General features: G+C 39.5%; 2 protein-coding genes across 2 annotated transcripts; both read left to right on the top strand.

The window, feature by feature from the left end:
* The first annotated feature begins 9,766 nt into the window (after positions 1-9,766).
* LOC106656785 lies at positions 9,767-10,390 on the top strand. Its single transcript, XM_014377936.1, has one exon. The coding sequence runs from the start codon at positions 9,767-9,769 to the stop codon at positions 10,388-10,390; it is 624 nt and encodes a 207-aa protein (XP_014233422.1).
* LOC106656784 (sphingomyelin phosphodiesterase-like) lies at positions 10,390-48,053 on the top strand. Its single transcript, XM_023459815.1, has 8 exons — positions 10,390-10,760; positions 12,179-12,242; positions 12,784-12,956; positions 25,576-25,938; positions 26,051-26,243; positions 27,423-27,607; positions 33,294-33,479; positions 47,881-48,053. Exons 1-8 carry the CDS (start codon positions 10,390-10,392, stop codon positions 47,948-47,950), a joined length of 1,605 nt encoding a protein of 534 aa, XP_023315583.1. The 3' UTR covers positions 47,951-48,053.
* The last annotated feature ends 21,525 nt before the right edge of the window (positions 48,054-69,578 follow it).

Below are 69,578 nucleotides of genomic sequence, written 5' to 3'. Positions count from 1 at the left end.
ACTAACTTTCCGAATATTAATCGTTCCGAATTTTGAACAAGACCCCTAGAAAGAAATACCTGAAAACGAGATAAATCGCGAGAGAGAGGAAAATCATAATATGAGAGGGTTAATCGAATAACTACACAACGAGGTCGCGTACGCGAGCTGCGATACCGTCGGAGGGTTGGCACGGGGCACGGTATAGACGGTAAGCTACTCATGTACTGCCTCGCACATGAGGCTCGCAACCGCACGGGTAGAACACAACGTCGCCGGAGTCACAAGAGATTGGATTGCTCGCCCTCGCGTCGCGTCTGCTGGGCCACAGACGTAAAAAGGGGATGGGCCGGATTAGTTGTTTGCGGTGCCGTGGTCGATGAGAAGGCCTGGTGCACGGTGTGAATCGCCAGCACTCACACTCGAGTGTCACAGCCACCAAAATCTCCAACGAACACGTGCACACACTACTTCATCAAACTCTCACCAAAAACACACCTCTGCACACTCAAAAAACTCTCTACACCAACACACTCCCCACGAAAAAATCTCTGCTCTATTCAACGTCTGCACTACAAGTGTCACGTCGTCAAAATCTCGTGAAATACGAGATTTTGACGACGACTTTCTCCGAGGAAGTCGAGATGTTTTCGCTTCTTTGTACACCCAGGTGGCCTATTCGGTGCACTAGGTATAAATACAGCCCCGGCAACGACTTTCCCCGAGGAAATCAAGATGTAAAAAAATCGTTCTTATGACTCTACTCTGCCCGGCCGTCTCGATGGAAGTCAAGACGTTCGCAATCGTCGTATAATAATTATCAATGCATAAAAAATATAGTTTTTGACGTTTTCGTCGTTTTATAAGAAGCCTTTAATTTAACGGGCCTACTGTGCATGTGCTCATGTAATTTTCACACAAACATGCGAAGAATCTACCCCATTAAAGACAATATATTAAGTTATCACTCTGAATTCTTTTTCTGTTTTAATATAAAATTTTTTTCTCAGAACCGATCTTTCGTTAATTCATAAAAAAACTAAATGTAATTTAATGTAAAGAAAATAATTGAAAGATAAGGTTATGTTATTATACATCATTGAATTAAAAAATAAACTACCTATTCAGAACATTTTTGTAAAATATATATTGTTCGCTTTCGGTACGTGCAATTGTAATGCTCGTATAGTGACGGGTTTTTTGCCCATCTATTACTTATTAATAAAATACGTCAGCTGACTGAAAGCTAATGACTCGACTATATTCGCGCTTGTCTCTCTCTAGTGGGGTGAGGTAGAAGAAATGAAAACACAAGGATTTGGGTTCTCAAGACAAGACTGTTCTATTGTAACACTGTTATAAATATTATTACAAGCACTTCGACGAGACTTATCAACTAATTAACTTAATCGCTTACAATTGTAATGAGACTCGTGACTGGGAGCGGTGGCAGAAGTGGTGATGGCGCAGTTGATCACGGCTACTTGGCTGCTCTGCTGTTCGGCTGTTGGGCTGCTGGCTCGCAGACTCGGTGCAGTGGGCTTCAGACTGCTCGGTGACCACTGGCGACTATCGCTAGTCATGGAAACTACGCGTTCGAATGTTCGGCACTTACACTTAATGCGCGTGATCACAAATATCTTCGTCGTGTTGCTCGGCGCGCGCCCGTCGCTTTGTATTTTCGATGCGCGCACGGATCCCGGGTTCACTGCTAAAAACTCGGAGTGGCTCGCGAATTCGGCCAAGTGCTAAATCGTAATGATCGTGAAATGGATTATGTCCCAATAAACAAGAATACTTCTCAAAATTTGTCTAAGTCCCGATAAAGCAAAATATTTCACGATCGAGCGTAGCTACGCGTAGCTTCGCCCTGGTTCAAGTTCGATAACGGTCTGCCCTGCGGCGGTCCTGTGAACCGGTATTTATACTGCATTCTGCGTCCAGTCTGCCCCGTTTCCTGGTCCCGTGCACGACATGTTTGTCGGAGGACATTTAAATCTCCGCTAGATCGAGCAGCACTGCAATTTTTCATTCGTTTGGCTCACGCAAGTTTGTTTTTCGGTGAATTGCCTCGCGCGAAATCAACAAATTGCTTCGCTTCCTGGAGTTCAGCCGGCGCGGCCTTGTCATCGATAGATCGACGGGATGTAAAGAGCTCGCTTGGGCCGTCTTACGCTTAAGATCGTAAAGATGCTACCAAACGATTATTACCTCCGCTCTTCCTCGCGATTTAACCTGTAGTCATCTCCGTGCTGGTTTTTGTCACATGTTGTGACGTGCGAGGTTTTGGGCACTAGCCCATGCTCGGCCTGCCGTCTAATTATTTCTTACTGAGGCTCCGGTTAGCCTATCTTTGAGTCTTACCTCAGAAGGGGTCGAGCCGCCACCAAGTGCGCCGCGAGCGTCGGCGGTCCAAGCTGAAAATAAGTGAGAGGGTTCGCGAAAAGACTACGCAAAAATGTACTTTTGCACACAGAGACTCGTTTCTTTATTTAATCCAACTCTCAACTCTCAGCAATACAACCATCATTCGTTCGCGCTTCGTCTCGCTATCTCGTACCTCATTTCCTCGCTACCATCGTATCATGCCTCGGACGTAATTGATTATACGCTAGTCCAAGGGGAAAACGCGCGGATTACAACGTTAGTCCGACGCGAGTCCCAGTCAAGTGCCGCATAATTGCACTGCGCTCAATCGGCTCGTTTCTCCGAGATGCGGTCGACGCCTTCGCTCTGCTCACGCTAGCAGACGCGCGATTTGGTCACACACGACCAAGACGAAATACGCTATCTTGCTTGCTCTCACAGGAGCGTCCAAGGCGGAAGTACCGCTTTGCAAAAATGGCCACGCGCTGGCCTGAAACGCGACACGTGGACTCGAACCACATCTCGAATGTCCAAGGTCCTCGCGACAATTACTCCGATTTCCACGACTCTTACTACACAACGATTCTACGGCGAAACACTTCTTATTTTCTCTCCTACGTTCACACTACGCAATCATACAACACTCTCACACATCCGCGCGACCGACCAAGTTTATTCCAATTTACGACCTTATCTTCGTTCTTATGCCTCGGCCTTCGTTCCTCGACGTTGTCTCCCGCTGTCCCCCAGCTGCTCCGTCCTCGTGGTCTGCCCGGTCCAAGGGCTCTTGCCTCGCCTTGGAGATGCCTCGGACGATTGATCAGAAAAGTCGCTGTACAGCGAATCGCGTGGCTCGCTGCCTTCCGAGCCTCACGATCGCCTCGTCACCTCGCAACTCTTCTCTCGTCGCACTGCACTCCAGGCTTGAGCTCAGCCTCTTCACGAACACGACACACGAATTTCCGCTGCACGCACAGCTTCTTCGCCACGATCAACCGCTGCCACACAGCTTCTCAACGATCTCACTCAACCCGTCAACCTCTGCTGCTACACAGCTTATTTCACTCGACTTCTCACTCGGCCACATGTCCGTCGACTCTCGCGGTCTAACTGCGAATCCCCTGTGTGCACTGTCACGCAGATCGACGACGCATCGAGCGCGAAGCGCTCGATTCGCACGGGTCGGTCTACTCTTCAGTGCACGTGGTCCGAGAGCCGCGTCCGAGGTTAACTTGGCTCTTCCTTTGCCCTGAACCTCGAACGCGAGCTCGAGTGATACTCCATTCCCTTTCTTATCATGCTTCTCGGTCGCGCAACTCAATCGTACATACACACACTACAGCTCGTATAATTCGCGTGAATTACCGCCCAGTGACATCGTCACAATGTGTATCAGCTTTAATTGCGCGTCCATCCATTCTTTTCTGCCCGTGCGTCATATCGATCTATGCTGGAGTATATCCATACAGCTTGCTCGTGCGGGCCCTCGTTGTTGTCGAGGTGTCATACGCAACTCCACCCGTGCTGGTGCGAGTGTTTACGGCCTCACGGTTTTGTATCCGCTAGTGTATTTTTCTGCCTATGATAGGTGCGCCAGCATAGGCGTTTCTGTGTGTGCGGCCCTGCTGTGCCTGCGCGCGGCATTGCTGTATCCGCGGCCGCTCATACCTCTACGCTTTTTCTCCGTTGACATTCGTGCATGTGCGCACTGCTTCTTGGGTGTCGTTGCGGCACGTGTATGTGAGGCCGCTCACGCCTCCGCACACACTCTGTGGTGGCGTATGTGTGTGCGCGCGCTCTTGCTGCCTGCTCGTATGAGTGCTGGTGCACCCGTGCCCGTGTGTATTACAGCGGGTGCGTTCGCACATGCTGCTTGCATGCTTGTATGCTTGGGCCGTTCGGTTATTATTATCTTATTCGCGGGCATGCTCCCGTCCAGCTATTACACTCACACGGATTCGATCGAGACGGCCGGGCAAGTAGAGTCATAAGAACGGTTTTTTTACATACCACATTCAATCATATCATAGCTACGTGATTGATCATTGAATTAATGTTAACAATCATATAATTAATGATTAAACCATAACCATAATATAAAGTTTGTGATAAAATAATTTAATAATTAATTATAACGGGAAACAAATTTTAGTTTGCTTGAATACTTGTCAGAAAGTATTGGATTTCATTACTATTATATCTAAGTAAGTGATCATTTACGATTTGAAATTAAGAGTTTTATAAATGAGAGAGCGAATTTTAAAGTTAGAGTAAAATTCTATAGACTGTCATACTTGCCCTTATTTAATCTTTTGAAAAAAGTATATTAAAACGGTTTTGAATTATTTTATTGTCAATATTTTAGTGAGCTAGCAGTTTGAAATATAAAATTTTAAGATTGCATGAATACTTGAAGGAATTTATTTGATTTCATTAACATCATTTAATCATACATTACATTTCAAATTACATATCATTTTTAAATGTTTTTTACATTACATTGCATTTTTAACGGTTACAAAGTCATTTCTTAATTTTCCTTTACTGGTCTTCATTTTTCTTTGTCCTCTGGCCTTGAAAAAGCTCTTAAGGGTTGCAGGTATTTAGTGTTTTTACAGGAGGCGGGGTATGGGAATCGAACCCCGTCCTCCTGGGCAGAGGGCAGAGCCTGTACTCACTGGGCTACCGTGGGCCCATCCCTGCACCATAAAATTGGCCTTTTATAGCAACCTCTTCAGGTCGTTTTACATATTAAAAGACACTTTTCACTCGTACGATAATGTACTTGCATGAAATTTTAGCGGCAGTGTTTGAATAGAAAAAATACTAATTTTATTGAACTGATTTTGCGAAGATATGTTCGTAAAGACCCTTCCACTCAAATTGAAAACTAAGCATCTTATAACTTCGTCTTCCCCATAAAACTAATTTGGCATCATTCTACACAACCCAAGGGGGCTTTTTATGCAAAAAAAACCGCTGCCAATTTATTGGCAAAGAGCTTCCTCATAAAAAATAATATTAATAAAACGCATCGGTTATTAACAAAAAAATTCGTATTTTTGAATTTTGATTCACTGTCTAGTGTCTTAACTACCAGACTACATTTCGATGTTAGCCAAAAGGCCGAGAAAACAAAAACTCATACAGACATTTGTTGGTAATTCAAAGTAGTTTCCAAATATGTAAACCAAATTGTCCTACGACGTCTGGTTCCAGATCTCGATTTCAAGCCCATCACAGAACTTCCTCTATGAGAAAGCAAAAGAATGAGGAAGCACTATGCCAATGATTTAGCAGCGGTTTTCATGATATTTGGTGAATCTTTATCTATTTGGTCTTAAATTAAAGCTTGACTGCTCTGCTCTCATGATGACAACAACAAAAATTGTGATAATAAATTGTGATAATAAAAGCGCTGACACAAGGAAGAGCACCGACACCTCGGCTCCAAGTTCGAATCCTTAGGGATGGAGCCCGATATCAGAACTTCTAGTTCTGGCGCTGACCGACGGAGTCTACACTTATCATGGAGGGAGCCAGAAAAAAGTGAGAGGTGCTCGCAAGAAGCGGAGATGCTGGATGGTGTCGGGCGTGAGACCGGGTCCTCTCTCACAAGGACGGCACTAGTCCAGCTTACGAAGGCGAAGTTCTGACGAACGTACCGAAGAAGAAACATCAGCACAAGGGAGAGCACCGACAAAGACGGCTCCGGAAGGCGGGAATGACTCTGGATGAGGGCTCCGCGGGGCGAGCGGAGGATCACCAACGAGTTGACACGGTTCCTGAACCTCTGATCACCGCGCCTTGGCGTGCGGTGGATGGGGGATGTAGGGAAATGACCAAACACATCGATGCAGCAGCACTGCTAAAAGGCACCCACCGAAGTAATGTCTGACGATGGTTCCGATGGGAATCATGCCGGAGTTCGGAAGGGCCACTGGTGCAAGGGTTTACCCTGCCCACGCCCTCTCCATAAAAAACAAAAAAAAAAAAACACATACATACAAGATTCGCGCTCGGACCAGAAGACCGGCAGGACGTGTCTTGCTCGCACTCCTGCTTCTCCTCGATTTCTAGTGCGGTTATATGTAGTGCCGAAGTGTCTTCGTGTGCGCCAAGTGCGCAGCTTGACGCGCCGCATCGATACGTGTGTGTGCAGTCTTGTAGCTGTGCGTGCACGGCTGTAGTGGTGCCTTTTTTACTCTGCCCAGTGTTTTCCCGCGTACCGAGTTGTCGGTGTGAGCACCGCGCGCTAGTGTGAGTGCTTGCCTGTCACCGTGGTGCGAACGCAGAAGGCGCGTGCGACTCGCGGAATGTCAGCAGCCGCAAACGACGGGCTGCAGAGCCCGCAGGGGCAGACGTCGGTCGAGAAGTCTGGCGTGCCAAGCTTGATGGAGCACGGCCCGCTCCCATCGCCGCGGACGCCTCCTTACACAACGGTGAAGGCAATTACGGCGAAAATAATCGTCACTCCTTTGCAATGCAAGGAAAAGGATGCCAAGCTCCCGTCTCTCGCGGAATTCGCGACGGGACCTTGGAGGTCAAGCTGGAGCGGATGGACGGCCTTATACGCGGTCTTGGCCAGTTTATCGAAGGCAAGTCAAATCTCCATAAGGAGGTGATCAGCTATCAGCTGAGCCTTGTGATGGCCCTCTCAGCGCTGGAGAAGTCTTTGGCGAGCCAAGTGCCATCCTCCCGTAGCAGACAAGGAGGTTTGCACTTCCCCTCTGTTCTCGGGCAATGCAACCAGTAAACGGCCTGAAACGTCACCGCTGGCGTCACTCTCAACACCTAAGCGCCATGGCGTAACAGCCGCATCCAAGCAGCATGACGAGGACAACAACGAGGTCGGAGACAAAGACAGATTCGTACTTGTCGACCGCCGACGTCATCACCAGCGTAATCAGACGGCAACAACATCTGGAAAAGTCCACGCCCGACAACAGCTGAAGCCACGACCAGCGCAGCGTAGAGCTCACCACCAACCAGACGCAATCGTCATCAAGGCGAAGGATGCGACGAACAAGGAGACCTTCTCACCTTCGGGTCATGGATTTGGCCCAAACTTTTTCTGGTGATTCAGGACAGTTAGGAAACATGCCCTGTTATGTAAGGTTGTGTGAATATGCCCTACACTGACAGACCTTTCTAGCCCCGATGCCGTGAAACGACACGGCGCGGATACCACACACATTCACGAACGATCCCCCTCACTTTCACGTATTGGCTACGAGAATCACTTAGGAACCGCTCCGTGAGTGACTCACGGAGTATATCCGTGAAAAATCATAGCTACGTTATGAGGTGCGTTCAGCGAGATTTTGCGTATAAAAGGCGAGCGGCCAATTAACAAAATTGTACGAGAAGAATAAATAACAGAATTTTTTGTAGGATTCTCATTACATAGTGCTACTGATAATGGAAATGTATCTTATTAGTTGTAAAAGTAATTGTTTAACCCTTTAACGTCTGAAATGACCATTTTTGGACAACATTTATAGCGATGAATTACACCAACTAAAAATTGTTTAAAAAACCTTTCAGTTATAATTACTTACGTAAAATTTAATGTACTTTTCAAATCTGAGGTCAGAATTTTCAAAAATTTATTTAATAAAAAGTTATAAACAATTTTGTAAAAAAAAATATGAAATTTCGAGAAAAAAAATTTCGTTTAACTCAAATTTCAACACAAAGACCTGTATGTCATGAAATGATTTCGACAATTTTTAACTCCATAACCATCAACTTTACGAGAAAAAGTTGTAGAATAAAAAGTGTTTAGAATTGATAAAAAAACATGCCTGATTTTTGTAATTCATCGCTAACTCGTAACAGGACATCTTAAACGAAAAATTACAAAATGTACAAGTCTCAAAATTAGTCAAACAATACATTTGAATTTTTTCAGAATTTCTGAAACCTACTATCACTTATTTTCAAAGGTCTCTGTAATTCTTAAGAAAAAAGTAAAAACGCGTTAAATTTGGACCTTTGAAAATAGGTGATAGGAGGTCTCGAAAATTCTGCAAAAATTCAAATGTATTCTTTGGCTAATTCTAAGATTTGTACATTGTGCAATTTTCCGTTTAATATGTCCTATTACTAAAATCACAAAGGTTTTTCAATAAACTAGATAATGATTTTTAAAATGGGCCCTAAGGCCCATTGGATCAAACTAAGCATAGGGGGCTTCATTATTAGATACCAGGAGACCAGAAAAAAATTTTCAGGACATTTGGTGACCCGCATCTCATGTGGTCTCCTTGTTAGAAAAAAAACTTTCCATATTATCACCTGATACATTAATCAAAAAACTATATCATTTCAACAATTCAACTCAACTCAAATTACGATCACCACTGTGGGCTATGTGCTATGAAGACATGTAACGGTCTACGTTTAGCGTATCGCGTTTGTATACAATGTCTTAGCGCGGCAGCAGTAGCGATGGCCTTTTATTTTCACGGGTATAGTCCGTGAGTATTCACTGCTAGGCTACAAGAGTACAGTCAGGCAGCCCGTCTGTGAGATCAACGGTCTGCGCGCTTGACTCACGGCGCATAGGTGTATTACTGTAGTAGCCAGTGCCTGAATTCGTGTAGTATCCGCGCCGTGCCGTTTCACGGCACCGGGGCTAGAAAGGTCTGTCAGTGTAGAAGTGTTAGATAATAAATAAACGTTAAAATAATAAAATTAAGCATATTAAGCGCAATAAATATTCATTTCCTATCCTTAAACTATTTTGGTTACTTATTTTAGATACCTAGATCTTGAAAACATGACATTTCATTTTTAAGAAGTTGTTGGATATCACTCGTGACCCAAAACATTGCAATATTGCTCAAAGACATGGCATGAGATCATGGCAGATAGTGGTTTTATGTGCAAATATTATTTACCTCATCAAATCATTGATAAAATTCAACTCTGAGTAGGTATTTGAAGTGTTAAATTAGTCAGTGAAAAGTGTTTTGATAATAACTTGTCGGATCTCCAGTGCTTGTATTAAAATAATAATTATTTGGAGCGTTTAAGGCCATAAGTATTGAAATTAAACACTTTACAATGTCATAATTGAACAATATTGCAATGTTTTGGGTCACGAGTGAGATCGAAAAAATTCTTAACAATGAAATGTAATGTTTTCAAGAACCAGGTGTCTAAAACGAGTAACCAAAATAGTGTGAGGATAGTAAATGAATATTTATTGCGCTTCATATGCTTATTTTTATTATTTTAACGTTTATTTATTATCTAACACTTCTAGGGCATATTCACACAACCGAACATAACAGGGCATGTTTTCTTACTGTCCTGAATCACCAGAAAAAGTTTGGGTCAAATCCATGACCCGAAGGTGAGAAGGTCTCCTTGTAAGTACGCCAACATCCTGCGATCTCTCAAGTCAGACCCGATGTTGCAGCAGAAAGTCGTCAGCAGCGTAAATAACATCAGACGCAGCGCCGCGGGTGCCATAGGGCTGCAACTGAACAACGCCCCCGCCCTCGGTGAGGAGCTTGGTACGGTGCTTGGCGCTGTAGCTACAGCCAGTGCCCTGCAGCACACGTCCATGCTTGAGATTAAGGACCTGGATGAGTGTGCCACCAAAGAGGAGATCACCAAGGCACTGGACGCCCTACTGGGCGCTCCGGTGTCTCAATGCGACCCCGTGAAATCTCTGCGGAAGGCATACGCGGGAACACAGGTGGCTGCGGTCGCGCTCCCGGATGACCTGGCGGCCAAGGCGCTGAAGCTAGGCCACATACGGATCGGCTGGGTGAACTGTCACATACGTGGTCGCGAGGTGGCCGCGCGCTGCTACCGCTACTGGAGTCCCGGTCAAGTGGCCGCTCGCTGCAAGGGTCCCGACCGTACGGAGCTCTGCTACCGAAGCGACCAGAAGGGCCATCAAGCAAAGGACTGCAAAGACCAACCGGCGTGCGTCCTCTGCCAGGAGCGAGGAGCCAATGACCACCGTCATGCATCCACAAGCTCGAGCTGCCCACTAGCACGGAAGGTCACCCAAGCCCGCCGATGATGAGAATCCTCCAGCTCAATCTCATTCACTGCGAGGCTGCCCAGGACCTGCTCTGCGATACCATCAGCAAGCTGCGCATCGACGTGGCCATCCTGTGTGAGCAATACAAGAACCTCGCTCCACCCAACACATGGCTCGCCGATGCCGACGGCCAAGCAGCTATCTGGGTGCAAGGAGGAATCCCGGTTCAGGAGCGCCCGGCGAGAGTGTATCCCTACTTCTCGTGGGCCCGAATCGGCGGAATCTTCTTTTTCAGCGTCTACGCTCCGCCAAGACTCTCTGGGACTGAATTTTCCGCCCTCCTCGCGAACATCTCCGAGGAGGCCCGTGGCAAGAGGCCCCTTGTCATCGCAGGGGACTTCAACGCATGGTCAACGGAGTGGGGATGCAGGGCGACTAGACCGCNACACACACACACACACACACACACACACACACACACACACACATACAATTGAATCGGCTTCCTTGGCTCAGTGGGTATAGTTCTTTCCTGCTGATACAAGGTACACCGTAGGGCGTGGGTTCGATCCCCACCAGACGAATTTTTGAGGTTCGTTTTTTCGCCTGGTGTGGTCGAGCCCGTGCCCGAGGTGGAGCGAGTACCACTCAAAAAGAAGACCTGGGCTAATGTCATCAGCCTCCGAAGCGGTAAAAAACCCCGATCACTGTGCGAGCTGGAAGCGATAGGATAACCATAGGATAAGTAGGAGCCCGAGGCGAAGGCTCACAAGGCTGGCAACAGATGGAGCACAACACTCCCATGATGAAGTCGGAAGCGAGGACCACACTCACAAGAGGGCGCCGGATGTGAGAGCCAAGGCTCTGCTGGAGCACATGATGGCGCCTGAAGCGAGAACCACACTCACAAGATGTAGCCGACAGAGCAAATTGGGCGCTTGCCATCGGTGGCAGAAGCGAGAACCACACTCACAAGATGGCACTAGACAGCGAGTTCTAAAGAAGATGTCCAACTCAATCATATTTTCACGTAAAATTTTCCACTCTTTTCAATGGTGACCTTCAATTTGACCTTGAACATAACCTATACTCTACGGTGAATTAAAAATCGATTATTCGCACGGTGATCCCCATTTTTTATAACAGATTTGAAAAGAGCACAAAATTTCACGTCAAATTGTATGTTTTGTTTTTTTTTTAAGGTCATTTAGGAGGCGGTACAATGAGAAAAAAAGCCCTTATTTGAACTTAGTTTTAGGTTAAATTGGGGTTTTATTTGCGTCTGTATCGCCCTTAAAATGACCTTGAAAAAAAAAACAAAACATACATTTAGACGTGAAATTTTGTGTTTTTTTCAAATCTGCAATAAAAAATGGGGGTTACATTTGAAAAATCGATTTTTGGGTCACTGGAGCTTGAAGGTTATGTTCAAGATCAAATTCAAGGTCACCATTGGATTCCTCGTGAAAAAATACGTCGGATATAAGGTTTTTGATTTTTTTTCCCAACTTATTCTGCGAGATTTCCAGGGGTTTCCATATTTATTCCCCACCCTGTATAAACCAAATTGTCCTACGAGGTCTGGTTCAAAATCTCGTTTTCGAGCCTATCACAGAGCTTCCTCTATGAGGAAGCAAAAATCGTTTTTTTGAAAATCCTAGAGTGGTGTTACCCCATAATCATATTTGATTGTTGAGCGACCTTCAAACATTGTTTGTAAGGACTAAAAGTGTACGGAGCTTTCTCTTTGTACTTTATAAAAACAATAAAAGGGTGGGCAAGCTAAACTACAAATATTTTTTTATTTTTAACCATCCTTATGTGCAGTCTACAATTATCTATTCCAATACCAAGAACTCAACCTTCAAAGAGCCCTAGATGCCTACGTAAGGTATGTCCTGGATCGTGTACGATAGATGGACTATGTCACCCCTCACCGCCTAGCCCTTGGCTGTCTGTCTACTGCTACACGAAAACAGTATTTCGTCGCTACAATTGAATACCGCCATCTCGTTCAAAAATATTTTATACCTAGATTTACTATTCCACCAACCAGCCTCACAGAACGATCATCAAAACGCTTTCCTCGACGCTGCATTATTCATGTCGTCGAACCAGTACCATCAAATCTTCATTTTACTTCACAGCATTATATCTAATTAGCTCCCTCTTTCCTGAATCAGTAACCTTTGGTTTTCAGTCCATAGCCCAATTTAAAACCACTATTTTTCGTAAATTACTTGACATGGATAATGTGTTGTATTTAATTAAGTGTGTTGTGTTGTATTTTAGTTCTTTCATTTTAACAAAGATAAATATTCTACTAAATTAGTTATCAATATCTTATGAAACAATCACTTTTGAGATTTGAACCACATGAGAGTAATATTCAGTAAATATATTTGAATTTAAAAAATTCATTTGATTTTCAGGACATTGATTATATCATTTGGACAGGTGATCTTCCGCCTCACGATGTTTGGAATCAAACTCGAGAAGAAAATTTAAGAATTCTTCGTGAAACTGTTAAGCAAATGGTTGGTCACTTTCCTGGAATTCCAATATTTCCTGCAATTGGCAATCATGAGAGTGCACCTGTGAATAGGTGAGATATAAGTATTTAGTTGGATATCAAAATTTCCGTATGAATTTACATTAAAAAAAAAAGAGTAGTTAACAATGCAGATACAATCACGTTACTGAGCTCTTATATTTTCGATTGGAGAAAATTTGAAATATTAATTTTAAAGAGCAAGACATCGATTTTTTGAAGGTCTCATAAGGTTCTAAATCTTAAAACTTTTAAAAAAAATTTTTTGGCTTATTTGATAGGATTTTTTCTTCATTCCCAAAACTTTTTTAGAATGCAGAAGTTTGATTCGTACGTCAATATCAAGCTATTTGTGAGAAAATGCACTTTTTAAATATGGTTAATTTAAAACTATGGAAATACATACATCTCATGATTAGAGGGAATTGGCGTAAATAAGCTACGAGTCAGTGAGAAGACCGAGGTCTTGGTGCAAGCGAAACGGTTTTCTCACTGGGGTGTAGCGCACTCTGCTTGGAAGGAGGAGTAGTTGAGCTTTCATGTTGGCGTCGATGATGTTAATGCTCTCCAAAGTTAACATTTGAGGTCCTTAATGAATCGGGCAGCTGACCAGATACTATGACTATTTACTTGATGTCCAAGACAGGGAGATGAGAAAAAATAGTAGGTATAAGTTTATCAAAAGCATCTAGCTCTTTTTATTTGTTTATAAGGGGAAGAGTCACTTCCTAAAAAGTTGATAAATAAGTGTTGATGAACAACATTTAATGTCGAATATCCAAGTGCCGCTCAGCGCGGCATTATTTAGTCGAACTGTTAAATTTGTAACTCGCTGTAAAAGTACCTAAATGCATCTAAAAGAAAAAAGTAACGTATAATTTCGATGAGAAATTGACTCAGCTTTCCGATGGTGAGCTCAGATTTTCCAAAATTTTCCGCTTTACCCGGGAAAATTGACGGAAAATCTTTAAACTTGACTTTAAACTCGACGGAAAAACTTTAAACTCGATTTTCCCGGGTAAAGCGGAAAATTTCAGCTCACTATCGGAAAGCTAAGGCAATTTCTCATCGAAATTATACGTTACTTTTTTCTTTTAGATGCATTTAGCTACTTTTACAGCGAGTTACAAATTTAACAGTTCGACTAAATAATGCCGCACTGAGTGGCACTCGGATATTCGACATTAAGTGTTGTTTATCAACACTTATTTATCAACTTTTTAATAGGATTAAAATTGCTAAATTCATATTTAGGTATGTACTTTCAATTAAAAATGATAAATGTACAAAATTCATTGTGCATCATTTATTATTTTATACATTTATCGAATTTCCGACGCTATTTCGTCAAAATTGCCCTAGTACACTAGTACAGAATTACGCCGCTACGTGGCGTGACGGTATCGTTCAGTCCTCAATAGGTAGAATGTTTTAGCAGTACAATAAGTGAAAGTGGAAAATAGAAACGTGTGTGAGCTCAAGTCTAGTGACATGAGCCCTAGTTGGCCCGGAATCTTGACTTAATGCAGTCTAGATCCGTAGCTTTTGCATGGTTAACTCATCAAAGATAAATGTGTTTCTTAAATCGAGTCGCACGGACACATCGTCACTCGTTCCTGCTGAAAAAAATCATGGGAAAAATCATATGATGTTTTGGCATGATTTATCATATGATTTTTTATATGATTTATCATATGATTTTTCCCAGCAAGGGAAGCAAACCCTTATTTTTAATATAAAAACCATTAGAAGGAAGTGCCAAAATATAAAGTCTGAATTTATTAATGTCATTGAAAATGAAGAAACTACTTTTGAAAATAGCTTAAAAATGTACATTTAGAGCACAACAATTTGAATAATTTAAAAGAGTTTGAAGTGAATTATAAAACTGCCGAACTGTTAAATCATCAAACTGCCTGAATTTGTACCGTTTTATAAACGATTAGCATCGATATTTTCTTGATGGTAAGATAACATTGTTATATCTGAATTTCCATGCCTACTACTTTTATAATTCACTTCAAACTCTTTTAAATTATTCAAATTGTTGTGCTCTGAATGTAAATTTTTTTAGCTATTTTCAAAAGTAGTTTCTTCATTTTCAATAACATTAATAAATTCAGACTTTATATTTTGGCCCTTCCTTCTAATGGTTTTTATATTAAAAATGAGGGTTTGCTTCCCTTGCTGGGAAAAATCATATGATAAATCATATAAAAAAATCATATGATTAATCATGCCAAAACATCATATGATTTTTTTCATGATTTTTTTCAGCAGGGGTATTTCAAACATCCTGCAACACAACACCAAGAAACCATTACCTCTATTCACTGTGGAACTAAAAGCTGCAGATAATAACAAGGAAATATTTAATGTAACACGCCTTCAGCACACTATTGTGCTTTTTGAAGCTCCTCGAAAGTATAGAGATATGCCGCAATGCTCAAAATGCCAAAAATTCTGGCACACAAAAAATTATTGCTATCAATCCCCAGTATGTGTAAAGTGTGCCGGTAGTCATCTCACACAAGACTGTAGCATTAAGACTAAAGTTACAGATGTGCGGTGTGCAAACTGCGGCGGAAATCACCCGGCCAGCTACAAGGGATGTCCTTACCGAAAGGAGCGTCTGAAGAAGATGTATCCGCCCAGAGGTGCCAAACCACCAAAAGCTCAAACCCTACCGGAAACCTCACAATCTCCCCCGCATGCATCGAACGTTACGAACAACAGCACAGTGAACGCAAAAGCAACTTACACCCGGGTCATCTCAGCGGCCTCATGTGTACACCCTAGTGACACGTTCTCTCATAACCAGACAACACAGGATATAAACAAAACCGAAAAGATAGAAAACATGTTGATTCAGCTTATGGCCAGACTTGACATCATGCTAAATTTACTCACTCTCGTTATAAACAAACTAAACGATGGAAAATAAAATCAAGCTCGTTATATGGAACGCTAACGGTCTAGCCAACAGGAGGCTAGATGTAGAAACATTTATCCACGAACAAGAAGTCGATGTTCTTCTGATTTCTGCAACTCACTACTCGATGAGAAACTATTTTTCCATGCCAGGCTATAAATTCTATAACACCAACCACCCAGACGGCACAGCCCATGGCGGCACGGCAATTATTATCAATTCAAAATTTCAACACTCAGTACTAAAGGGACATCGGGAAGAAAACCTGCAAGCCACCAGCATCCGACTGGAGTGTCAATCGAGTTCTCTGGTGGTGTCAGCAATTTACTGCCCTCCAGCCCTCAGAATTTCTCAAGTTGAATTTGAAAATTTTTTCTCAACTTTAGGAAATCGTTTCGTCGCTGGCGGTGACTGGAATACAAAGCACCCTTGGTGGGGCTCTAAGTCTCAGACCCCCAACCCCAGAGGCAGACAGCTCTACGAAGCAGTCACCCACTGCAACTACGTAACAGTTTCCACGGGGAAGCCGACCTACTGGCCGACGGACCCGAAAAAATTACCCGATCTCATTGACTTTGCAGTCGCAAAGGGAGTCAGTAAAAATATGTTCTCTGTAGCCTGTAGCCTGGATCTCTCGTCCGATCACACGCCAGTAATCATCCACTTGGACATGCAAGGAAAGAAGCGAGAAAATTTGCGCAAGAAAACCAACTGGAATAGCTTCAAAAAAGAAGTCGCTTTAAATTTATCATGCGCAATACCTCTTCGTCACCCGGTGGAGCTGGAAAAATCAGTTACGCAATTCGCCGACGTCTTCCATGAGGCCGAAGTGAAAGCAACAACGACACTAAAAGAAGCAGGAAAATACAGATGTACGACATCAGGCATCTTACAAAAAATAAACGAAAAAAGAAGATTACGAAGAGAATGGCAAAAAAATCGCAACGCAGTGACAAAAGCAAGGCTGAACAAAGCGATCAAAGGTCTCAAACACCTACTGAAAGAGACAAAAAACTCGCACATAAGAAACTACCTGCAAAATCTTACAGCTACCGAAGCCTCCGGATACTCCTTGTGGAAAGCGACCAAACGACTCGCACAGCCAAAAAACTTTGCAGCTCCCATCCGCAAGCCATCGGGTGATTGGGCGAGAAGTGACAGGTCAGTATTCGCCGCTCATCTGGCAGCGGTTTTCCAGCCAAACCCGAGAGTCATCTCAGAGAAAGAAGAGAGTGAACTCCTGGACAATACCGTTCTCTCCATCGCAGATACTAGTCCTATCGAGCCCGTAGAGATCAGGGAGGTCAGGAAAATTATCAAAAATTTTAGTGCAAAAAAGCTCCAGGCCACGACCGCATCTCGGGAAAAATGATTAAGGAACTCCCTCCTATAGCCATAACATACTTAACGATCGTATTCAATGCTTGTCTGCGCCTTTGCCATTTTCCCTCGCAGTGGAAGGAAGCGCAGATAATCGTTCTTCATAAACCAGGCAAGGCGATGGAAAATACATCATCTTATCGACCGATCAGTCTCCTTCCGGTAATCTCGAAGATCTTTGAAAAAATAATCTTGGCGAGATTAGAGCCGATAATCATCAACAACAATCTCATCCCTGACCACCAGTTTGGCTTCAAAAACAAGCACTCGACTGTCGAGCTGGTGCATAGAATTGCGAACAAGATCTGCGACTCATTTGAATAAAAAAAGTATGTCTCCGCCTCCGCCCAAAATCACCTTGACAAGCTGGAGGTGTGGCTTAGAAGATGGCGCATCAAGGTGAATGGGGATAAGTCTGCACACATTACGTTCACTCTCAACAGAGAAACATGTCCTCGGGTATCTCTATACGGCAATCCGATTCCGGTAGTGCATCACGTCAAATACCTAGGACTCCACCTAGACCGCCGGTTAACGTGGAGAACCCACATATGGGCCAAAAGAAAGCAGTTGGGCTTAAAACTGCCCTCGATGTACAGGCTGATTGGCCGGAGCTCGCCCTTGACGTTGGAGAATAAGATCCTGATCTACAGGTCAATCCTGAGACCAATTTGGACATATGGATGTCAGCTATGGGGTAGAGCGGCTAACCCAAACATCCTAGTCATAGAGAGATACCAGGCAAAGGTGCTCCGCTGCTTGGTGGACGCCCCGTGGTATGTTCCCAACGAAGTAATTCGCAAAGACCTAAATATTCCAACCGTGCGGGAAGTGATTGAGAGACTTGTCAACATACACCAAAATAAGTTACAACTGCACATCAACCCTCTGGTGTCAGGCCTGGCGCGGCTACCCAGGAGGTCTAGACTCAGGAAACCTCGGAATCTGTGAGCTGGCCCCTTCTTTCTGTCCGGCTATCGTGGACAAGCAACTTAAATAAAAATTGATAAAGACAGACCGGTTTGCATTGGCCCATCGTTCTGACTCCCGATTACTTATGAAAACTCGTTGTACTCTATTTACTTATTGTCCCTTTTATGTAAAACGACAGATTGTAAATAAAAAAGGAAAAAGCTAAAAAAAAAAAAAAAGATTTGTTAGCTTGTGCTAAGTGATAGATGGTCCTATAAGTTCTGAAAAAATTCAAACAGATTCTATGAAAAATTTTAAAACTTTTGATCGTTGCATTTTCTCGAAAAGTACTTCTATATCGATATAAAAAATAACAAAGATTTTCTTTTTATGTGAAAAATCCTCTACAAATGGGCCCTAAGGCTCACGAGATCAAACTAAGCACAAGAAGCTTCAGTATTGGGTACCGGGAGACCCCAAAAAAATTTTGGAGCAAATCCATGACACGTAACACAAAGTTTAGCACAGATAGGTAGCAGGATGATGGGTCTGTAAGACTTTATAAGTATAGCTAGGTATTTGACTGCTTTTGGTGGAAGCTCTTCAAGAGTTTTGCTATTTATCCCATCGAACCTGGGAATTTCTGGTTGTTTAAGTTACTGCCGAGATTTTGGATTTCTCGCAGACTAACATTTTTAAATTGCACATCTTGTGTTTCTAGATTTTGATCTTGGAGTAGTGTTTCTTCTTCATCTTCAGTAATTTATCTTGAGGGTGTTTCGAATATTTTGCTTAGGTGTTCAGCGAAGTACTTGGCCTTTTCTTGGTCACTTCTAGCCCAATAGTACGTTTTCTTGACGGGTGGAGTGAATTGTTGTGGGCGATTCAGATACTTGGTTGCTTTCCATGGAGAGTAGTATGTCGTTTCCGTGGGTATGAGATTTTGTAGATAGTTATTAATTTTAATATTAACACGCGAAGAGCTAATTTGAGGTCTTTTATTGCTTTATTAAGACGCGTTTTTGTAAATCTGTTACGCGTGATTTGCCACATTGTTTTCAGTTTACGTTCTTCTCTTAATATGTCCTAAAAAAGGTACAGTTTTTTACGCGCGAGTCTTGGCGGAGGAGTTGAAAAAGAAATTCCTTTGTGAGTTAATATATTGAGAATTTCGACAGCGGTATCAACGTTGTTACAAGTTTTCATTGGAATATTACACTAGAGGGTTTCGTTTATGTATTCCTTATATGCTAGCCAATTTGTATTTTTATTTCCGATATAGGCAGTGTTTGTGCTACTTTTGGCTTCGATGTGTATTGTAATTATTATTGGTGAATGATCCGAGGTAAAATCGAGGCTAGAGTGGACGGAAAGATAATGACTTTATTTAATTTTTACTTTTTGCGCGCCCCGAAATATCAATTCATTAAGATTATTTTTCGGTAGTGGACGCGATACCCTTGAAATTGATATCTACGTAGGCCAGGCCTGAATGTAGGATCAATTTTTTATTTACCGCGATTGTAAGACACATCTACGTGTTCTCTTTGGAGAGACTCGCGAAAAAACGCTACTAAGAGACGTTGTATTAACTGATTGAGTTGGAGCATCTAACCGATGATTTTCCATATTTAATCGTAATATTTATTATTAGTTTTTTAAATATTGTACACCGAACGAAAAATATAGGCTTAGGCCGGACTCGAACCGGCGACACATTGCCTTTAGCCGGCAAGTGCTCTACCATCTGAGCTACCGAGACCCTTGCCCATATCATCGTTATTTGGTGTACAAGAAGTCGAGAGATGTTAATTTTCACTAATTTTATAGATTGATTGGTCACCGCCTATTGGGACCTGCCCCTCTTCCACCGTAGGCTAAGTTTTTTATTTAATTTTTACTTTTTGCGCGCCCGAAATATCAATTCATTAAGATTATTTTTCAGTAGTGGACGCGATACCCTTTAAATTGATACCTACGTAGGCCTACGAAAAATAATCTTAATGAATTGATATTTCGGGCGCGCAAAAAGTAAAAATTAAATAAAAAACTTAGCCTACGGTGGAAGAGGGGCAGGTCCCAATAGGCGGTGACCAATCAATCTATAAAATTAGTGAAAATTAACATCTCTCGACTTCTTGTACACCAAATAACGATGATATGGGCAAGGGTCTCGGTAGCTCAGATGGTAGAGCACTTGCCGGCTAAAGGCAATGTGTCGCCGGTTCGAGTCCGGCCTGAGCCTATATTTTTCGTTCGGTGTACAATATTTAAAAAACTAATAATAAATATTACGATTGAATATGGAAAATCATCGGTTAGATGCTCCAACTCAATCAGTTAATACAACGTCTCTTAGTAGCGTTTTTTCGCGAGTCTTTCCAAAGAGAACACGTAGATGTGTCTTACAATCGCGGTAAATAAAAAATTGATCCTACATTCAGGCCTGGCCTACGTAGGTATCAATTTAAAGGGTATCGCGTCCACTACCGAAAAATAATCTTAATGAATTGATAATGACTTTATATGCCTTTGGCAATTAAAGAGTCAATGAGGCTTGGGGCTTTTGCTAAATCAGATGGACAGTATGTGGGTTCCCCTGTTAAAACAGAGGTTAGATTATTTTGATGTACAGCTTCATGCAGTTGTTTACCACGAGGATTAGGTGTTTGGGATCGTGAGCCCCAGGATAGATGTTTAACATTATAATCACCACCTGTAATGAGCTGGGTACCCAATCTCTCAAAGAATTTGGTGAAATGCTCTTGTTTAATGGTATATTTTGGTGGACAGTAGATGGCTGAGAATGTGATGGGATTTTTGTAGGTTTCAGCTGTTATACTTGTTGCCTGCAAGTAGTCCTCTTTATTATTTTCAAGTTCGTAGTATTTGATAAAAGATTTTATGATTATAGCTGTACCACCATGGGCTCTCCCGCTCGGATGTTGGGTGTCGTAGATAATGTAGTTGGGTATTTTGAGATAGGTTTTTTTAGTAAAATGAGTCTCTGAGATGAACATGATGTTTATTTTGTTCATGATTGAAAATGAGTTCAATTCCAAACTACGTTGGGCTAGACCGTTAGCCTTCCACCCTGCTATAGTAAGTGCTTTTTCGTTTCCCATTTATAATTTGTTAATAGTTGTAGTTAGGAGTTTTAGCATAGTATCCATAGGGGACATGAGTTGAGCCATCATTCTCTCAAGTTTGAGTGTAGAATTGTTATTTATGTTATTGTTTTCTGCTACAGCCGTTGCCTTTGCATGTATTTGTTTCGATTGAGGTGATCCATTATATACCTGTGCGTATGAGATGTTAGAGACGATATTTCTAGTTTAAATTCGTCTAGAGCAGTTATTTTGACCGTCTCATTTTTTGTCGCGGAAGACTGGATATAATTTTTGCTGCAGTTGCTTACGGACGATGAAACCCTTGTAGCTAGCTAAGTGGTTCCCCTGACAGTTTACGCATATTACTTCTTTTATTTTTTCTTTAATAGGGCACATACTGGTGAGATGGTTTTTAGCGCATTTTACACATACCGAGAAATTGTAGCAGTAGTTTTTAGTGTGACCGTGTATCTGGTACCTCGTGCAATAAGGAGTATCTCTATTTTTACGCGGAGGCTCGAAACTGACTACCGAGTTTAAAAGTCTGCCAATTTTGTAAATATCTTTATTGTTTGAATTTTGTTTAAGATTTTCAAGTAATACTCGTTTCCTGCAATCGCGTTTAACTCTAATTTTAGAGGTTGTATTGGACGGCGTTGACAAATATCGGTGGTTTTTCTCTCTTTTCTTCTGCACCGCTCTCTGCTTTCTCAGAAGTTTCAGGATCCTCATCTTACCTTACACTCTCCAGAGGTGAGAATAAATTTTTCGTGCTTGTTGGCTTGTTTGCTAGAATGTTTAGCCAGTAGTCGGGGATACTTGTTTGTCGTTTGCAAAAAACTGGAATCCCCTATGGTGAGCTCGAGCTTTTCCTCTTGCGCTATTTAATCGTCTATTCCGACTCTGGAGCGGGTTTTTTCATGACAAAATTAGTGGGCTGAATGACCACTTCGTCTGCCATTTCGGTGTTTATTCAAATAAAGCACTATGACTAACACTGTTATTACAATTTTAGAGAAATCGAATGTAATGTTTACAAAGGGCCCAAGCTCTCGGTATAAGCACGTCTGAACTGTTCGACGTTCAGACCATTACTTCCAGCCAGTTTAAAATCATTTTATTTATTAATATTAAAGTCGCGTCTCGCGACGTTACAAAGGTTTCAACTTTTTTGGGCGCCTCGTCACCTAGCAGTGTTTTGTAGAACTACTCAACATTTCGTAGACTAATCTCGAAGTTCACCGATTTCCTTGAGCTTTTTTACATTGATCTTGTCTCTGTACATGTATAAGCAGCACATAAGTTAAATGATTGTAGCTACTTTAGGGAGAGATATTCTCGCCGCAGTGCAGCGTCTTCACACACACACACACACACACACACATATCGGCCTCCTTGGCTCAGTGGGTATAGTTCTTGCCTGCTGATACAAGGTACGCCGTAGGGCGTGGGTTCGATCCCCACCAGACGAATTTTCGAGGTTCGTTTTTTCGCCTGGTGTGGTCGAGCCTGTGGCTGAGGTGGAGCGGGTACCACTTAAAAAGAAGACCCGGGCTATGTCATCAGCCTCCGAAGCGGTAAAAAACCCCGATCACTGTGCGAGCTGGAAGCGATAGGAAAACCATAAGTAGGAGCCCGAGGTGAGGACTCGCAAGGCTGGCAATAGATGGAGCACACCACTCCCATGATGAAGTCGGAAGCGAGAACCACACTCACAAGAGGGCGCCGGATGTGAGAGCCAAGGCTCTGCTGGAGCACAGATGGCGCCTGAAGCGAGAACCACACTCACAAGATGGCACTTGACAGCGAGTTCTAAGAAGAGAGGCCCAACTCAGGAGGAGATGCCAGCAATGTGAGCCCACGCAATAGACGGCTCTGAAAAAGGGGATACGACAATCGCCGACGGCATCGTGCGGGATCGGAGGTTCACCAAGAAGATAAAGATGAGTCCCTGAACCCCTAATCGTCGCATATCACTATGCGACGGATGGGAGATGTATGGAAAAACAACGACTAACAGGAGTAGCAGAAATGCTCAACCAACCCCGGCCTCACCGAAGCAATGCCTAACGGCGGATACCGGTGAGTGTCCGAATGGGGTGGAGTAGAAAAAAAAAAAAAAAAAAAAAAAAAAAAAAAAAAAAAAAAAAAAAAAAAAAAAAAAAAAAAAAAAAAAAAAAAAAAAAAAAAAAAAAAAAAAAAAAAAAAAAAAAAAAAAAAAAAAAAAAAAAAAAAAAAAAAAAAAAAAAAAAAAAAAAAAAAAAAAAAAAAAAAAAAAAAAAAAAAAAAAAAAAAAAAAAAAAAAAAAAAAAAAAAAAAAAAAAAAAAAAAAAAAAAAAAAAAAAAAAAAAAAAAAAAAAAAAAAAAAAAAAAAAAAAAAAAAAAAAAAAAAAAAAAAAAAAAAAAAAAAAAAAAAAAAAAAAAAAAAAAAAAAAAAAAAAAAAAAAAAAAAAAAAAAAAAAAAAAAAAAAAAAAAAAAAAAAAAAAAAAAAAAAAAAAAAAAAAAAAAAAAAAAAAAAAAAAAAAAAAAAAAAAAAAAAAAAAAAAAAAAAAAAAAAAAAAAAAAAAAAAAAAAAAAAAAAAAAAAAAAAAAAAAAAAAAAAAAAAAAAAAAAAAAAAAAAAAAAAAAAAAAAAAAAAAAAAAAAAAAAAAAAAAAAAAAAAAAAAAAAAAAAAAAAAAAAAAAAAAAAAAAAAAAAAAAAAAAAAAAAAAAAAAAAAAAAAAAAAAAAAAAAAAAAAAAAAAAAAAAAAAAAAAAAAAAAAAAAACACACACACACATACATACATACCAACATGTGTCAGAAATTCGATCTAGTTTAAGGAAATATCATCGAATTTTCCCTACGATGCTTATTTACGAATGCTGAAATTCAGCCCGTCACAAAGTTTCCTCATAGAGGAAGCAATATATTTTTTCAGTTGTTCGACAAATTTAAAAAAATTTTTGCCTTTTGCCCTTTTTTTATTAAGTCCTTCTATCTCAATAGAGCACTAATCTAACTTATAAAAAAGAGATGGACCTAAAAGTGAAGCCAATCTATTCGGCCTCTGATTGGTCGACTGACTTTTGACTCGAGTCGAAACGTAATAAAGTGACATCTACGGTCATAATAGCAACTTTTTCGAAACTGACTGAAAGATGTACGCGCGCGAAGCGCGCGTGAAAGTTGCTAACCTCAAAACACAAATTAAAAAATTGATACGCGCGGAGCGCGTCTTAAACGTCTAGTTATATCAAAAACCTGTTTTATCATTCCTTAATGTGTTCAGAAATGCTTCAAAATTTTTAATTTAAAAATTAAGTATGATTTCGATAGAATTCTAAACTAATTTTTTAGCTAAAAAATCGAGCATTTCACCAGAAAATGTTATACGTGATAAAAGTCACTGAATTGTTCAGACATGCCTCAATTTTTTCAGATATTTTTTTATCGATTTTGGTTTTTTGATATCTGACTATTTTCAAAAATCCAAAAATTTTGTTGAAAAATTCTGCGAAAATTCTGAGGTATTTTCTGAACAAATTCATAACATTTTGTTCATGGAAAATTTTTTTTACTTCATCCGTTCTTCGCATATAAAAAATTGACTTGGCCTGTATACAATTTTTTTTATCTAAGAAACGTTGTTTTCGTGTCAGAAAATAAAATCTGAACACATGGACCGATAGAGTTTTTCCTCTTCTTTCTAGTAGTGTAACTTAAAAAATTCTTTAAAATTGATTTTTGGGTTAAAACTTGACTTGAATATTCAAGTAAATTTATCTCAAATATGTGTTCTCCGATTTCAAAATAAACTGCACCAATAGAAAGAAGAGGTTAAAATCTATTGAAAACAATGTTTTGCAGGATGGAAAAATGATAAAAAGTATTAAAGATATCGAGATGAATGAGTGTGGGTCAGCGCGCGTGGACCTGTTTTCCGTGCGGCACCGGCGGCGCCGTGTCTTGGTCTCTTCGACTCGCTCACGATCGCTAAAAAAATGCTGGAAAAATAATGTTAATATGTAGATTGATAGATTTACTATAATAAAGTAGAGCTCTCGTGGTTAACTTCTGATGGAGTTTCTGATTTTCGATGTTCCTCTTCAGTATGGTATAATTAAATAATTGTTCGCAATTTTCCAAGATAATACATACCCGTATTTAGCAATCGTCGTCTAAGTAAAAGTGTTTTTGTATTTAGGCTTTGCCTGGCAGATATCAATGTTAGGTACATCATCACATTACCGAATTAATTATAAAATGAATTTTGTGATTGTGATTTGCGTGAATCTTGACGATTCCACCAAAAATCTAGCATTACAATATTTACCAATAATTGAAATTTACATTTCAGCTTTCCAACTTCTTTTTCTCCTTCTGATACCAGTATATCATGGCTTTACAATGAACTGGATAAAGAATGGCAACGTTGGTTACCTGTGGGTTCCTCTCCAACAGTTCGACAAGGTGCTTTCTATTCAGTTCTTATAAGACCTGGTTTTAGAATTGTTTCAATAAATACCAATTATTGTAATAACAAAAACTGGTGGTTATTAATTAATAGCACTGATCCTGTTAACGAGTTGCAATGGCTTGTATATGAACTTCAAGCAGCAGAAATGAATAATGAAAAAGTTCACATAATTGGACATATACCACCGGGACATTCAGATTGTTTGAAAGTCTGGTCTAGAAATTATTATCATATTATCAACAGGTAAGCATTTTAACATTGCTCTCCCACAGCTCTATTTTAGTTTTTATAGTCATTTATTCATGCTTAACATTAATTTTTATACGGTTTTTCTAATTTGATATATAATTTGCAGATATGAATCGACAATAACTGCTCAATTTTTCGGTCACACACACTATGATGAGTTTCAAATATTTTATGATACTAACGATTTAGGACGGGCTCTTAGTATAGCTTATATTGGACCATCAGTATCACCTTATTATGATCTCAATCCTGGCTATCGGATTTATTATGTAGATGGTGATCATCCAAAAACTACAAGGGTAAGTTATAATATAAAGGTTTATTATTATAACCTATCAAAAACCAAAAGGCCCTAAATTTTTTTTTAAAGATGGTTAAACAATGAAAAACTGTATTAAAATTTGTTCAAAATTTGATTGCGTTACATTTTTGCAATGATATCATAAAGAGATCATGATATGAAGCAATCTGGGGCCATAACAATCGTGAAGTTATCGAAGGAACTTAGTTGTTTGTTTTAAATCGATAATCTTCTCTATAACCACAGCAAAAATTTTAAAGTATATTGCGTTATGAGATCGGAAAGTAAGATAATCCTTGGCTGCAGTTCGGACGGAGTAACACAAAAATATTAAAATTGTTTTTATTTTTAATGCAAAGTTATATTTTTTCCAGTCTTTTTACACCAGAAAACATGTCTCTAGTAACTTATTATTTAAATGAGTCCAATGTGAATCCATACTGACTTATCGTTCCAAAGTCCTGTGCTGGATGAACCTGAATGAAATCTTTAGCCAATCTTGATCCTACAGGTCTTAAAATTCTTGTCATAACATTTTCTTCTACTTTAGTATAAAAGTGTTTTAAAAAAAGCTGGGAATTAATTTTTCATATACTAAAATATAAAAAGAAATTTAAACATGATTTTTTTAAACGCTTATTGCTGATTTCTAGGACTGATAAATTAAAAAAATAATTTAAACAAAAATCTGCTAAACTTGAGTGTAGACGAATATTATTGCAAAAATTTTAAGACCTCTAGGAGCAAGATTGGTCAAAGAATCCATTCAAATTCATACGGCACTGAGCTTTAGAATAATAAGTTACGATGCGCACTGAACTAATTTAAATAATAAGGTGTTAGAGATATGTTTTCTGATGTAAAAAGACTTGAGAAAACATAATTTTACATCAAAAACAATAAATTCATTTTTAACATTTCATTCTCATGTTTTTTAATTCATAGAATAATACAGGATTTAACAAAGGTGTGTACTCTTAAAGAAGATTTTCAGTGGAATGTTATTTTGGAGAAAAGTTCACGAAAATAGCGGTACTATTAGTTCGAGGAAATGTTTTCGGAAAAATGATCATAAATGCTAAACATTTACAGTACACCAGTTTAAACATACCTATACTGATCTAAAAAATGACATGATAATTTTCTGAAACAATAATACATTTTTTAATTATTACAGCTTGTTTTAGATCATGAGAGTTGGGTTATGAATTTAAAAGAAGCCAATCTTTATGATTATCCTGTATGGTATAAATTATATTCAGTAAAGCAAACTTACCAAATGTCCTCACTGCTTCCAAAAGACTGGGACTCTCTTATAGATAAAATGTTAAATGAACCAAATATGTTCGATACTTACTACAGGTAATCAATTTTAATGACGTTATCAATAAAATTCTGATTTCAGTGCTACTTTCATAACATGTAATCATAGTAGATGCACATTGAATAAAATAAAACAAGTTTTAAAGAATAGTTTTTCACACATCTAGTCCCAAGATAATATAATGTTGGTAATTAACTAACAAGCGACACCCCACCAAGTATGGGTGGCCAATTCTAACCAAAATTTTTTTTCTTGCTTGCTGGTACTCAATCATGAAGCCCAGTATGAGCAGTTTGATCGCATGTGCCCTATAAGTCATTTTTTATGAATTTTCAAATGCAATTGATTTTTGGGTATTTTGCACACAAACGTACCTTGACCTAAAGTATTAAAATAAATAGATGGTAAAAACAACCATCACACAAGCCCTACTTGTTCATGAAAAACGACTCTTTTGACAGTGCGACCAATTAAAAATAATTATTCTAGCTCAAGACTTTTACGTCCACGGAGGGTACAGTTTTTTTGAAACACGTAAATATTTCCTATAGAATTATTATCGCTGCATAGCTGAAAGATAAAATTTGAGTCCATAACAATTGGGTCATAATACTTGACAACTGTGTAGTAAGGGATATCAAAAATGAGTAAACAAACAACAGCATTAATTGCCATCCCTCGATGATGTTGTTAGTTCTGCGTGTTCTCTCTTGGGTTGCCACGAACTGGTTCCACAATTTGATGGAATAGCGTGGAGGTGAAGCACGTATTTTTCCTGACACCTACAAAAAGTAAAATATAATTAGTACAATAATGACATCATATTACCACTTTACAAAGCGAAGTTTGTGATACTTACATAGTTTTCATCAAAGTATAGGTAAAGTGCCTGTAGTGAGTTCGGAGCCGACTTTTTTAGTGACCGCATAACCTTCGGTACATCAGTCTCAGGAACGAAAGCTAGCCCCAGTAGCATCAGCGCGAATTCCTTGAAGCTTCGATTTTCTTCGTCTTTGTAAGGCTCTGAAAATCTAAGCTCTTGGACTTTATGGAACAGAGATTGTCCCAAGTTCAAGAAGCAAACGATCTTGTTGTACAATGTATTGTGGAGGGCACGATTTCGAGTGAGTCTGCGAGATTTTGTAGAGTTTCACCGACATCGTAAACGCTCAGTTAGTCAGAGCGGAAATATACTGGACAGTCACCAGACTGATGTCTGACGAGTGATCCTACACGGAGAAAATAATACAACAAATATTGTTAGGATTCACAGTAAAAATTACTATTCTAAATAGTAATGAGGTGACATCGATCTATTATCAGGAATTTTGATAATATTAAAACAAATATTCTTAAAGGTATTAAATATTCTAATAAAACTCGGTACAATAATTGCTATAGTGTATAGTAAAAATTTCACTGTAGTAAATTTTATTTTATAGTTACATATTATATGTTAAGAAACATAATACTAAATAATATGATCTTAGCAAATGTTGCTGTACAAGCACGAAAAAGTACACCTTGTATAGCAAAATTTGCTATGCGTACAGTAACTTTTCTTGTGTGAATGAACTTCCAATATCATGGCTAGATGTCGCTTTGCATACCCGCAAGTGGCTAAAATTTGAACCAGCTTACTATATATAGAAGATGAAAACGCAATGATCAAGCTTACTAACATGTTATACTATATGAGCGTGCGTTTAGTAGTAGTATTAGGTTATTTAGATTAGGTAGGATTAAAATACAGCGAGCGTGCGGTTAGAGTTTGATACGACTAGTCCCGAAAATAATAAAATTTCCAAAATTGTCATTCGAAAAATACACCTTCAAACCTCCAATGAGATCAAATCAATCGATTAATGAAAAAAAATTTTTATTCTAAATTTCATTTACCCACGGAAAATTTAATACAGTTTATATCAATGATTATTAATCTGTATAAGAAAAGTTACTATTCAAACAAGAAACATTACTACTCATAATATAAAAATTACTGTAATAAATGGGAAATTTTGATAGAATTCAAAAGAATAAATTTTTCCTACATTGAATAGTAAAAATTACTAAAGTGTGTCGATGTCACCTCTTTACTAGATATTATAGTAATTTTTACTGTGAATTCTAACAATATTTATTATATTTTTTTCTCCGTGTAAGGAGAGTCGATGTTATTTGTTTGCCTCATAGTTTACAAAGTTTTGAAATCTCTACGTTTAGTCTTGAAAAGGACTAGTTTTGCATGCAGACTGTCAATTTATGTAGGATGGCTGGCTGTGACCGGCTGTGACCCATGTTGACCGGCTAAGACCGATGGTGACCGTCTGCCGCTGATGAGTAGTCCTCAGCAAGGTCAGTCTTCTCCAAAGAGGTGATGGTTAGATGGACGATGACGTCGTTGTTGGCTGGGGATGCTTGGCTGTCACTTGACTCGTGAGAGTTGAGTAACAAAAAATCCGATCACTTTTCTGTTCCAACTTGTAAAGTTGAACAGTCAAAAGTCGATCCACTTTTCTGTTCTCACTTGTAACATGTCGAGCAGTCAAAAGCTGATTGATTTGGGTCGAAAGGCACTTATAGTACTCTGAACTCGACCTTTTCTCTTGCAGGCACGACTTTTTAGTGGCACCGTGCCACCTAGCGGCCGAGTCGGAAGTTTGAAAAATCAGAAAGTGGAGAAAGATGATGAAATGATGAGGCGAGTATTTGTAATTTGACCAAGTTCACTATTGAGAAGTTGCCCTAGGTCAAAACTCTCGAGTACTCGTCAACGCGAGCACGAGGACGTGAGTCGATGTGCTCTGGATGACTGCCGAGAGATGACTTCAGTTGCTTGGCTGGGCGCCTCGCTTATATAGCAAGTAAGAGCGCGCTGATTGGCCGTCGGCGCAAGGTGGGGACGAGTGAAGCTGTGCATGTCGTTTAAGTGGGGACACACGCAGTGGTCTCATCTAGCGAGTGGGGATAACAACCCTTGAATCTGGAAATATCTCTTCACATGAATTAATGATAGCCTTCTCGAAATCCGTCATGATGATTTCTGGTCTGCAGTGAATGTTGAAATTTGTTGCATTCTCTAAGATGACGCTTAGGACAGATGTGTACTGGCTTTTTTCCTTCGACAACAATAGAGCATGCACGAGTGGAAACACTACTTCCGTGCGCGAAATTTCATCGTCAGCATCTCTCACTTATCGACGCACGACTCCAAGCACTGTAAAGACCTGTGTGAAAATGTTAGGAGATGCCTTGAATGTTCCATCCAGGAACCATATGTAGCTCTGCGACAAAATTTCTATATTTTTTCGTGTAGGAAAAACAATGACTCTGGTGTCGTTGTCCTGCGAGTCGTAGAGAAGAAAATTTTCGTCCATCGATGTTTTGGTGAACCGCTCTGGTATTTCACTCAATGCATCGATGGAGGTTGGGTTCGGGGATAAATTTTTCCTCAACGAACGCCGCATACTCTTCTTCAAATTTTCGCGATCTGGTAAGTGGCTATGGACACCACTGGACAAGCCACTCAGTTCCGAAGGCAAGATTCAAGCTGGCGGTTCCTTGGGATGCTCTTCAGCTCTCTGCTTAATCCTAGCATAAGGCGCATTACACTCGCAATACCACCACTAGAATCACTCCACATTTAAAGTTAATTTTACCTCAATTTAACTTTTTCTGCACTGCATTCATCTACATCTGGAGGATTTGGAGGAATCTCCTCGACTGGTCCTTGCAATACGACCAAAGTGTCGTCCGAGTCCCCAAGCGTGATTGCTTGGGCATCACATTCCTTTGTTTCGCAGGCTATTGCAGTCCCAGTAGGTTCTTCCTTTTGCCTGCCGTAATCGGAGGTACACGTACCCATCCACAATTAATTTTGTGCCCAAGAACTTTGCCATTGTAACAATAACATGGGTATATATAACACGTAGTAACACGTAAATATAACACGGGTATAACACTGGTAAATTTAACACACGCACTTGCAAAGTAATACGCATTATACGACACGCATTGGTAAATAACACACGACCTTGTCAATAAACAGGCACGATACAACACGCACTCGTAAATAAACGCGGGTTCGTAAACTAAATGCTCACGCCGCGACCAATTTCACAGGTTACGCGGAGTTATCACGGTAACCAATCAATATATATGGGTCAAAATGGTACTTTTTTAAATTTTCGTCCGCACGTATGTCACCGATCTTGACGCGCTTTTGGTATTTTATATTTAGACCCCCTTCCCCCTCCTGCCCCCCTCCTCCGCTATAAACTTCCATTTTCTATATATATATTTTTTCTGAAGGCCAAACACGAAAAAATTTTTTTTCAGATTTTTTGAGGCTTGGTATCGTCCTAAAAAAATTATTTTCGTCGAAAAAAGGGGTTTTTGGCTTCAAAAAGTGCGTTCACATCTCTGAAAAAGTTTGAAAAAATTTTAGGTTACTTTTTTGAATCAAATAAAAAAGTGAAAAAATTTTCGAAAAGGTTATTGCATTCTAACGCCGTATATGAATTTTCAAAATTTTCAATGATTTTTTCTGAAGGCCTGAAGCACTCAAAAAATCTGCAAAAATGCGAGGTTGTTTGAATTATTAGAAAATATTTTTATGAGTTTTTTCAGATTTTTTAATCGCTTCAGGCCTTCAGAAAAAATATAGATAGAATATGAATGTTTATAGGCGTAATCTTTTCTTCTCTACTAATTATGACTAAAACCTATCCTCTCTTCTTCTGTCTCTCTTCTTTTTCTGTGTGGCTGTAATTATGTATTATTTCGTGGTGAGAAACCATGGCTTTGTAAGAGTTCTGATTTTAGTCCCTTTTAAACCTTTTCAATACCCTATTTGAAGGCATTTTGTCCAGTTAGATACTGTAAAGCAAAAGTATAATTTGCACGCTAAGTCGCGAACGCGAATTCATATTTTCAGATAAGTAACTTGCGTGGCTCGTCGTACTTCAAGTACGACGGGGAGACGATAATAATTAATTCAGGGACTTATGATCGATCTTCGCAGCACGCTAACCCTCACTTCGTGTCTGAGTGTCGAACAGTATTTATGAACCTTGCGTGCGAGCGAACCAACGTGGATACAAGTCGAGCGACGACGCTGTGCGAATACATCCTGCAGGCGACTTTTTCAGCGACGAGTAAGCGACCGAATGGCACTTGTAATTATTGCGAGCGTGCGTGCGGTCCTAGTATTAAATAAATTATTGTTCATTTTTTTTACGCGAACAAACCATCTTATTTTTTTTTTTATTAATTTGCGACTATTTCGACCCTTTTCAGCAACGCGATTACTGAACGAGCAACGGCTCGTTAAGCATCTGTCGAGTTCTTGAAGAAAAAAAATTTTTTTTCATTTTAACAGTCTAAAATGAAAAAATAATTGATTTAAAAAATCCCCCGGTTAGCCCTTACGCTTTACGAACGTAAAGCCTGCTTCCTCCGGCCCCCGATATTGATCATGAAGATGAGTAGAGTGCCTGTTGTCCGAGCGGCTTTGTCTTATCATATTACGTAAGATTGAATGTAAGTTTTCGATAAGAAACTTGTATGTGAATTTTATTTCAAATTTTATTTAGGATACAAACGATCCTATTATAAATATCAAAGTTAATGAAACTTATGCAATCTTGGATTTTAAAATTTAATTTTTTAATAATTTCCTTATTTTAGAGAATATTTAATAATTTTTTATTGTTCATTTCACAGAAACTATTTCAAAAATTCACCTGTGAGACCGTCATGTGCTGATGACTGCAAAAAAAGACTTCTGTGTGATTTAAGATGCGGAAAAAGTCACGATCGAAAGGCACTGTGTCAAACTTTAGAAGCGAGAATTGACAATACATCAAAAACTGGCTGGCGAGCTTGGATTTATAATGGATTAGCTCTTTCGTACGTACAAAAATCATGGATTAATTTTTATGAACTAATCAAGAAATTTTAATTGATCATTGTTTGATAATTCGAATAAGAGGTATACGTTTAAATATCTAATTTCAAAATATTTAGTTCAAATTAAACTCTCAAAGCAATACAAATTGAGACATACAATAAAAATTTTAATTGTCTTCTGCATCTTTTATCGTGTTTATGCTTGATAACTCACCATTTTAGAATATCAAACGCTCTAGTTTCGAATAATTTGTATATGGCGGATTCTCTATCAACTCAACCAGTCAAAACTTTTTTTTTTATATCTTATGTGATGAACACATTGTTTGGGATGCCAGGAATGTACAAAAAAATGTATAAAGCGATTGGGGCCTTCTATCAACTATTTTTAGAATTCCAAAGTTGGCAATTTTTTGCATTTTTCCGTAATTCATCAAAGATCGCAAATATTTCATGAAGCTCTCGCTCAATGTAGGAAATCATCCAAATTTTAAGAAAAAATAGGCCCTAAAGTGATATGAGCACTCTAGAAAAAACAAAAAACCCAAAATCTAATGAAGTATGATCTGGACTTTCCTTTCCAAAACTATTCAAGAAGCTTCCTCAACATGTCAACTACTCCTTTGTAAGTTTTTATAATGGATTGAGTAGCATTATGCTCTGGAGACGCTACTATGTATCGAAAAACGTGCAAAAAAGGCCCCTAAAACAAAGTATAGCTTTAGAACTTTACATGTTACATATGCTAGGCAAAATCAAACCTCAAAATAAACTGTATGAACTCAAAGAGCACAGAATTACCTTTCATTTGGTATATTTGAAGTCCTCTAGAAATGAAAATATAGCTGTTTGAAGTTTCACTGAGAATTGAAGGATTAAATCTGTCATTTCCATAGACCAGTTGACATGATATTTGAGTGTTCAGTCAAATTTCGAATAGCTGTATCTGCGGTCTGAAGGACTTAAAGACTTTTTACGGTAGTTTCATCAAAAAAATGTCTATCGATAAAGGGTCTTGAAATTTTAAACCCATATTATTGACAGTGCCTTTTATATGTGTGAGAAGTTTCAGGAAATTTAACCAAACCATTTCCGAACTATAATTAAAAAAAGTTCGGTACCTTAACACAGGATTCCTATGCTAGCATGTCGAAAATACGCTATTTTGTGTGATTATAAAAAGACGCATCGATAAAATCTTTTCAAAAAATAGGAGATGATTGTTCGGTATGTATTAAAACATAGCTCAAAAACTGGAAAAACTTGACCATACAGTTTTTCAAAAAAGTCAATGTGAAAGCATTGCCAAAATAAAAATTTAAACTTTTTGACCTGAAACCCACTCTTTAAGGTTTTTAGGATCAATTTCAACAAAAAGTGCTCATGCGAATTTTCTCTAAAATCTATTTTTCAAGAGCTATAAACGATTAAAATTTTTAAAATTTGAAGCAATGAATCTTCGCGGTTTCTTATCTCAATAAGTATGAACTCTACGAAAAATTTAAAAAGAACAAAAAAGTCTTAGAATATGTGAAGAAAAGCGTATGAATTTTTTCAGATTTTTTCTAGACATATGCCCGAATTTGTTGGTCAGATAACTACCTAAAGTATACAGACTTAAAAGTAATTTTGCGCTCTTTAAGGCTATATAATTGGGTCAAAATAATACTTTTTTAAATTTTTGTCTGCACGTATGTCACCGATCTTGAAGCGCTTTTGGTATGTTATAGTACATGATAAAAAAGAGCCAAAGTAAAATTTTGGACCCCCCTCCCCCTCCTCCACTATAAACATCCATTTTCTATCTATATTTTTTCTGAAGGCCTGAAGCAATTAAAAAATCTGAAAAAACTCACAAAAATATGTTCTAATAATTCAAACAACCTCGAATTTTTCCAGAATTTTAGAGTGCTTCAGGCCTTCATAAAAAATCATTGAAAATTTTGAAAATTCATATACGGCGTTAGAATGCAATAACCTTTTCGAACAATTTTTAACTTTTTTATTTGATTCAAAAAAGTAACCTAAAATTTTTTCAAACCTTTTCAGAGATTTGAAAGCACTTTTTGAAGCCAAAAACCCCTTTTTTGGACAAAAATAATTTTTTTAGGACGATGCGAAGCCTCAAAAAATCTGAAAAAAATTTTTTCTTGTTTTTTTTTTATCAAAATACATAACCTCAACTTTTTTCAGATTTTTTAATTAAAGGCGATAGATTCTAGGGCCTAAAAATGAGGGACAAACCGGGCATTGCGCGCTATAGTTGTGATCGTATTGTCGGCTATGATGTTTAAAGAAGCCATGCCCGGTCGAGAGTTGCGTAAGGTGGTAGTTTAACTCTTCGTTCTATCTACACCCTTTTGATCTCCTCACGATTTCGTCTCCTTTCGATCCACACTCTGATATGTGGGATCAGCCGATGCGTCCATCGGCTCTTCGTTGACTGGTCCCATGCTTCCTACCATTTACTTAGCGTTGCCAAGCGTTCCTCGTCCTTTGCGTCCGCGGTGACCGTAGAGCCACGTACGCTCGTCCGCGAGGAGGGCCAGCAAGGACATATGTCGCCTCGTAAAAGACATGCGGCTGGCCACTGATCATACGCAGGCAAGCTCGTCGGTGGGCTGACTCCACCTGGCGAATGTAAGCCCGCTTTTTTATGGCTGAGCTCCATATAGGGGCTCCATATAGAAGTATGGAGTCGACAACGTGAGCATACAGCTTACGTCGGCTACTTCTGGGGCCGCCAGAGTTGGGCATGATCTTCGTAAGGGCACCGATCAGACAGGCTGCCTGCGCGCTGACTGTTGAGGTGGTGATCGAATTTTAGCTTGACATCGATGTGGAGGCCCATGTAGTGGATGGAGGGGGACGAGCGTATGCTGTGGTCACCAACCGTGATGCAGCGTTCAAAACTTGTTTGATCTGCCATAGGTGCTTGGCGACAGCCACCACTACAATGTCGTCCGCGAAGCCGACAATACGGACATCGTCCTTGAAGTTGAGGAGCAAGATGGCATCATACATGACATTCCACAGGATCGGGCCCAAGACTGACCCCAGTGGGACACCTGCTGTGACTTCGTAGGACTCTGGGCCATCGTCCATAGTAAAGTCGAGCACTCTTGCTAAGAAGTATCTGGAAATTATTCTCAGCAAGTAATCGGGTACGAGCAAACGGCGTAAAGCGGCGAGGATGTTGTCCCACTGGGGTGAATTGAACGCGTTCCTCACTTCTAGAGTCACTACGGCTTCTTGGTGCCACGGAGCCACCTCCTGCCTCCTTCTCTGAGTTCCTCCAAAGTGGTGGCTGCGGTAAGTTCTCCTGCTCGACGTGGCAGCTGTAAGATGGACCCGCTCACTCGCTTTGTTCACTTGCGGAAACAAAGCCGCCACTGCGCTGCGCACCAGGAGGGGAGAGCTTGGCTGCATGGTCTGCGGGTATCTGTTCAGTGTCACGAACTGAAGAATAGAAAAATCGCAAGCCAGCCACAAATATACGAACTATCCCCCATAGCGACGCGAGACAACGACTCTCTTTTTCTCTCTCCTTCTTTTTTGACACGTCATATTTAGAGTCATATTTATCTGTAGAATATGTAATATTGACTGCTCTAACAAAACTCTCTAAAAGTGAATAAATCTTCAAAATTCTTATAAATGTTCGTATTTGATACAAAGAGTTTTCGATGATAAAAATAAATTTTAAAAATTTTTGTGAAACCTAATATTTGGTTTCCGAAGTATTCAGACGGGTAAGGCAACTAATTGTTTGATTTGAAAAAATTTTTTCAAGTCACAATAATTGTTATGAAGTCTTGATAAAAGTTTTCAATATTTTTGAAGACTTTTTTGATCGGTATTCACGCTCGCCGTTGTGCCGGTGCTCTGTGCTGTCGAGTCGGCTCGGGTCGAATCGGCCGCTATGTGCGACGGACAGTGGAAACAACAGGCGCCTAAATCGGCCAATGAAAGAGCCGAACGAAGAGTGGATCGCTGCTGCCGATGCCAACGAAGATCGGGTCTTCCCCCCCGATGATTGCGGCGGCAATTACGCGCCAAATTCTTAGCACCCCTCTGGTGACAACCAAGGATTTTCCGCTCCTGGCACCCGCAGATTTTGCGACCGGGAGTCATGAAGGGAAGTGGACTCGAATCAGAGGATTTGTGAGTGATCTTGCCGTTTTCATCGATGGCAAAAATAACTTACATAAGGAGGTGACCAGGTACACTGCGAGTCTTGTACAGGCCGTCTCGGCGCTCAATAAGACGAAGAAAAGCCTGGAGCCCGCTCAACCTCCTACTGTGGATAAGGCGGTCTGCACGTCTCCAATATTTTCGGTCAGTGCATCCAGTAAGCAGCCTGCATAGTCACCGCCGGGGACTTGCGCGACACCTAAACGCTACGCCACGACGGCTGCATCCAGGCCGCCCAACGAATACAACAACGATGTCAGAGGCCAAGACGGACTTGTTCTCATTGACCATCGTCTTCAGTGCCAGCGGATACAGCCGGCAACAACAGCTGGATCTGCCCGCCTCCTTGACGCGTTTGCTATCGTTGAAGCTGTACTGCTAAACACTTCCCAAATTACATCATGGGCTGTAAACAAGCTCTACACGCTAACATCAGGCCATTATGTTTGAGATAGAGACCACCACACCGCCCAGACCCACGACGCGCCAAAGCTGCAAGAACGCACGCACTCTCGACACAGAGTGCCTCTCAGTCATGATGGCCGGGACCGCGGTTCCTCCCGAGCCTACAGAGAAGATGGCTACGAGGCTCATGGCCGCCATCTCCAGTGCATGCAATGCGTCTATGACCAAGGCAAATGGACGACGCCGTCGTGACGCGGTGTACTGGTGGACAAGCGAAATTGCTTACCTCCGGCGCTCATGCCTGCAAGCAAAGGCTTGCCCAGAGAGCTCGTGATCGGCGAAAAGAAGACGTCTGCCGAGCGAGCTATGCCTCCGCAAGGCGTCTTCTGCACGCTGCTATCAAGATCAGCAAGCGCTATTGCTGGAACAAACTGTGTGACGAGGTCAACGAGGACGTATGGGGCAAACCATATGAGACAGTCATATCCTGACTCAGAGGACCGAGAGCAAATTTACCAAGCTCCGTCCGTGGTGCGCCGCACAGTGGCTGCCCTCTTCCCTCTTGTGCTCGACAAGCCAGTGCTGCCACCACCACTCCAGGCAGAAGCAATTTTACCAGCCGTCACCATGGAGGAACTCCGAAGAGCTTACAAGAGGATCAAGGAGCACACTGCACCTGGGCTGGGCGGAGTACCGAACTCCGCTATCAAGATCGCCATTGCCGCGCCTGACATCTTCTTGCGGGTGTACAGGGCATTCCTGCAAACCGGTGTCTTTCTCGCGTGCTGGAAAAGACAGAGGCTATTCCTGCTGCCAAAGCCTGGCCAGCCCCCCGAAGAACCATCGTCGTACAGACCGCTCTGTATGCTTGATTCGGAAAGGTTCAATCTCAATTCGCGATTAAATGATTACTCAGCTATGATAATAATGAAATCTAATATATTCTGACAACTATTCAGATAACCTGAACCTTTTTTTCTAAGGATAAATACACTAAGCTTGAGTATAATAATTTAATAGTGATCATGTAAAATTAATAATTGTTTGAAAAAGTCTTAATCATGACTCTACTTGCCCAGCCGTCTCGATCAAAAACGAGACATTCGTACTCGTCATTCATATTTCAATGTATACAGAAAAAAGGTATATATAAGTGTTGGAAATGGTAATTGGTCTTTCTTCAACATTTAAAATAAATTTTCCAACAATATATTTTTTAAGAGCACCCCAAACATGTATGAAAATGAAAACAACATTTTTAGTAATCTTACCGATTTTTTTTTCATGTGTGATTAGTGTTAAAATACACTGTATTGAAAAATAAGATGTTGAGTTATAATCATTTATAAATTTATGTTTATGAAATTTGAAATTAAATTTTACTGTAAATTGGAATGAGTAATTGTACAGTAATTGAGCTATTCATTTATCGAAATTTCATCAAATGTACAAATAGCCTTTGCTATATTATCTTGTAAAGTTTGCATCGATTTTGATCGAGACGGCCGGGCAAGTAGAGTCATGAGTAAGACTTTTTTATACAATTATTAATTTTACATGATCACTATTAAATTATTCTAATCAAATCAAATTTACTTAAAGACATATTAATTACGTATGTTTCTCCAACTCGATAGTGGTTTTCATTGACTTCTAACCACTTTAAGTCTGTATCATCATCCGTACGTATTTCTGTAGTATTAAAATTCAGCATCTTATATTCATTGTCCGTACTATTTGTTAGGCGACACATATTGCGGATCTGTTTGATGGCAATCGTGTACGGTAGGTCTTTCCAGCTACTTGTAGCTACAGCATTTGCCTTCACTCTTCTGTGGCGAGATTCGTATCTCGATGTATCACAATTTTTACACGGACCAAAATGTCTTAACAATTTTCCGTAATGCAAAAGATGGTGAAATTTAGGCTGCATTTTCCCATTTAACTTCATATACATTTGATGATGTTTTTCAATGTAAACGCATAGTCTTGTCGAATCTGTTTTTGTAATTTTTGGAGAACACAGAATGCCAAAAATTTTGCGTAAAACGGTATAGATCTTCCAATGTTCATCGTTTTCAGGAATGAATTCACCAATAACGAGTCCTAAGTAACAAGTGAAACACAGAGATTCGGATGCAGACATTTTTTGCGGCAATTTTTCAATCAAACGCTGATAACTTATGAGTGGAGGCTTGTCAGACTTATTGAAAAACCCAAAATCAAAAGATTTCAATTTCATGTTCAATTTCTCAACAGAAAAATATTGTTTATCAACGACAAATGCATATAATAATGATTGTAATTCTTATGTGCACACGCCTTCTAATACGTCATGGAGCATGTCTAAAGAAAAATTATCGACAACGTGAAAATTAGAAACTGAATTAAATACACAACGCTCTTGAATTCCAGTTTGGCGAAAATCATCGATTTCAATATCCAATTCATAATTTTCCTTCGTACGAAATTTACTTTCATCTTCCACTGTCATATATGATGATTCTTCTGACGTAACTTTACATATTCGACAAGAAAAATTACAGTTAAACGATGATACAAATCCTAACATAGTATTAAGTCCTAAATTATCACCAACAATTTGAACCAACTGGAATTTCACCAAAATATTTTCAGAATTAAAATTTATAACTATACCTGTATCGAGAAGAAAATTAAGTTCGTCAATGAGGTGCTTGAAAATTTCGTAATTACCAACTTTTTTAGCTACTTCAGAACGAACTAGAAAAACGAAGAAAATTGAATTCAGTTGAGATGGAATGATAGGGGGTAAGCAGCCTAGAGAAGCATAAGTGCAGCCGAATTTGTTGGTTCCTGCATGAGGTCCAAGAGCGTTTCCGACTTCCAAGTCGTCATGATAAACATAAAGAGGTAAAATAAGCTCGTTCAGAGGTTCAACGAATTTTTTCCAAAATTCGGCTTGCATAACGTTCGATATAAAATTATTTTCTAATCGAAGTTCTGAAATATAGTTTAAAATGCTATTGAACATGTTTGGAATTTCTAAAAATGATTTTATAGTTTTTTTCAACGGTACATACCACCCAAATAACTCTGTAGGATTTAGTTTATTGTGATCACCATCACTAATGGTTTCTAATTTAGTGGCAAAGTCAATTTTATCTGGTTCATAAAAACCTTTATATGCTTTAAGTAAATCAAATATTTTATACTCTGAATCGACGAAAGAAAAAATTGTACCATATGAATATAAAATATCATCACATTTTGATAGAATTTTGGATTCGATTTGATTATTATCAAGCGCGTTTCGAATACATTCAACCGCTGCTACTGGAACATCATTCGATTTCAGGCTTTTTAAAATATCATTGATGATATCGTTTCTTGAACTTTGAATTTGATGTTTCAACATTTCGATTAAATCTAATTTGAGATTTTCCAGAAAAATTTCCCTAATGAAATGGTCTAAATTTGTGATAATTGTCTCGACTATATTTCTTGGCAATGAGGGATTACCATAGAAAATAAGAATGAAATTAAGTAAATAATTCAATATTGATTTTTGGTCCATAGTTATTTATTTATTCAACAAAATATTAATTTTTCTCGTCTAGTAATTTTGATGAAATTATTTAAGATTTTAAGGGGATATTACGTTAGAAGACTTTAATATCTCTGATATACAAAGTGAAACTAAATTAATATCACAACATTGCGTATACGCAAAATATACATTCTTATAAAATATTTTAAACATTTAACATATTACATCGATAAGTCGATTACTACTTAAATTATAATTAAGTAGGAATATAAAGAACTAATATACTACATTGATTTTCATAGAAAATAGCATATTTTTCAACTATGATTCATTGTAGGTCGACAACATTGAATATGTTGATAAAAATAATAGAAATACGATCTATTTTAATTTCAATAGAGTAGGAATAATTTCAAACCTGGAAGTATTAAAAAACCAAAACATTGAACACGTTACCTCTATATCGGGTTTTAAGAGAGTAAATTTATGGACTAACTTTGCTGTACTACTTTGTAATTTTTTACTTTGTTCCAAAATAACCTAACGTTGTCGCAACTTTTAATGCAAAATGAGGGCGATTTTGCTGGTTGGATATCATAAATTGCTAGTTGAATGAAGAGGTAAACGTAACTGCATATGTCTGGCCAAGTGCGCAAAACGGCACAACACTTAAAACATGCTTCAAAAGCTTTCAATGGGTCTGAATATTCATATTCCTGATCATTCAATATGACAACTGCTTTTTTTATATTATGTAAGGTGCCACAGTATATTATGTAGCATAAGCTTTTTGTGGAATATCTATTATTTATACTACTTATTTCTGTTTTAATTTGTTGAAATTCTTTTTCATCCTACAAAAAAAAACATTTACATTTCTTTTCTATTATAATTATTCATGACTTTATAATTATATAGATTATTACCTTTGCTATTGGGAAAAAAAATTTCTGTTTTTGCTGTTTCTTGATTACAATAGTTTCGCCGTTGTTCTCCTTTAAAATTTTTGAATTTGTAATCATTAGTGGTAATATGCTTAACGCAATAAGACAACGGTTAGAATCTGTCGAGAAGAAAATTTTGTTATTGAAAATAAATAATGAAATAATCATTAAAAAAAAAATGAACTATAAAATACCGTTAATCTTATCTTCATTATCCCATATATTTTCTATGATTTCAGACATATATCCTTTGCTTAACTCTAAAATTATTGGAGCTAATTTTAGCCACTTAACACAAAACAATGTTTTGTATGATTTTACATCAGCAGCTGGTATAATTTTAGGTGATAATGAATGAACGATGCGCATAAAATCACTTTCCAGCTGAAACATTTACAAATGTATTATGTAATAAAATGAAAACATTAATTGCAAATTCAGTTTAGAAAAATTTAATTTACCAAGTTTATGCCATGGGGTGGAGTGATACAAGGGAAACTTCTAAGGTAATCTTCAACATTCAACGTATATATTCGTTTTCTTTTACGATAAAATTCTCCGTGTCTATCATCAAACGTTTTTTGCCAGTCTCCGATGATTTCAATTATGTCTGGGTAGTTTTCCCTTACGGGGTCCAACAATGATGCAAACTTATTATATTGCAAACCTTAAACATAAGTTATTGATTATTTTATATCAAATCATATTACATGATGTAAAGATTTTGTAATAATATTTTACCAGCAAATCTATTAGAAATATCTAGTGAATTTTCTGCAGTATCAGGTTTTTTATTTTTCAAGACTATAATGTCTGCGAGGCCTAGTTGTCTTCTAATTTTTTTGTACGTCGAGTACAAGTATCCTTTGGGTCCACTACCGATGCCTTGGTCATTAGTTACAGACGACTCATATAGAAGTTTAGGGTCTTCTGTAGGAAAAAGCTCAACTATTGAAGATTGTAGCTTTACAAAAACATCTTTGCAAATGCTAAAATATAAAAAATATGAAAATATAATACATAACAGATTACAAAATAAATTTATTTCATATTAATTGTTTGGATATATTTTATAGTCTACCTATAATTCACTGTATTAAATTTCAATTTATCATAAATAACAATGGATGCCAATTTACTTCTATCAATGGTTCTATCTTTTTGGTATTTTCCTAGAACAATTTGCCCTGGAATCGATTCTTGTAATAAAAAATATAGGCCATTTTTACGAAAAGTGAAACTTGAATCTGCAATAAAATACCGGAGAGATTTTTCTGCTTAGTTAACACAAATGGAATTCTCCCATTTATTTATCAATGCATGATTATACACTCGGTAGCAAAATTAACGCAACAAAAAATAGCACAGAAATTTTGTCGATTTTCAATTGATTCACAACACTAAAAATTACTGAAAAAATTGATTGTTTAAACGTGTACCAGTACTACATTAAGTTTTTAATCGAAAGATAGAAGCATTTGAAAATCGACAAAATTTCGATGCAATTTTTTGTTGCGTTAATTTTGTTGCCAAGTGTATATACAAGAGTAAAAATTAAATTAAGGAAACCTATATGCCGACCTAGTTTGCTTGGAGGGCCACCACTTTCATCCTTATCCGAAATTATATCTTGATTATTCTCGTAACGAGCTTTTTTTCGTACAGGACTACAGTCTTCAATCTCATTCATAACTATGTCTTGTTCTGTTTCATCCCGAGGTTCAGAATGACATTTGGTTTTACGAGTTGTATCACCCGAACGTAAAGCTACCTCTAAATTAAAATTAGTCATAAAAGTGTTCATTTCAATTTTACTGAACTGACTGAGAAGCAAATTGCGAAGGTCGGGATTCATGCCGAAAAAACTTTCATCGTCAATTCCGCATCCTAAGAATATAAATATCAAGTAATATACATTTATGCGGGAGATGAAAGTAAAAACAAAGATGTATGAGCAAAATGAATAAGCTTCTAAAGAANTCGGTAGCTCGAAGCTATTTCACGCGAGGTCCAACACAGAGTGTTCAATTCATCAACTCCTCGTCGGCTCGTCAGTCATCATAGGCCTCCCTTTCCACTTGACAGGCTTTCTCCTGCTCATAAGGCAGCACGCGCAAGACCCTTCTACGCACTTAGCGTTGATCACGGCTCTCTCTCTCTGCAAATTCGGCGCTTATCGATACATTGGCGCCGATCCGCAATACCATTAGGCTCGCTTATTTCCGATCTCTCTCTCGGGCGGAAGGAATTTCAGGATATATTATACAAGGAAGGAGTACCGTCGGACCCTGTGCTGGACTACTTCCTTACAATATAAGAATACTTGAAATGTCTAAAAATGACATTTCAAAAATTTAATTCATAGCGAGAAAACCAGTTTCATTCTCCGACAGTTAAACTATTCTTTTTTGAACTATATTTTAAAATTGTAAATAAACAAAGAAAATTTATCAACTTCTTTCTTCAACACTAGATACTACTTTTGAGAAATGTTTATGTTTGTGACACAGCAAACTTGTTTGGTCTCTAGAATTCTATGTTTGGAATTTCATTTTCAGACAATTGAACTGTTTTTATTGAACCAAATTTTGTTTGTATGTTGTTGTACGTTGAAAAGAGTTAATTAAACAAAGGAAAGTTGGGGACCTATTTCCATCCCACTAAATAGTAGTTTTGAAAATTATTCAATGCATGTATTCTTATGTGCAGATGTAACTATCTCTGAGTAATTTATTTTGTAAAATTCATTTCAGAATAACTGATCTAAATCTTAATGGGCCCGAACTTTATATGAATAGTAACAGTAAAATTACGATAGAAAATCAATGTTAAATCATCGATAAATTTGCCTTGGCACATTCATATTTCCGTTAGTTTTAAAATATTCTAGGTTAAGTGTCTTTGTACTACAAATACAAATCCAAAAACTGTACTAAAAATTGGTATATATGGAATTATTATTGCGTACTTACTCAAGAATGAGTCTATGATGTTCTGTGGAGTACCGTATTTTTCAAAAAATGCGTGCATTTTCACTTTTCACTGTAGTAAATTTTGATCTTAAAAGCAGTGTCTTGATGGTGCTAGGATATGGACAATAATAATACCGGTAAGTTCGTATCAAAGTCATCTCACTAGAGAAGAGAGCGCGCTTGTTATGGGAGCAAAACGCTCCCTAGTGAGATTAGATTTAACCAAGAATGAGGAATGAAAATAGTCCGGCATTTTGCTGCGTAATGTGACATCGTAAGACGAAAAAGATCCGAAATTTCTTTCAGTGTAGGTCACTTAAGGTTATCGATAAATCGCGACTTTCTTGAGAAAAGTTGTTGACAGTCCGAATTTACACCTAGAGCCGTTCGTGCCACCCGAAGAAATAATCTTGCAAAAACGTCAACTTCCACGAGGAAAGTCCTCGTCGAGTACGTATTTATACCTAGAGCACCGTTCGTGCCACCTGAAGAGATAATCTTGCAAAAAAACGTCAACTTCCACGAGGAAAGTCCTCGTCGAGTAGGTATTTATACCTAGAGCAGCGATCGTGCAACCCGGAGAAATAATCTTACAAAAAAACGTCGACTTCCCCCAGGAAAGTCATCGCCGAGTACGTATTTATACCCAGAGAACCAATCCGGCCACCCGGAGAAATAATCTTACAAAAAACGTAGACTTCCCCGAGGAAAGTCATCGCCGAGTACGTATTTATACCTAGAGCAGCGATCGTGCCACCCGAAGAAATAATCTTACGAAAAAACGACGACTTCCCCGAGGAAAGTCATCGCCGACTACGTAATTATACCTAGAGCAGCGATCGTGCCACCCGAAGAGATAATCTTGTGAAAAAACGTCGACTGGCTCGAGTAAAGTCATCACCGAGTTCGTTCTCATAACTAGAGTATTGTCGACTGCTATACGTATAGCTATGCCTAGCAATGCGTTGAACGTGAACATAACCGCATCTGCTTTCATTTATGAAATACTACACAACACATCGACGGCGTATATAACTCGTGAACATAGCCATTGGTCTGAACCACTTTTTAGCTGACAAGAATTTTAGCGAAATGTATTTTTTTTACAATCGCTCGTTTTTCGTCGAAACAAACATTTTCGTGGACATAATATATATCGTTGGGTCTCATTTTTACTAAGGAATCCATATCACTTGTCAGAATTAGGATATCTATTGTCAAATTTAAATGAGAGTGAAAAATAGTTTTCGCGGGATGCGAAAAACTCAATCGCGATGTATATGAGGAAGCGTACGCCGCAGCTCTCTCTGCCATACTTGCCAGAGGGAGTGCGAAGCGCGCTCCTCAATACAGCGGGCAAGATTTTGGAAAGAATCATCTGTGACCGTCTCGAAGCTATTACTAACAAGGAGACCACATGAGATGCGGGTCACCAAATGTCCTGAAAAATTTTTTTCTGGTCTCCTGGTATCTAATAATAAAGCCCCCTATGCTTAGTTTGATCCAATGGGCCTTAGGGCCCATTTTAAAAATCATTTTCTAGTTTATTGAAAAATCTGAAATTCTCAAGAAAAAAGTAAAACCGCGTTAAATTTGGGCCTTTGAAAATAGGTGATGGGAGGTCTCGAAAATTCTGTAAAAATTCAAATGTATTCTTTGACTAATTCTAAGATTTGTACATCGTGCAATTTTCCGTTTAATATATCCTATTACTAGTTAGAAAAACACAAAGATTTTTTAATAAACTAGAAAATGATTTTTAAAATGGGCCCTAAGGCTCATTGGATCAACCTATGCATAGTGGGCTTCATTATTAGGTATCAGGAGACCAGAAAAAAATTTTCAGGACATTTGGTGACCCGCATCTCATATGGTCTGCTTGTAAGAGCCCTGCGGGGCCTGTCAGATCACCAGTACGGATTGCCCAGCAGTAGCTGACGAGAACTGTATGCTCACGTCGTCGACTCGATTCTCCTGTATGGAGCGCCCATCTGGAACTGTGACTACTTAAAAAAATCCTAATTTACTTTGTTTTTTTGTACTACATTTAATTATAGCATTTTTTACAATAAAAGTTATGAAAAACTTCGGCAGCCAAACAGGAATTTCCCCTCAGTACCGACTTGTACCTCCATTATCTCCGTGCTTTCTCATTGGCCCGTGCAAGAAAGCGACAGCTCGGTACATTACACTAACACCATTATCTTGCTGACCCGATTCCAATTCTCATCACAATTAAGTATATTTACTCACAATTTTTGAAACTTGATTCTTTATACCTAACAACCAAGCATAATGGATAAAACAATAGTAAGTTATTTGATTTAATTTTGTTTGATACTTAAATATTTTTTCAGGATGTCTGTTGTTATGGCTATTCCACGATTTGCATACAATTTACCTAAGTATGTTTTTGGTAGCAGATGATTTTTTGAGTTCGGAACTTCTTTTTATCATTCAAGTATTATCGGTATGCAAACATTAGAAAAATCAAACTGTAAATAATGATATTTTCATCAATTTATAATAAATTATAAAATAAATAAATTTAATTGTTGATTTTTTGAATTTTGAAAAAAAAATTTCAATATTAGATGTTATTAAAATGATATCTGGAAAACAAGATTATTTGTCTCAAAATTGACATAAGGTTTCTAACCTTTTTCATAGTTTTAAGGTAAAAACCATTAGAATATGATTCAAGAAAATATTTATTTAGTGTAGTACTTCTGATCATTGGGCAATTAAAAACAACAATAACATTTTAACATTAATCGCTTGCTCAATAACGTAGTCAGCTTTGAGTCAGTACTTAACAAAAAGAAAGATATTCCGTAGTGCTTAAAATGCCAGGATTTTAGCCACAAATAATACTGCTACAAGGTACCTGCATGCATAAAATGTACAAAGCTAATGATTCTCTAGATTGCCTAATCAAGACCAACAAAACCTCGGAGGTCATCTTTTTTATTTTTCGAATTTCGAAACGGAAGCCATTTGAAATCTCATGGAATTCTCATGCTTAATCAATACGACATTGCCAATTTTCAGAGAAGGTGAGTCCTTTCTCCAATTATTTCAAGCCTGCAGTTGTTTAAAATACTCAGCACTCCAGCGGTCCCAAAAATGCTGAATCATCTGAGTGATCATTTTCCAAAGCTAAGAAGGAGACAACTTATCATCAGAAATGCGAGGCTCTGAAACCAGTAAGGAAGATCTGCCGCTCAAGATACGCGAAACAGTCAAAGCAGGACTGTCCTTGTCTAGCGGCTGCTAAATCAGCTAATTGATCATTCATAAAATGGGTTCCATTATCAGTTAAAATTGCTATTGGCGGTCCAAAGTAAGAGATAACCTTTTTAATGCGGGCATTAGCGACCTCACGGGCTGTTGCCCTTTTACATGGCACAAGTATTACATACTTTGAGAGCCAGTCTTGTATGCTAAGTACATAGTGATTTCTCTAACTTGTAACTGGTAATGGTCCGTAAAAATCCAATGATATTTTATCAAAAGGCTTAGAAGGTGTATCAGTTATAAACAACGGTAACTTGGTTATAACTCGTATCAACTTATTAGTTTGGTATTGTTACGTAGGCATGCCACACTGCACCGACAGTGTAGCGGCGGTTCACGTAACTATTTGCTGCGGCAAGGTGCGAAAGCACCTGCCACACTTCACTCGAGTCAGTCCCACTCCATTAGCATGGCAGTAACAATCAATGCTTTATGTCTCTCTCTCATGCTCTACCCACAATCTACCACATAATTCCTGTGATGTTATTTATTTGACCCCTTCCCACGTATCATTTGGTGTCAGAAGTGTACGACAATACTATTGCCATGAGTATCGTACATGAGAGGATCAAGGATTACTCAAAAGGGAATATCAGTGCACGAGTGAGTACATAATATTTAATATTATCGGGATTATAATGGTAGCTTTTTTTTTTTTACCGAATTGTCTAAATTGATATAAGGAAATAAGCATTGTATTTTTCTACTCGATCTGTTTTGTTGCGAGATTAAAATCATGAGAAGAATTTTCTCTAAAACCAAAATGATCTCCGATACCGATAAAGAGAATAGTAACTCATTGTATCTGCCAATGGCGAATATTTCGCTGCATTATATAGCGACCGCGTAAGATGAGGAATGTAGAGCGATTTTTGAGAAAAGATTTCCGCAGCTTATAAAGCTTTGGGATGCGATGGAACAAAAGAAAGCCGTGGGTGTCACCTGTGATACAGGGTTCGAAGATTTCGGTAGTGTTCGGATGGGGCGTGACCAGTTGTTGAATTTGAACGACGAGGATAATAACGCGGCCGGATCGGAAAACGGTACACAGCAAGTGCCACCGAGTGAACATAACGAAATGCTTGATGACCCAATATTGAAGTCACCGACTAACCCTTTTAATGGCGAGGTAGCGCGCGATTTTCTATCTAATTATGCATTTCCAACGATACAGCAGCAAGCTACGGGTGCTTATAGACGATACAGAAGGGTGCGATGATTTTGAGCTGGAGACAGTTAAATCATTAGTCTCACATGATCCATATGTATTCGGGCTAGAAGGCGAGCCTCTGCCTGTATCAAATGTTAATACTTGCTCAATCACGACCACCACAGAAAAGCCGATCACCCCGAAGTATTACAGATATCCGCCCAAAATAAAAGAAGTGATGCAAAAAGAAATTGACAAGCTGATCAAAAATGATATAATCGCTCCTTCTAACACGCCAGAAGCGGATGTTTATGACACGCGAAGATATCGGTAATCATGATGACGACATAAATTCTTATTTAAGCCTTTCTTATGATGATAGAGATTTGAACAATCAAAATGCGAGTGACAATGATACTTTTTGCTATACTCTCCATACAGAGCATGATGAATGGGCAGATAAGCGAGCAACGCTCATAAGATCGGATGATATCCCATCTAAGCCCGAAGGAAATTGTCTGTTCTATTCACTGAGCACAATATGTAGACTCAATATATCAGCCATATGGTTGCGAAGACTTTCATTGAGTTCGCCCTTCGTCGATGCATGTATTGACCCATCTGAAACGCGAAAGATCTTAGCTTCAGATACAGAGTTTGGTGATATAAATTGCGCGTATGTTTTTGCAAATATGTTTAATCAAAATATTTGTATTCATTTTGAGTTTATGCCAGGTAAAATGATTTTCAATCGAATAATAGTAGATGCGAATGCCCTATGTATTCATATAATATTTAGTTTGCGTGAATCCCGTGAAGGGGTGGAATAAAAGCTATGGGTTTCTCGAACGAAGTTTTAATATAACAAAAATTATATTTACTAATTACACTATTTTACAATGATAAATACCTGTGAACAAAGAAACGACATTAAGTGTTAATTATTCACAGTATCCTCTTCGGTTCACTATTTACAAGACTCTGTCGTTCTCGTCTATTCACAAGTCATATACATTCTAACTCTAAAAAATACAATCATATGACCAATAACAATAACATAAAAAGTACTACGTACTTAACATTCATTTACACCTTACAGGAATTCATTATACATCTTACATACCAGTGGCTATAGCGCATGCGGGAGCCCAAGAGAGTACAAAAAATATACAACAGTTAAATCAGGGACCGTAAACGCGCAGCTAGGAAGTAAAAGCGGTAAGCTGCCGCCAAGCATGCGTCATGTCGTGAACAATGATGGAATTGATCGCCACGGTGGATCAAGTGACATGCATGAACAAGAAGTAGCTCGTAGCAAAGTAACGCTACCGGCGGTTGCCTTATTACCACCGCTACGAGATAGCGCGAACGATCCACCAAGCAATAACAGCGTATGTACAAGCATTGGGCAGCTTGATCAAAGTATTCCAAAAAGTAAAAACATTGTTATTGCAGAAGAAAGTTCAGTTCAGAGCCCATTGCCGCAATAATCAGCGACGGACTCGCACATACCCGATAAGCTTAAATCATTATGCCGATACTATGTAGTGTCACGTGGGACGACAAGGTCCCCACCTGTGACGAGGTGCATTAATGGGAATAATGAGCACGGCTCATTAGTAGTAGTTTCGCGCTGAAGCGCATCGCATCGTAAGACTTCGCCCCCCCCTCCCCTCTCCTCTCAGTAACTCAAGCCTAATTTATTGTTTTTAAGTTCTTTTACTTCCTTCCACCCACGTAACACCCCGGGCGCTCCCCTTAATTTTGGTGCTAGGTGTGTTCGACGGTGACTGTTGTTTTATTCGTGATCGGTGCAAAGTTTTGTTTTTGTTTTTTTTTTTTTTTTTTTTTTAACAAACAAAAACGAGTTCGACACCGCACGCAGCAGGGCAAATGCACCGCCAGAAGAGTGAATCACAGGGTTGTAAATGTGGCATGGAATAAATCGCAAGCTGCCTATACCATTGCGACAGGTAAGTGGAATTTATTGATTTATTGATTTGTGAATTTATTAAAGTAACGCAATTGAGTTGTGAGCGGCATTGCCTAAGATCTTGATAAACTTTGGAAATTTTAAATGTTATTTCATTGATTACAATGCCGAATGAAATTAACAATCACAGGGGGGTGGAGTCGAGAGCTCCGTATGTGTCGCAACGCGAAGTTTCGAGGAATTACCTCGCAGAGGCCTCGGAGGCCGAGCGCAGAGCGCTCATTGAAGAGCAATATCCGGGCTTCGCGGATTTTATCAATAGACGAAATTCGCTTAATGAAATGCAGTTGGGTGAGACGTCACAGAGTGACGTGCATTCAGACTCAGAGAGTCGAGATGAACCCCAGGGCGATGCAAAACATAGTGCTAGTGTTGATGAACTAGCAACGATGTTCGGCAACACAAATTTTAATACGAGCTCAATGGTCGCGTTGTCGACGACCCGAGCAGATGAAGTGTTGGTGGACATACATAATTCCGCTTACGAGCCTATCGATAATCAATCGACAGAAAATCGCAGTGATACGGCGCGCTGCGTGAGATTTCAGAGTCCGGTCATAAATAATACAGCGATGAAAAGTTATAAGAAAGTCGTAAATGAGGCAGCACACCCGACGTCGGGCACTACGCGCGCGATGACCGTAGGGCGTATCATGAACGAGACGCTTTCAAATGACCACGGATCATTATGTGGGGCGATTTCATCGAGCCCAAAACCTTTCTCAAGTAATAATCCGTTTTTACAAATCGACGATAATGCTAATGCGCCGAAAGCAGACGACGAATTGATGGAGTTGCTATCGCGCATTGACAATTACGTGAAATCGAGGAATCAAGGTCATAATTTAATGCAACAGAGCGGGCCAAATTATACCCAGCCGCAAGATCGAAGGTATAGTGTGTATGCAGGCCCGGCCGATAGGGACTACAACTATGCATGACAAACTGTAAATGTCCAGTAGCTCGCAATATAGCGGTACGCGTATGATCCGCGGCAGAACGGATATAATCAGTTCAATCGAGGGTACGAGGCGCCTACGCAGCCCAGCTCTGAATTGAGCCTCGTACGGCAAGGCGCGCAAACTGATTATCCATCGGCACGCGTATCTTACGCTCCGTCTCCCTTTGCATTATTTAATGATATCGTGAAACAAATTCCGAAATTCGACGGAAAACCCAATACTTTGAAATTTTTCTGCATGGCAGTCGAGGAAGCGGTCGAACAACTGCCCCTTTTCGAGCAGAAGATTGTCCGAGCGCTGCAACCCAAGCTAGTTGGAGAGGCCGAGTATATCGTTGGTATTCTAGCCGATTACCAGAGCGCGCGCGAGTTACTGCGTGACCTGCAAGATAGGTTCGTGAATAGAAATGTCGTTGACGGCCTAGCAATGAAACTAGGTGGCGCGAGACAGCAGGCCGGGGATGACGTGCGGAAATTCGGCGGTAATATTTGCGATGGCGGCCTATAGACAGGCGCCCGATATAAATGCGTTCGAGCGAGAATCCGCGATCTACAGCTTACAAGATAGCGTCGTTGACTGCTTTTTGCTCGGGCTACTCGAGCCATTACAAACGCAGGTGCGCTTCAAAAACCCGAAAACTTTAACCGATGCAATCGAAGTAGCGGGAGAGATAGAGCGCAAGTCGCGGTACCGATCAGCCGTTGGCTCACACGGACACGGAGCTTGAGATATACTTGGACGACATGATGGTTCACGGCGAAACAATCGAAGAACATAACGTTCGATTTAAGCGCATGCTGGATCGCTTCAAGGAAGTGAACATGTCCATTGAGCCCATGAAATGTTAAATGCTCAAGAAAGATGCGCACGTTTTGGGGTACATTGTGGGACATGGTGAAATACGCATGGACAATACAAAAATCGCGGCGATGCGCGATTTTCCCGTACCCACTGATAGAAAAAAGCTTAAACAATTTTTGGGCCTCACTGGATATTATCAGAAATTTATTAAAAATTATGCATCAATAGTTAGACCCCTGCAACAATTGCTAAAGAAAACCGTAAAGTATAAATGGGGTGGGGCGCAAGACCACGCATTCGCCAAAATAAAACAGCGGATGTGTGAATATCCAGTGCTACGAAACCCGGATTTATCGCAAGACTTTATTCTTACATGTGACGCCAGAGAATTCGCGATATCAGCCATACTTGGCCAAGAAAAGATCGGTTCAGATTATGTTTGCGCGTACGCGTCACGTTGCCTCACAGGTGCCGAGTTACGCTATCCCACGTACGACAAAGAATTGATAGCCATAGTTTTCGGCAAGGAGCAATTTTATTATTATTTATGGGGACGCAAATTTACCGTCTACACTGACCATCAAGAACATGTTCACTTTCATAACACAAAAAAGACAGATCTTTCCTTCAATAGACTGAAAGCGGAGCTGCGCGGGTATGACTTTGACATTGTTTATAGACGAGGTCTTACCAACGCAAACGCTGATGTGCTATCTCGAAATCCAGTTATGAATTCAGCAGAAAACCCTGCCAACATGTCGAAGCAGCAATTATATCAGTTGGCCGACGAGCAAGAGCTAAATGACAATAAATTGCCGGAGGAATTGGATCACCCGCCGGGTCGAATTTTCAAAATACGAACGCGGCGGTATAGGCAGGCCAAGCACGCTCAAGACAAAGAAAAATTTTATAACGAGTCGTCATCGGACTCGGACGATTCACTACTTCCTGCCGCGAAGTTCGGAGCAGTAGAAGAGATCTCGGATGACAATAAGAGCGACGTCAGCATGTCACCGTTGCCAGAGCGCGCAGCAAAAGCGCGAGCGCGAAAGAAAATGTCAGCAATCGAGAACGCGGGCAAAAGACAACGAAAATCAGCAATACCTCCGCCAGCCCCCGCAATACAAGTCGAAAATTTAGACTTGCAGCAAATAGAATGCCCAGATGTTCAAGATGATCTCATATCATTCCAAGAAGACCCAGGTGATCTGCAGCGTCAATTACGCAGTCATCAACTGAGAACGAAAATTTGCCACCGAATGGTATATGCGAGTCGACATTCGACCTTAATAAACAACCGTACGTTAGACGCTCCTTCCCAGAGATGGCGCGTGAATTATCCGCAAAGTTGCGCGTAGACTTACCCGAAAATCCCGCGCCCAATAGAGGCGGATTGCAAATAGACATTTTGGAAGTGGGCTCGGATTACGAACGCCCTCGCGAAGTAGACGAGCAAAATATCGAGCGCAGCACGTCGGCAAATGATATCGTGTGGGTGCAGGACATCGAGCAGCCCAAGAGAAAAAAAATAATAAATAATGACACACGTTTTCCAAAAAACTTCGTCGAACTCACGGACGCAACAAAAGAAAACCGCGACCCGAATGATCATCGGGCTAATCGAAGAATACGCTATCTGACCGGGTATAGCGAACACAGCGAATGCGCCGATTTGCACGCTACGATCATGCGGTCGGACGATATACGAGATAAACCGCCAGGTAACTGCTTGTTTTACTCGTTTTTGAAAATTTTTAATTCTGATTTAAGGATGTTCCCTCAGACCTAACTGACAAATTTTGGCATATTTCTAAAAAAAATCTGAAAAAATTCATACGCTTTCCTTGATAAATTCTAAGACTTTTTTGTTCTTTTAAAATTTTTCGTAGAGTTCATGATTATTGAGATAAAAAATCGCAAAGATTCATTGCTTGAAATTGTGTAAATTTGAATCGTTTATAGCTCGTTAACAATCGATTTTAGAGAAAATTTGCTAGAGCACTTTTTGTTTAAAATGACCCTAAAAACCTCAAAAAGTGGATTTCAGGTCAAAAAGTTTAAATTTTTATTTTTGCAATGTTTTTACATTAACTTTTCTCAAAAACTATTTGGTCAAGTTTTTCCAGGTTTTGAGCCATGTTTTAGTAGATACTGAACAATCATCTCCTAGTTTTTGAAAAGATTTTATCGATGCGTTTTTTTATAATCACGCAAAATAGCGTCTTTTCGACACGCTAGCATAGGGATCCCATGTTAAAGTACCGAACTTTGATTAATTATATTTCGGAAATGGTTTGGTTAAAGTTCCTGAAATTTCTCACACATATGAAAAGTATTGTCAATAATATGTGGTTAAAATTTCAAGACCCTTTATCGATAGTCATTTTTTTGAGGGAACTACCTTAACAGCTTAGGAATTACGGCAATGTTTGTTACGATCACCTTTTGTAGACACCTGTGACGACCCACGAGGGGTGAGAGAGATACTTCAATCACCGTCGCAATGGGGAAACATAGACTGTCTATACATCTTTGCACATTCATTTGAAATAAATGTGTGTATTCATTTTGAAGCAGAGCCCCAGAAATATATATCCGCGTTTTACTGTAAATAATAAAGCCCGATATATACATTTGCACTTGAGCAAAAAACATTACACTTCATATATCCCAGTAGTAATAGCCACGCTGCACAATGCGGAAGACAGCGATAGTTACAAGCACGCGCAAGAGATAGGTAACTCGACACCTGACGCGCTCGGCGAGCAACGAAAAGATAGCGGCTCGCAAGTGAAGTCAGCTGATTGGCACGCTACCGGCATCATAGAGTCGCCGGAGCAAAATCGCTGTGCCGCGACAACGCCAGCGGTGGCCTTGTCGACTCCGTTGCTTGGTTTTACGTCACGAGAAAATCGACTAGAGCCGCGTACAATGCACAAGACACGTAGCATGCAGCGAGATCAATCGGCGCAGCACTGCACGCTTGATTATGATATGCAGATGAATGACAACACAGAGTTGCTAGTACCATCATACGAGTGCAACAGCGGTAATACACCAATGTGCGTCGAGCCTTTTAATACGAATCTCGCAGAAAACGAGTTGCTTTCGCAAGAGATAACAGATGCTCGAAAGCACAATATCCCGGCACGCGATATCAGCGGTAGCATTCGACAAAACGCTGACGCTGCACAAGCAGAGAAGGAAGGCGACGATGTGCAGCAAGGCCACACCAACGAGGCACTTTGTAAATATTATGTAGCGAAGTGTAGACCTCCGCGCGATAAGCCGCCTTGGCATGATGATGGTTTAAATGGCTTCGGCGTATTGAAGATAAGCAAAGACCATCCTTTCAAATACAGAGAGAAGTTGGCCTTTATAATATCTATAAATATATGCGAGAAATCGAAGATTTTTAATACTTTGATTAGACGCGATTACTTGTCACTCAATAATTTTAAAGATTCAAATTACACAATCGGCGATATTATGACAATTAAGACTTCATTTCATACAAATTTTTGCCTTTTTTCGAAAGATAATATACACGATAAATATATGAGGAAGGACTTACACAAAATTATTAAGTCCTTAAAAAAATTATTTATTACGCAAAATATCGACTGCGTCGGGATCATAAGAGATCTAGCGATTTTGAATACGGGAGACTGGCAATATTTCATTAACAAATTCGATGAATCGTTTGCCGATAAGTAAATAAAAGCGATATTATACACAAATTCGATTATTATACGAATTTTTTATCAACTTTGATTGTATCCAATTTTGCTATTCTGCTTATGTCTTCCCCCCTTAGATATTTAATTGTTATCGGTAGTTGTCTTTTACTTGATAGAATTCGAATCTTTTCTCTTATTTGCTGCATAGATGGTCGATTAATTAGCTTCGGGTGGATCCTTCCTTCCAGTAAATATTGGTAGACTTCCCTGATCTTATTTAGTTGGTACATCAGATGGTCTAATTGCTCGTGTATATGGGAGCTCTAGGCAACTATTAATGTCCTTGCTTGTTCGGCCTCAATATTTAGTTGGGTTAGTTCTAAAGTGCTTGCTAGATTTTCTAATATATCCTCTTGTTTCTCTGTAATGTTTTCGATTTCTCCAAGTTTTGCTTGTATGATGATTGCTTGTTCTCTAGCCAACTACAGAATATTTCCTTGGTCGGAAAATAGTTGATCCAAATTCATGTTGATTAGGTTTAAGTCATCTTCATTGGCTATTCCAAATAAACTCTTGCTTAATGTACCAATTATGCCAAAAGGTGTTGATCTTTTGTTTCGGCGTCCAACATGGACTCCCAGCTCGTCTAAGCTATATAATATGTCTTCTTGCATCCGATGTATTTTACTAATCCTAATTTCAATGAGGGATACGTCTAATAAGGTGTCACATTCTTCTTTTGTGAGTTTCTTCATGCAATACCTTATGACGTCTCTTGGTTCGACAAGATTAATAATCTTATACAATATTGATGGTGGTTGTATGTGTATGTGTATTCTTAGTGGATGTCTTTATTTTTACTGTCCCTACTAGTTCAAAGTGTAGTCCTGAGCAATTATTAATGGGCTGTACCTTGTATAAGCTATAGGGGAGGGTGGGTTGGTGTTGTATGCCAGATGTTCGAGGACGTTCAACCTCGAATGCTTGCCATACAGATATGTCGACATCATAAGGCTATTGAACTAGGTGGATGCTGGCTCAGGCCCGAGTCGACGGTTTCGACATGCACAGGCATGACAAAACTGTCGACCGAAGCATCACCTGAGTCGGAAAATCCATTTGTCAATGACCGATTGATGCTGACAAAGGACTTCCCACCTCTAAATGCACCTGAGGAGCAACTAGAACATCGACGAATTAATCAGTCGATGTGTGGCCGCTCCTCAGCAACCACCTACACCTTTGTATTGGCTCCGCACCTTTGCACATTATAAATTGCACTTTATAAAAATAAAGTTATCTTTAACGTATAGAGTAAAGCCTTGAATAGTGTATTTAAAAATATTGAATAAAGTTTTGAATATTATATTTTCAATATTAAAGTAAGGTATTGAATAAATCAAAGTAAAGTAAATTCCAAGTGGTTGCAAGAAAACAACGTAAGTTATTTAATTCCATCTAACTAACATTTAATTATAGACATACATATGTTTAAACCCCACACCCTGACTAATATCTATTTCCCTATTCCTCTCCCCACACTCTTGCGAGTCGTGACAACAAGCCTCTTCTGTATAGAAGGGTTCGCGCCCGATAGCAACATAAAATATAATATACATATATTATAAAAAAAAAGGTTTACGTTACTACATACGAGTGCAACAGCGATAATACACCAATGTGCGTCGAGCCTTTTAATACGAATCTCGCAGACAACGAGTTGCTTTCGCAAGAGATAACAGATGCTCGAGAGCATAATATCCCGGCACGCGATATCAGCGGTAGCATTCGACAAAACGCTGACGCTGCACAAGCAGAGAAGGAAGGCGACGATGTGCAGCAAGGCCACACCAACGAGGCACTTTTTAAATATTATGTAGCGAAGTGTAGACCTCCGCGCGATAAGCCGCCTTGGCATGATGATGGTTTAAATGGCTTCGGCGGATTAAAGATAAGCAAAGACCATTCTATTAAATACAGAGAGAACTTGACCTTTGTAATGTCTGTAAATATATGTGAGAAATCGGAGATTTTTGATGCTTTGATTGAACGCGACTACTTGTCACTCGATAATTTTAAAGATCTAAATTACACAACCGGCGATGTTATGACAATTAAGACTCCATTGAATACAAATTTTTGCCTTTTTGTGAAAGATAATGTACGATAAATATATGAGGAAGGACTTACACAAAATTATTAAGTCCTTGAAAAAATTATTTATTACGCGAAATATCGACTGCGTCGGGATCATAAGAGATCTAGCGATTTTGAATATGGGAGACTGGCAATATTTCATTGACAAATTTAATGAAACGTTTGCCGGTACGCAGGTAAAAGCGATGTTATACACAAATTCGATTATTGTGACACCCGTACACGATCGAATGCGAGCGATTCGGGATTATCACGAGTCGTGCGCAGCGGGACACCGTGGCATAAATGCAACGTATAATCGACTCGCCCAGGATTTCTATTGGAAAAATATGAGGCTTGATATCGACGCATACGCTAAACGGTGTATAACATGCCAAACAAAAAAACTCGTTAGACAAAAGACAAAACTCCCCTCTTTCTCTCATACACTCCATCGAAACCTTTTGATAAAATTTCGCTAGACTTTCACGGACCGCTAAAGCAATCGACTAAGAGGAATGTCTATGTCCTTACGGTGCAATGCTGGATAAGCAAATTTGTAATTTTAACTCCATGCAAAAAGGCAAATGCACACGAAGTCGCACGAGCATTAGTTGACAAAGTCGCATGTTATTTCGGTACGCCTCTATTAATTTTATCTGATAACGGTACGCATTTCCAAAATAATTTATTAACCGAGCTATGCAACTTATTTAACATCGAAAAAATGAAGAGCTGCGTGTATAGACCGNTCTCACATGTAACGCAGATATGTTTTTTTTTTTTTTTATATTATAGTGCTTTTACCAGCTGGGGCATCTGCACTTACTTTATTTCAAAAACATTAAATATTTATAAGTTATAAAAAGAAAAACAAAATTAATTACAAAATAGTATCGATAGAATGTTCATTGAGACTTTGTCTAGGGTTTTCGACATCTTACTGCTATCATCAGACTAGCACTCCCAGCCCGATGAAGAAGTCGCATAACATTGTGCAAGCCTCAATGTTTGGACGAGCGATCAAGCGCTCCACCTTCAGCGGAGAGAAGAGCCCGATCCTCTTCAGTCTCCCAAGCAGCACCTTCCTCTGCGTTTAGTACAATCTGCAGTCCCATAGAATGTGGTGCAAAGTTTCCTTGTCGCAACCACACCTGCAGCCCGCGTCCGAGATGATGTTCTTTCTCTCTAGCGACTCTGCTAGGCAGGTGTGGTTGGCACGCATCCTGTTGATCATGACAATGTGCCGCCGAGGTATTTTCACGTTGGAGAACCAGGGTGTAGAGTGAGTGCTGTAAAACTCCTCGAAATATTGCTTCCCCTTTTCCCAACTCTCATCCATGTTCTTGATGTTGCTGTTATTCTTTGCTTCGAGCGCAAAGCTCTCCGACAGGTCAGAAGAAGGGATGAAAGCCGGGTCTGGGGGTTGGTTTTTCGTAGCTTCCTTGGCTACTGCGTCCACCACTTCATTGCCCACGATGCCCATGTGTGATGGAATCCACAGCAGGCTCACTTTTTTGTCTAGGTTGTTATTCGCGTAGTTGGCTAGTCGTTCTTTTATATCCAGGATTAGTGCAGATACTTTTCTGCCTGCGCCTGGTGATTGGATGCTGATTATGGCGCTGAGAGAGTCCGACACGATTACAAATTTTTTATTGTCCAGGCTCTCGATGTAGGTAAGGGCCTCTTTAATTGCGCAGCACTCAGCAGTGAAAATTGAGCATTGTGGGCTCAAGCTACCAGCACTTCGGTATCCTGTTGCCGGGCAGAAAATCCCGTATCTAACACTTGCGGCTCCTCTGATCTTACTGCCGTCAGTGTAAACGGGCAGCGTCTGCTCCGCCTCCAGGCGTTCACACAGCACGTGGTCCGGATCCGGCGAGTTCTTAATGTGGTGTCCGAGAGTCACATTTGTTTCGGCTGTGAAGGTCAGGGTATGGTAGCTGTGGTTGTACGGATTAAATCGTCCTCTTGAGTGGACCCGAGCTTTCGCGTTGTAGATTGCCGCCATACAGCCGAAGAAACATCTGTTCGGAAGTCGCCGTCCCTCGCGCGCTGCGTAGAACCCTTCAATCTTCCGAGTCACTTCAAAATTACTATTGCTAAAGGCTTTAGCGATATATGCTTTGCCGAGCATTTTGGCTCTCTCTTCGAAGGAAGACACCTTGGCCTCGGCGAGCAGAATATTTGTAGGCGTACTCGTATGGTAGCCCAGGGCACATCTGATCGCCGCAAACTGAATTCTTTCCAACTTTAGCTTGTCCTGCTTGTCCGTTGGTAGGTAGATGAAGCTACCATAATCTAAGATGGAACGGATGTAGCTCTTATAGAGGATCAGCAGCGTGTCCGGGTGTGATCCCCAGTATGTGCCACACAAAAATTTCATGATGTTCATTGCTGAGGTGCATTTTTTCTTTACGTAGCTGATGTGCTCTTTGAATGACAGCTTGTAATCGAAGATCACGCCGAGAAACTTAGTGTGGCTGCTGGAAGAGACCACGTGCTCCCGGATTTTGATCCTCTGGCTTCCCGGCTGAATGTTTCTGTCGTTGAAGTGTATCAGCTTGGTTTTGTATGGCGATATGCCCAGTCCAATGTTGTCCAATTTTTCTCCAAGAATCTCTATTGCGCTCTCCAGAGCGACAACTCCCTCCGCGGGGTCGGCGGCCTCCACGGAGACCGAGACGTCGTCCGCAAACTGAGATGTGCAAACGCCAGGTGGTAATTCGTCAGTCAGTGAGGCAACATATAGCGAGTACAGTAAAGGACTGAGTACTGCGCCTTGAGGTACACCCTTGCATAAGCGCCTGGCAGTCGCGGCTCCCTCCGTGAAGATGAGGCGCTCGCGAGTGACAAATTGTACGAATTTGACTATCCTTCTTGTGCAGCCCAGCGATGCCAGCCTTTCCAGCAGTATATCGACGTTCACGTTGTCGAATGCACCTTCGGCGTCCAGGAACGCCGTAAGCACATCTTTTGACCCGCGAAAAGCGTTCTCCACCATCAGGAAGAGGCCAGTCATGTTATCTACACACGAGTGGCCCCGCCTGAAGCCGTGTTGATCTTTAGGTATCCAATCGTTCACCTCTGCCCACCACTGTAGTCGATTCTTCATCATGGTTTCAAAGAGCAAGCAGAAGCATGATGTCAGCGAGACGGGTCGCAGACCTTGTCCTCCAGGTTTTGGTATGAGGAACACAAACACCTCCTTCCATGCCTCAGGGTACATCTCCAGCGTATACATTTAAATACTACAATCACGATTTAAATACTACATACGTCGAAAAAGAAATAGACGAATTACAGAGAATAGCAAGAACAGTTAATGTAAATGACGAAGGGGATAAGGAAACCCTGGTCGATAGATTAGTTCGCCGACAAATGCGAAAAGCATATGGAAAAAAAAGCGTCCCGTGGACAGACAACGATAAAGAAAAACGAAGCCCACCGAGACAAGACATGAAAAATAAACCAGACGCAAGTTCGACAAAAATACAAGACAGGCGCAGTGTTAATTTCAACATGACAATGAATACAACGCAAGATGACTTGCTAAATTTATCGGATGATAGCCAACATCAGCTCGACCCATGAGCAAAACAATTCAATCCCAATGAAATAGAAGTAAGTGCAGAGGAAAAATTAAACAATCTATATTTACAGTATAACATTCTCGTTGAACAAATAAACCAAACATGTGGAGAAAATGCGTTACCAGCAATAACACCGGCAGTACCATCAACTTCATTCAATAATAGCATAAGTCTCGACAACGCAAAACGACAACAAATCGACATTAGTTGTAAAACTCAACAATTACTTAGAGGATATGATCTGAAATTCGGAAGAAATGATAAAGATGATGCAGAGAGTTTTATTACAAAATTAAAAACGGTACAAAATCTCACAAACATCGCAGATAAGGACTTGCTACGCTTCATGCCATCGATGTTAACAGGCGACGCGGAGATATGGGCTGAGCCACTATACACGCAATGGGACACACTCGAAAAATTCATTGAGGATCTTAGACTACAGTACGGTATACCAAATTTCCAAATGAGATTGGAAGACGAAATACGGAATAGAACTCAAGGACCGGACGAGAAAATAGCAACATTTATCGCAAAAATAAGATTATTGATGAGTAAAATATCGCCACAATGGAGCGAAAAGAAACAACTTGATAGAACATATGAGAATCTACACCCGAAATATTTGAAAAATATCAAAAGAAATCAATTCAATAACTTCAAGGAACTGCTACTCGTAGGCCAAGAAGAAGAAGCACTAACCGATAAAGAACAAAATTATAAACCACCTCCGACAGAAAGATCGCTAATCCCGAAAGCAGCGTATGCGAGCAACAAAAATAATAGCAATAACGGTACAAAAAAGAACGAGATAGCGGCGATCGAGAATAAAAGCCTGCAGAAAAACAATAAACCTTCGAATAAAAATTATAACAAAAATCAAGCCTCGAGATCGTATACAAATAGCAATATAAAGGAAAATAATAACACGATGAGCAAAGAAGATCGACGACAGAAACCAACACAGCAAGCAGCAGCACCGGTGAACGAAAGAGATAAGCCGGCAAGAAATGATCACTGCTGGATTTGCGACGCATCCGATCATTGGGCGATGTGTTGTCCGAACAAAGACGGCGATGTGTGTTATCGCTGCCGGACAAAAGGATTTCCAATGTACAATTGCCCGACAGAAAGTTGCAAAGAGTTCGTGAAAAATCGAAAGACGGAAAACCTAAGAGGGGGAAACTAAAAAGGACCGAGTCAACCCCGAGAGGTAAGTCGAAAGCGGTCCTAAATTACCAATCAGATAATACAGACAAGGAAGTTGATATGCATAACTCGAACAAGAATAGTAGCACCAGTAAAAATAAGTTCACCCAACCGAAACAAATAGATAACCAAAAAGCATCGGAAAATAGTTCGAAAGATAAAGAACTCGACAAACATCGAAAACCAAATAGAAATACTCGAAAATCGAAATCGAAAAAGACGAATGAAATGGAAATACTACCAGCACTTCCGAAAAGAAAAGGAGACCCTCGCATTTACGCAAAAGTAAAACTATGCGGCGAGAAATTCAATATGTTACTGGACCCAGGAGCAGTTTCTAGCTGGATCGGTGTACAACCAGCAAAACTACTACAATCGAAAATCACAAAATCGACGTGTTACATGGAAGGACCGAGAGGCGAAATTACACCAGACGATGGTAAGCTAACCATGACAATTAGTATCGAGAACTCGAAAATAGATTGGACGTTCGGAGTAATGAAATCACTCAAGTATGAAATAGTGATGGGCATCGATCTACTCATGGCTTTAAAAATAACAACATGCTTCGCTAATTGAAATGGTGGACGCCTGCTGGAATCAAACACCCGTTTAATCCGAAATTAGATAAATCAAAACTCGTCATACAAGCTGTTGGTGCAATCGGCGGATTAAAGTCACCAGATGAAGCCGAAAAAGAAATAATGTCGGAACTTGTCGAAAGATTAATACCACCAGTGAGCGACACATGTAAAGCAGCGAAAATTACACCGCATTCGATAGACGTACAAGGACACGCTCCAATACGGCGACACCCGAGACGCATAGCACAGAAGCTACTTAAAGCAGCACATGAGGAAGTCGATAGGTTGATTCGAGAAGATATCATTGAAGAAAGTGATAGCCCTTGGTGCAGCTGCCCGGTCATACTTCGCGCATCACGTAAAGACGCAATTCGACTCGCTCTATCGTGATTCCGTGTTTCAAAGGTGTATGTTGGCGCGACAAATCATATCGAATGCCCTTTCAAATATACACGAACATCCCGACATATTTGCCCTGGTGGTTATGAAAAAGAGAGGCTTTTCTTCAATCCTGGCAGGAGAGATAGCCCACCTCATCGAGTGCTCTGAGCTGCCTTGTCAAATCCGCGCAACTGCCGTTTGTTTCAACGAGCTGCCAGTAGCGTGCAAAGGTACTGAAGGTTTTCTTAAACCAAATACCAGAATTTTCACGCGCACTGGCACGCCCCGCGAATGTAGCGCAATATTTCCGGCAATCTTCGAGATGGACGACGTCTTTATCGCCATGAACCCCAACGTATCATTGGTGCATAAGCCACATATCATCCAACCCCTGGAGACACCCACATGGAATTACGAAGAAATCCGCTCGTTCATGGCGTCGGGAATTTATTCGGTAGAAGAACTAGACAAACTTGAAGATCACCTAGCTTTCCCTCTTAAAAGACAAGCTCTATTAGAATCAGTCGTGAGGCGTCTTGCTGACGGACCCCGAACAGCAGAGTCGGGAGATTTTCAAAAATTATTAGACGAAGACACATTCAATAAATTATCACGGTCATACTTCAGATCGATTTACGCGGGATTTCTTGAATTCGGAGTGGTATGTGCAGGAATCGCGGAATGTCTAGTAATAATTCAATTAATGAAACTCCTAATTGATACAATCGTTCACGGCTACACATTATATTCCATATACGGCTGGAGCTTCAGATTACTTGGAGCCTTTTTCGGCTCCTTGACAACGATGTTTATTCATCTTCGCCCAGACCCAGCCGATATAACTAATAATACCGATAATAGCGCGGAAAATTTAGCAGGCTCGGAAGTGACTACAACGCCTAGGCTGCCAGTCGTACCGCCGCGAAATTTGAGAAGCGCGCCGTATGCACCAACTGAACAAGTGCTGACGCACATGAGAGTTCAGGCATCAGAAATTGAAAATCGCGTTTTTAATAGTCCGCACGTGCGAAATAATAACACGATTAATTGAGGTTTCCTTTGCTGCATGTGTGCACACAATGCTACTACATAATTACTATAAATTGTAGATTATATTATTATATTAATGTAACTAATATCTTTTTCAAGATATTTTTCAAAATTTTTTTTTTCAAAATTTTTTTTTTCAAATTCTAACTAATGTTTTCTTTTTAAATAAATTTTTTTTTTAAATTATTTTTTTATAATTTTTTTTTATACTTTGCCGGCTAGGTGCTACCGCACCTCTTGATATTAATTTATAAGAGTATATTTTGGAGTTTTAATATGATGAAGAAATGAACGTTATAAAAGAAAAAAAAAGAGAGAAAGCATATTTTGCAGAATTAAAACTGCTATAACTACTATGTATTATGCTTATTATAACTGTTAAGATATCCATTACAATCCAACGTGAGGCATTATATCGCGCATTTACTTGAATAAAATTAGCAGTTATGTATGTGAATGGTTTAAAATTTTTGTAATAGTAAATTTTTTTTTTGGTTTGCATAATTTATAATTATTTATTATAATATTGGTGTGAGCCGATACTGATAACTTTAGTGCGGATTTAAATTTTGAAGTGCTTCGAAAATTTTGAAATTTGAAAATATTGGAAATTTGGAAAATTGAAAAAAAATCAAAAATTGAAAATTGAAAAATTTTTTTTTGAAAATTAGAAGTTGAAAATTTGAAATTGAAAATTTGAAATTGAAAAATTTAAAAATGGAAAATTGATAAATTGAGAATTGGATATATTGAAAATTTGGAAAAATTTTGAATATTGGAAACTGAGAATTAATAATTTTATGAAAGAAAAGAGGAATGGAAGATGATAGGTCATAGAAATATAAAAATGGTTATTTTAAGATAAAGAATTTTGTTTATTGTTATAATACAATATAATATTGCATATTATATATAGTAATAGTTTTACATATGTTGTTGTTGTAATGTTTTTTTTATATTGTTACGTGGGTCGCCTGTCGAGGTCGATGCTATTCCAACTTCAGCCGTGTTACGTGGGTCGCCTGTCAGGCGTCCACTCAACTATTTGCTGACCGCGCTTTTCGTCGGTCAGGTGTCGAGCAAGTAGCGAGCTCGCGCTCGTTGCTCGTCGCATTTGTTCTCCGCGCGTAACCCGAGCCTCTCACGCTTACTTCCTCACTGACTCGAGAATCTCTCATTTAACCCACGTATCAATATATATGGGTTTTGATATGTGTGCTGCGTGTGCGCTCCTACACATGGAGCGGGCCATAGAGATATTGAGCTGGAGTGTCTATCGGACGATGACACTCCTCGCAGATGGGGATTTCCTCCCCAACCTCCGCATTCCAATCCTCGATATGACATCAGGCATATCGGTTATATGAGGCCTAAACACAAAACAAAAAGAAACAACGATAATAAATTATAATTATACACATAAGAATTTAAATTAGAATTTAATTATTAGTTATGATTAACAAAAAAAAAAAAAAAAGAGAGAAAAAAAATTTTTTTTAAATAGGGTATTAATTTAATATAACTATAAGCAGAAATTAATTAATGTGAAGAAATACTTACAATAATATCACTGGCAATTAAAAATTCGATTGCATTCCTTTTCGGGTTGATCTGAATGGTGAACATCCGAGCTTGGGCGCCAGTGCCGACTGGCATGGTAATAATGTTTTTTGGTAACATCTTTTATTAAGATATGTACGGAGGAACGAGAATGCACGACACTTGCACAGTACAAGCTAAAGTAGAACTGAGCAGTAGCTCGCTGCATAAGTTTTTTCGCACCGGAGATGCTCCGCGAAATTTGAGGCGAAAGTTAAAACAAAGACATATATAACTCTGTACATGCACTAGGTAGCTGCACAAATTGCTGACTTATTAAATGTGGCTGACAGACAGCCGCATTACTTAGGATTTTGAAATAAAATTTTGAAATAAGAAAGAAAAATCTTTATATTAATAAAATAATGAGTAAATGGTTTTATTGTAAGCCTGACCGCTCGCAGGCCGACCTAAGCTTAAAATTTATAATTATATAATAAATTGTATATTTTGTAATAATTATTGAAAATGTATAAATAAATATATGCCATAAAGAGAAGAGGGGTCATATCGCGTCGAGGTCGTCGCGTAACGACTTCGGCTGTGTCACGTGGGACGACAGGGTCCCCACCTGTGACGAGGTGCATCAATGGGAGTAATGAGCACGGCTCATTAGTAGTAGTTTCGCGCTGAAGCGCATTGCATCGTCGGACTCCGGCCCCGTCTCCTCTCGGCAACTCAAGCCTAATTCATTGTCTTTGAGTTCTTTCTACTTCCTTCCACCCACGTAACAATATATAATAAATACCTTGTATTAACAAGGTATGTACATTGTACAAGGTATATTCATTATATCTCTCTATATTATCTCTCTATATTATAAGATAATATCGCCGCCATTCGGTGAAATGGTCATATGACGTCATTATCGCCGCCATTCGGTGGAATGGTCATATGACGTCATTATCGCCGCCATTCGGTGGAATGGTCATATGACGTCATTACGCGATGATCACGTGATTCGGTCGAAAAGTCACATGACGTCATCACGTGATGATCACGTGATTCGGTCGAATGATCATATGACGTCATCACTTGATGATCACGTGATCAAAAGGTCATGTGACCTTTCTATAACGATGTCATCAAGTGACAGACCTTTTGATTATGTCACTTTGACCTTTCGATCACGTGACGATCACGTGATTACGTCACGTGACCTCTTTACCTTTCGCCATTTTAAACATTTTATTATAGTGTAACCTTGCGCGTTTTGGTACAAGAATAATTTAAATAATAGGGTCATAAATGTGATAATTATGGTTATTTTGGTTTTTTGATTACGTGATTTTAACCTTTCGTTCACGTGACGATTACGTGCTTAAGTAACGTTACGTTAAGTAACGAACCGCTTGATGATAACGTAACCTTGAGCGTTATAATTCGTTCATCATGCGATGCGTCATAACGTGATCACCACGTGATCGAAAGATCAGAGGCACATGATGATCACGTAATGAGGTCATGTAACCTTTTGCCATGTTGACCATTTGAACCTTTGACCTTTCGATCGAAATATTTGAATTTGACTTTTTGATCACGTGATTATCACGACACCTTGACCTTTTGATCAGGTGGTGATTATTATGGTGACTTTGATCCTTGACCCCTTTCGATCAT

This window comes from Trichogramma pretiosum, unplaced genomic scaffold (assembly GCF_000599845.2).
Source record: "Trichogramma pretiosum strain Unisexual culture from Peru unplaced genomic scaffold, Tpre_2.0 scaffold166, whole genome shotgun sequence".
NCBI lineage: Eukaryota > Metazoa > Arthropoda > Insecta > Hymenoptera > Trichogrammatidae > Trichogramma > Trichogramma pretiosum.
This window is presented reverse-complemented; position numbering and strand designations above follow the sequence as displayed.

Bases quoted from the DNA above. Each gene is read 5' to 3' on its own strand.
- LOC106656785 (XM_014377936.1), top strand. From the start codon at position 9,767: ATGTTGCAGCAGAAAGTCGTCAGCAGCGTAAATAACATCAGACGCAGC.
- LOC106656784 (XM_023459815.1), top strand. From the start codon at position 10,390: ATGAGAATCCTCCAGCTCAATCTCATTCACTGCGAGGCTGCCCAGGAC. The intron at 10,761-12,178 runs GTCAACGGAGTG...CCTTATGTGCAG, and splicing joins GCAGGGGACTTCAACGCATG to TCTACAATTATCTATTCCAA. The intron at 12,243-12,783 runs GTATGTCCTGGA...TTTGATTTTCAG, and splicing joins GCCCTAGATGCCTACGTAAG to GACATTGATTATATCATTTG.